General features: G+C 32.6%; 7 protein-coding genes and 1 non-coding gene across 10 annotated transcripts; 3 read left to right on the top strand and 5 right to left on the bottom strand.

Moving 5' to 3' along the window:
• Positions 1-9154: 9154 nt before the first annotated feature.
• LOC145954020 (small nucleolar RNA R71) lies at positions 9155-9260 on the top strand. Its single transcript, XR_014431231.1, has one exon. It is a non-coding gene; the product is annotated as a small nucleolar RNA R71 (small nucleolar RNA).
• A 10367-nt stretch (positions 9261-19627) lies between these two features.
• Positions 19628-21308, bottom strand: LOC109804209 (transcription factor MYB102). The gene is made up of 3 exons (XM_020366001.3): positions 21006-21308; positions 20757-20886; positions 19628-20633 (listed from the first exon to the last, which is right to left on the bottom strand). The coding sequence occupies exons 1-3, from the start codon at positions 21136-21138 to the stop codon at positions 19787-19789; spliced, it is 1110 nt and encodes a 369-aa protein (XP_020221590.1). The 5' UTR covers positions 21139-21308; the 3' UTR covers positions 19628-19786.
• A 7860-nt stretch (positions 21309-29168) lies between these two features.
• On the bottom strand, positions 29169-33824 carry LOC109804307 (Inositol monophosphatase family protein). Of its 3 annotated transcripts, none has more exons than XM_020366120.3 (9): positions 33664-33824; positions 33480-33576; positions 33291-33393; positions 32684-32895; positions 32302-32361; positions 31362-31738; positions 30891-30969; positions 30756-30806; positions 29169-29523 (listed from the first exon to the last, which is right to left on the bottom strand). In XM_020366120.3, the coding sequence occupies exons 1-9, from the start codon at positions 33756-33758 to the stop codon at positions 29377-29379; spliced, it is 1221 nt and encodes a 406-aa protein (XP_020221709.1). In that variant the 5' UTR covers positions 33759-33824; the 3' UTR covers positions 29169-29376. The 3 variants fall into 3 exon arrangements, 1 of the variants encoding a protein (XP_020221709.1); XR_003804615.2 differs by lacking the exon at positions 29169-29523 and adding an exon at positions 31080-31169 and having other exon boundaries at positions 30750-30806; positions 31259-31738; XR_002240223.3 differs by lacking the exon at positions 29169-29523 and having other exon boundaries at positions 30752-30806; positions 31259-31738.
• A 2712-nt stretch (positions 33825-36536) lies between these two features.
• Positions 36537-38732, top strand: LOC109804395 (receptor-interacting protein). The gene is made up of 2 exons (XM_020366211.3): positions 36537-38285; positions 38374-38732. The coding sequence occupies exons 1-2, from the start codon at positions 38025-38027 to the stop codon at positions 38539-38541; spliced, it is 429 nt and encodes a 142-aa protein (XP_020221800.1). The 5' UTR covers positions 36537-38024; the 3' UTR covers positions 38542-38732.
• A 4739-nt stretch (positions 38733-43471) lies between these two features.
• On the top strand, positions 43472-46035 carry LOC109803931 (vesicle-associated protein 4-2). Its single transcript, XM_020365611.3, has 7 exons — positions 43472-43679; positions 43774-43844; positions 44048-44129; positions 44217-44329; positions 44543-44620; positions 45569-45688; positions 45804-46035. Exons 1-7 carry the CDS (start codon positions 43520-43522, stop codon positions 45864-45866), a joined length of 687 nt encoding a protein of 228 aa, XP_020221200.1. The 5' UTR covers positions 43472-43519; the 3' UTR covers positions 45867-46035.
• Positions 46036-46145: 110 nt separating this feature from the next.
• On the bottom strand, positions 46146-47237 carry LOC109803932 (expansin-like A2). The gene is made up of 3 exons (XM_020365612.3): positions 46885-47237; positions 46685-46794; positions 46146-46570 (listed from the first exon to the last, which is right to left on the bottom strand). The coding sequence occupies exons 1-3, from the start codon at positions 46997-46999 to the stop codon at positions 46313-46315; spliced, it is 483 nt and encodes a 160-aa protein (XP_020221201.1). The 5' UTR covers positions 47000-47237; the 3' UTR covers positions 46146-46312.
• Positions 47238-50730: 3493 nt separating this feature from the next.
• LOC109803595 (uncharacterized) lies at positions 50731-52623 on the bottom strand. The gene has a single exon (XM_020365233.3). The coding sequence runs from the start codon at positions 52517-52519 to the stop codon at positions 50828-50830; it is 1692 nt and encodes a 563-aa protein (XP_020220822.1). The 5' UTR covers positions 52520-52623; the 3' UTR covers positions 50731-50827.
• Positions 52624-64335: 11712 nt separating this feature from the next.
• On the bottom strand, positions 64336-71221 carry LOC109804393 (external alternative NAD(P)H-ubiquinone oxidoreductase B2, mitochondrial). The gene is made up of 10 exons (XM_020366210.3): positions 70983-71221; positions 70307-70565; positions 67324-67530; positions 66900-67150; positions 66221-66443; positions 65967-66071; positions 65393-65665; positions 65172-65293; positions 64919-65038; positions 64336-64813 (listed from the first exon to the last, which is right to left on the bottom strand). The coding sequence occupies exons 1-10, from the start codon at positions 71072-71074 to the stop codon at positions 64726-64728; spliced, it is 1740 nt and encodes a 579-aa protein (XP_020221799.1). The 5' UTR covers positions 71075-71221; the 3' UTR covers positions 64336-64725.
• Positions 71222-72089: the final 868 nt, after the last annotated feature.

Below are 72089 nucleotides of genomic sequence, written 5' to 3'. Positions count from 1 at the left end.
GCTTCAAGCTCCGAGAATCCCTTCCACAGCTCCCAAAACGCGCCCAATGTGTGAATGAGGGAGAAACCCTCGAAAATGGCTTCAAATACGAGCCTGGGAGGTTAGATTAGGGTTCTGCGCCCGGCGCATAAGTTGTCGCGCCCGGCTCATAGTCTTCTGAGCACTTTCTGCCTCGTTATAAGCCCGGCGCAATTACTTTTACGCCCGGCGCAGTGTCTTCCAGAGACTTTCAAGCATTCTCTGCCTTAGAGCGAGCCCGGCGCAATTCTCTATTAAGCCCGGCGCAATTCGTTCCAGAGAGTATTGAGGTACTCTCTGCCTCGATCACGCCCGGCGTGGTGGAGTCTCGCGCCCGGCGCATGTACAACTTCCAAAAGTCCACTGCTCTGTTCTTCTCAAGCCCGGCGCAGCGTCATCTTACGCCCGGCGCAGACACTCTGCTCTGCTCCTTGGCTCCTTATGTTTCCAATCCAAAAGATCTTCAATCCTCAAATCTCTAGCTCAATACCTGTACAAAAAATGAGGTGGATTAAGGTATTGTTAGATGAATTTGGGTTAGTTATATCTGCATACAAAATGAACCAAAAAGAGAACAATTATATTGCAATGGTTCAAAGGATGAGTGGAATTTGTTCAATAAGTCTCATCAAAAAGAGGTAAAATTGAGACTTAACAACTCCCCCAAACTTAGAACCTTGCTTGTCCTCAAGCAAAAGGTAATTAATCTAGCAGATAACAAGTAATGCAAGTGAGTCAATTTCTACATCCTAGTTCACTTGTATCTTCTTTTCGCAAGCATGAACCTCAGATGAATTTCCAATCACAATTATTGCAATAGAACATGACAAGGTGCAAACAAAGGTTTCAAAAGAGATCAAAGAGCTGAGAGGAGTAATGACTATCTGTGTATGCATCCTCACTAGGAAAATGTTTCTCTCTATGCACACTAGTGTATCAGGGTGAGTGTTTCTCTCTAGTCTACTACTCACGCCACATAATTCAACTTTGCTCTTCGTTTCCAAATGAAACCAGTGGTAAAACAAATGCAGACACTTATCACAAGGTCTTTATTAGGGCAATCTGGGTCAAGCAGGGTCAAGCGGTAGCAGTTTTATGGTTTTTCAAGGATTGAAGGTGCTATAGCTTAAGAGAGCAAATAAGATTTTTCAATGATGTCCCTCTCCATACCCCATTATAACAATTTGGCACATGCCCTTTACCTGATCCAAGCCATTAGCCTTTATGAGATGCATATTTACATTTTTGCATCTTAATATTTTTGTTTTTGTTTTGCTTTGTTTTTCTCTTTCTTTTTTTTTTTTTTTTTTTTTTTTTTTTTTTGTAATGACTGACCATATACTACTTCTTCCCAAAATTCCCCATTCTTCAACTCCCCCAACTTATTTGATGTCTTCAGTTTGCTCTCTTAACCAAAGCAAGGGTTATGGTTAATTTTTCATGGTTTGGGACAAGTGGAAGGTATGGTGTTTAGGCTTAGGAAGGTATGGGTCAAGTGGAAAATGGATATGGCTTTTTGGCTTAGATGGTTAACAAAATATGGAAGTGTGAATGCCTTGATCATATAAGTGCATAACATAAGCAAACCACCAGGGAAACTCAAGCAAAGTCTATCATGCAACCTAAGCGTAGTTCACTCATCAGTGTTTAGGCTCAAACCTCACCCGGCTATGCATCCACAAACTATCAAGCTCAGCTCAGTTCTATGATCAACATTGAAACCCGTATGCAACTAGTCATGAACTAAAGATCTAATGTGACTTGAAAATGTCCAGGGTACAAACACTATAAACATCAAGCAAACTACAATCCAGAATCAACCACAAGCAAAGCAAGTATCAACAAGATCAAAAACCATGCTAAAGCAGAATATTCACAAAAAGAACCAACAAAGTAATCACCAAAAAGAAATGGATATATAAAATAAGGTTCTGGGACTAAAACAGTTAAATAACTACAACTGAAAAACAGAAAAATTAAATGACAACAAATAATAAAACTAAAATGGTCCAAGGCCAGCTCCATCTGCATCATCATGGGCCTGGTCATCATCCGCAGCTCCGGGGTCAGCTCCACCCTCCTCAGCAGCACCTCCAGCATCCTCGGAAGCTCCACCCCCCCCAAAGAAAGGAGCCTGGTCCCCAGGCCACCCCGTGTAAGCATGATAGTCAGCGGTGGTGGGGAACTGGTAATCAGGGGCAGAGTGGAGTGTGAATCTCCTGAAGGCATCAAACATGAAAGTCTGTCCATGGTGGAGTGATGCCATCTGGCCCTCGTGCCTCTGCATGAAAGTATCCAGGCGGTCCTCCTGGCGCTGCATGAATGTGGCCATGCGACCCTCCAAGGCGTCAAAACGCTGATGGATAGTGAGTGGAGGGTCTGAGGCAGCAACATCATCCATGGGTATGTCCTCCTGGGGCCCAGCAATATGAATAGGCTCGGGGGCAGGGGCTGCTGGTGGCGCGCGGTCCTGGCAGTAGGCAGAGATGTATCTGCTGTCAATGGCCCTGCCAGGACCCTCAAATGGTGGCGAGTGGACATCCACCCCTGCCAACTGGCATAACTGGGTGATGAGGGATGGGTGTCCTAGTGCTGAGCCAGGTGCGGAGTTGGCGCAGCCAGCGATCTCCATACAGATAATGCCGCCCAGGTCCACGGTCCTCTGAGTCATAATGCAATACATGAGCATGGACCGAGACCAGTGCAGGTCAGATACATGGGAGCACGGGAGAATGTTGGCATGCACCAAGGCTGAGCAGATCCTGACCACTGGAAGAAGGTCCCGGCGCTTCACGTGGAGAGGCAACTGAGATCGGTTCCTGTGGAACCCACGTCCAGGTACGCAGATAGCAGCCTCTACTAGAGCGGGGTCCATCGTCTCCATGGTGTAGTTGCTATACTCTGACCCCTCATCATCCCTCAGCGCAGTCCCCAAAAATTGATTAATCGTCTGGGCGTCATAGGGGACTCGCACACCCCTAACATAGCTAACAAATGGCGCAATGCCCTCCTCCAATCGCAGGGCATTGGCGTAGAACTCCTTGACTACTGCTATGTTGGCCGGGAGTGGGTAAGAACCGAGCGTTCCCCATCGGCGTCGGCGTAGCTCGGCCTGAAACTCAGGGGCCTCACCTGGCTCTAACTCGACTCTCCTCTCAAGAATGAACTTCTTCGCACTAACTGACTCAAAGTGCTTCTTGTTGCGCTCGGTGAGGAAGAGATCAGAATAAGGCCGAGTCGATTTGCGCGGAGTTTGCCCAGATTTGCTTTGGCGCGGGCGTTTGCTAGAAGAGGCCATTGGAGGTGGAGCGCGTGGAGGAAGAAGGAAAGCCGCGTGCACTTGAGAAGAAAAGAAGCTGCGTGCCCTTGAGGTGGAGTACGGAGAAAAGGGTTGTGAGACTGAGTTGAGAGAGGGAAATGTGATTTGAGAGTTGAGAATGTGAAGTGGGAGGTTGAGAGAGGGAGGCTGGAGAGGGAAGATGAGTTGAGGGAGTTGAGAGGATTTGTTAGGAAGGGAGTTGTTGTGAGAAACGGAAGTGAAACGTGGGTGGCATCTGCGCGGTCGCGCCGGGCGTGAAATTACCCACGCCGGGCGCCATATCAGTAAAAACCCAAAGTTTGCCCTTTCTGGTATGATGCCGGGCGGTGCCGTTCTGCGCCCGGCGCAATTAGGGTTACAACGTGCCAGAATTTAATGCGCCGGGCATGGCAGATAGTAGGCCCGGCGCAATTAATGCTCAGACCTTCCAGTGGTGAATGCGCTACGCGCGCCGGGCTTGGCTAACCCCTGGAGCACCTAACTATTAATGCGCCCGGCACGCCAATAAATGCGCCGGGCGTGGTCGTTCCAGTGCTACAATGAAGTCTAGGCCGGGCGCAAAATAAATTGAGCCCGGCGTGTGTCTTGACAGAGACCACATTACTGTAGGTGCGCTGGGCGTGGATAAGACAGGCCCGGCGTGATTAACTCTGAAGCTTTCACCTAGATTTTTCACTCCTCACACTCCTCACAAATTCAACTTAAATCTATCCACTCAAGCATGATTCACACACTTAACACATAATATCAAACACAAACAACATAATACAACATACATAGCATAGAACATAAACATCCACACAACAAGTCCTAGAACCAGTATAACATACAATTATAACGCAACAATAAACAATCAAAATTAAAAATAACAAGTAACTGCAAAACACATAAAAACAAAGTTCAGATCTCTGGGTTGCCTCCCAGGAAGCGCTTGTTTACTGTCCCGAGCCTGACAAGAAGAGACCTCAAGGGTCTCTAAAAGAAAGGATACAGCAAAGTCTTTCGACTTCTTCACCCAAGTAGGGTTTCAACCGCTGTCCATTCACAACCCAACTTCTTTGTGCCTCAGGATCTTCAATTTCTATGGCACCATAGGGTTTCACCTCCTTAACTCTGAAAGGGCCAGACCACTTTGATCTCAGTTTTCCAGGAAAGAGTTTGAGCCTGGAATTGAACAGAAGCACAGACTGGCCTGCCCTGAACTCTCTCTTCAGAATTCTCTTGTCATGATAGCTTTTGACCTTCTCCTTGTAGAGCTTAGATGATTCATAGGCTTGGAGTCTCAATTCATCAAGAGCATGCAGCTCCAGCTTCCTCTTCTCACCGGTGCTGAGAGGATCAAAATTCAACAGCTTCAAAGCCCAATAAGCTTTGTGCTCCAGTTCCACAGGAAGATGGCAAGCTTTTCCATACACCAACTGAAATGGAGTGAGACCAATTGGAGACTTGAAGGCGGTTCTATAAGCCCATAGAGCTTCATCAAGCTTTGTAGACCAGTCCTTCCTTGAAGCTGAAACAGTCTTTTCCAGAATCCTCTTGATCTCTCTGTTAGAGACCTCAGCTTGCCCATTGGTTTGAGGGTGATAGGCGGTGGCAACCTTATGATGGACTCCATAATGTTCTAGAGCCCTCTCCAATTGAGTATTGCAGAAGTGTGAACCTCCATCACTGATAAGTACCCTGGGGGTACCAAATCTGCTGAATATGTGCTTCTTGAGGAACTTCACCACTGTTTTGCCATCCGCCTTGGGTGTAGCAATGGCTTCAACCCATTTTGAGACATAGTCCACCGCCACGAGAATATACTCATTTGTGAAGGACGAAGGCAGTGGACCAACAAAATCTATGCCCCAGCAATCAAACACCTCAACTTCCTGCATGTTCTGTAAGGGCATCTCATGCTTCCTTGTGATTCCTCCGGCCCTTTGACAACTGTCACACTGCTTGGCGTGACTATGGGCATCTTTAAAGAGTGTTGGCCAGTAAAATCCAGATTGAAGCACCTTGGCAGCTGTCCTCTCTCCATTGAAATGACCTCCATAGGGGGAGTTGTGACAGTGCCACAAAATACTCTTGGCCTCCTCTCTTGAGACACACCTCCTCAATAGGCCATTTGCACCAATCTTGAACAAGTGAGGGTCATCCCAAACGTAGTAGGTAGCATCACGGAGGAACTTCTTTTTCTGGTGCCATGTGAAATCTTCAGGGATTACTCCAGCTGCCTTGAAGTTTGCCAGGTCAGCAAACCAGGGTCGCTCTTGCGCCATGAACAGCTTCTCATCAGGAAATTCCTCCAAGATCTCCCTCTCCTTCAGGGTCACCTCATCATTTATGAGCCTTGAGAGGTGATCAGCAACCAGATTCTCCTTGCCACTCTTATCTCTTATCTCCAAATCAAACTCTTGAAGCAGAAGAATCCACCTAATGAGTCTTGGCTTGGAATCCGGTTTGGTGAGTAAGTACTTAATGGCTGCATGATCTGTGAACACAACCACTTTGGAACCAATCAAATAGGACCGAAACTTTTCCAATGCAAACACTATGGCTAGCAACTCTTTTTCAGTAGTGGCATAATTGATTTGTGCCTCATTTAAAACCTTGCTAGCATAGTGAATGGCATGAAAAATTTTGGTCCTTCTTTGGCCTAAGACTGCCCCAACCGCATAATCACTAGCATCACACATGAGTTCAAAATCCAGTTTCCAATCTGGTGCAGTGATTATGGGTGCAGAGGTGAGTCTAGCCTTCAAAGCTTCAAAAGCCTTCATACAAGAATCATTAAAACAAAAAGGAGTGTCTTTGTTTAGGAGATTGCTCAGGGGTTTGGCTATCATTGAAAAATCTTTTATAAAGCGCCTGTAAAAGCCAGCATGCCCTAAGAAACTCCTAATACCTTTGACATTGATGGGTGGAGGAAGTTTTTCTATTACCTCCACTTTGGCTGGGTCAACTTCAATGCCCTTGTGAGAAATCTTGTGCCCCAGAACTATCCCCTCGGTCACCATGAAATGGCATTTTTCCCAGTTGAGTATAAGGTTGGTCTCCAAGCATCTTCTAAGCACCACTTCAAGATTAGTCAGGCATTCGTCAAATGAAGACCCGAACACGGAGAAATCGTCCATGAAGACCTCAATGCTCTTCTCCACCAGGTCGGAGAATATAGCTAGCATACATCGTTGAAATGTTGCAGGAGCATTGCACAATCCAAATGGCATCTTCCGATAAGCAAAGATACCAAAAGGACAAGTGAAAGCGGTCTTCTCCTGATCTTCCGGATCCACCACAATCTGGTTGTAACCTGAATACCCATCAAGAAAGCAATAATAAGCTTGACCAGCTAATCTCTCAAGCATCTGATCCATGAATGGGAGTGGGAAATGATCCTTCCTGGTAGCCTTATTTAGCTTCCTATAATCAATACACATTCTCCACCCCGTGACCGTTCTAGAAGGAATCAGCTCGTTCTTCTCATTTCGAACCACCGTCATGCCACCCTTCTTTGGAACTACTTGCACAGGGCTCACCCATGCACTATCAGAAATAGGGTAGATCATGCCGGCATCTAACAGCTTAATCACTTCCTTCTTCACCACCTCTTTCATCACAGGATTAAGCCTCCTCTGTGGTTGAGCAACCGGCTTGTACTCATCCTCCATAAATATTTTATGCATGCAATAGGCTGGGCTAATTCCCTTGAGATCAGAAATAGACCAACCAATTGCCCCTTGATAGAACTTCAGAACTCTCACAAGTTTCTCCTCCTCCAATGGGGATAAGGAGCTACTTATGATAACCGGCTTGCTTCCACCTTCATCTAGAAACACATACTTTAGATGAGAAGGGAGTATCTTCAACTCGAGCTTCGGGGTGATCACCTCCCCATCATCCTTCGAATCTTCCATGTGCACTGAGTCCGGTGTCACCTCCTTATATGAGTCAAGGCTCCTCAAACATGCCTCAACCTCTCTATCTTCTTCTTCATGGAGGTATTCAACCATATTGACTAAGACTTTTTCCAAAGAGTTAGTGAAAGAGATATGCTTCCTGGAGTCTTCAACAAGTTCATCAATGACATCAACCCGGAAGCAACTGCTCTTGTCCTTGGGGTAGTGCATGGCATCAAACACATCAAAGTTAACCTCTTCATCATTCACTCTCACCTTAAGCTTCCCATCATCCACATCAATTAGAACTCTTGCAGTCTTCATGAATGGTCGGCCAAGAATGAGAGGTACATCAACGTCCTCTTCAATATCCATCACCACGAAATCAGCGGGAAATAAGAAACGGTCCACCTTCACCAGAACATCCTCCACAATGCCATGAGGATACTTCACAGATCGATCCGCCAACTGCAAAGTCATGCGAGTAGGCTTCACCTCCAAATCGCCAATCCTCTGAAGCATAGATAAGGGCATGAGATTGATGCTAGCCCCCAAATCAAGCAAAGCCTTCCCAATAGCTAAACTCCCAATAGTGACTGGAAGAGTGAAACTACCAGGGTCCTTGGATTTTGTTGGCAACATCTTCTGAATAATGGCACTACACCCCGCCTCCAATGTAATGGTCTCCTCTTCAAAATACTTTCTCTTCTTGGTGAGGAGCTCTTTCATGAACTTGGCATATGTAGGCATTTGCTCTAATGCCTCGGAGAACGGAATGTTAATTTGCAGGGTCTTGAAAATCTCCAAGAACCGAGCATATTGCCTCTCCTTATCCCTTTTTGAAGGTGCATGAGGATACGGTAAGCTCTTGGTGGGTGGCACCTTCACAATATTCCTCTCCTCCATGGGCGCCTTATTCTTTTCTCTACTGATTCTTTCTTTCTCTTTTTCAAGTTCTTTTTCTTTCTCCTTCTTTTTGTCATTTTCAATTTTTTTTTTATTCTCTACAACCGACTCACTTCCTCCACTCCTTCTCCACACTCCTGGGCCCTCTAAGATGATCTCTTCATCAACACTATCATCATCATCTTCGCCTGTGTCATTCTTCTCCTTGCTCTCATCATTCTTCTCACTCTCCTTCACCACAAACTCCCGACCACTCCTTGTAGATACTACATTCAAGTGCCCCTTCGGGTTTTGTTCAGTGTTGGCTGAGAAAGAACCTTTATGCTGCTCTGCTAGCTGCTTTGCTATTTGCCCCACCTGTATCTCCAAATTTTTAATTGAGGCATCAGTGTTCTTTTGGTTGGACATAGACAGTTGCATGAATTGTTGCAAGGTGTCTTCCAACTTGGTGGTTCTCTCATACAAAGGTGAGTGTTGGTGTTGATGTGGAGGTCTGCTACTTGATGAAGCATTCATGTCTGGTTTGTTTCCACCATAGTTATTTCTCCACCCCTGATTTGAATTTTGCGGATAGGGATGTTGAGAGAAATTTTGCCGCCCTTGATTCCCCATGTAATTCACTTCTGCACCTTGGGGATCAGAAGATCCGGCACAATAACCATTAGGGTGGTCACCTCCACAAAAATCACATGCCATCACTTGTTGCATAGGAGGAGCATTAGAGTGCATAGCTTGAAGTTGTTGAGGAAGCTTGGCCATCTGTTGATTCAAAGCTTCAATTTGTTGGGAAAGTATCTTGTTTTGAGCCAACACCTCATCTTGAGTACTCAACTCCAAAACTCCTCTCTTGGTTGAAGAACTTCTACCATGCTGGCTCCTGAAGTCTGTGGAAGCCATGGACTCAATGATTGTGATAGCTTCTTCAGCAGTTCTGAACATGACTGACCCTCCAAAAGAAGCGTCCAATATCATCTTGGTTTGAGGTTGTAGCCCATTACAGAAAGTTTGAACTTGAAGCTCCACCTCAAAACCATGATTCGGGCACCTCCTCAACAATGATTTGTACCTCTCCCATGCTTCACATAGTGGCTCATCAGCACCTTGAGCAAAAGTAGCAATAGCAGTTCTGGCTTCAGTGTTCTTAGATGGGGGAAAGAACCTGGCTAAGAATTTGGTCTCCACATCCCTCCAAGTTGTCAGGCTTTGGTTTGGCTGAGAATGAAGCCAAGCCTTAGCCTTACCATTCAGAGAAAATGGAAACAACCTCATGAAAAGTGCCTCTTCATCAGCCCCAGAAACTCCAACTGAACCACACAACTCATAGAAAGTGTAGAGATGAGTGTGTGGGTCTTCATGATCCAGGCCAGAAAATTGATGAGAACTGATAAGCTGTAGCAGTGCAGGCTTCATTTCTGCTAGTTTGTCGTTCATTGTAGGCCTCACAATGCTTGAGAACTCCCTCGGGCTAGTGTAGGTGAAAGTATCACCTATAGTGCGCCTCCGGTTGTGATTGTTATTGTGAGTACCATCTCCACCTTCCATAGTGAACTCAGGAATGTCAGAAACAAAAGCTTCAGAAAACTGAATGGTTGGTTGGCTAACTGGATTTGCTCTAGTCCTCCTTCTCCTCCTATTGCTATTATTCCTCCTTGCCGTGCGTTCAATCTCAGGATCGTTCAACAATGGCTCAGAAGAAACAGTACCTCTGGTTCGGATAGTACCTTGCATACAAGAGAAAACCAAAGACTAGAGTGCACAAGTCAGCCCAAAGAATTAGTTGCTGAAATAGAAATTTGCAATAAAAGTAAGGGAACAAGTCACAAATAGCTATAAATACTAAATCGCCATTCTAATCCCCGGCAACGGCGCCAAAAACTTGTTGAGATTTCCGTTGAAGTACTTTTGTTATAATTGAAATTTAGTTTAATTCCATCAACGGTCTCAAACACGGCAAGTATACCGGCCGTTCAAGTAGTAAAAATATCGTATCCACAGGGATTAGAAGGTAAAATAAGCATTTAATGACTATTCGTGACTAAAGAATGATTCCAAATTGTAGTTCGTCATGTATATGAATCGAAGAGCATGACTACTGGAATGAAAGCTATAAATAAATAATGGTTTGTGAGTGGAAAAGGGTAGAAATGGTAATGGTTTTGTGAGGTTGTGGGGTCAGATTTCACCAAACGTTACACTAATGAGTCCTTAATCTCTTGTTAAATTCATTGCTTAGTCAACCCATAAGTTTACTCAAACCTAATCCCTTAGAGAAAGAGCCTAGGTGCGGATATTGAATATCAATCCCTTGAGTACCCAATATCTACATCTGCATTACGGGCTAGGGTTTAAGACTACTAATGGGTCAAGCTCTATCCCTAGATACAATCACCACTAGACATATGTTTCAGAACTAGTTTCAAAGGTTATTTTCCAATACCCATGGAACCTTAAATCATGCAAAGGGTGATCAATCCAAAGCAAGCATTAAGAATAGAAACAAACACAACAAAGAATAAAACAACATGTATATATATCATTAAAACCGTAAAGATTACAATAGAGTACGTTGGTTACATCTAACCCCACAAAATGGGTGAAACCACTCAACAAAGAGGGTAAATACAAAATAGAGATGAAGGGAGAAATGAAGAACCGAAGGAAAGACCCACACACGAACGGCTTCAAGCTCCGAGAATCCCTTCCACAGCTCCCAAAACGCGCCCAATGTGTGAATGAGGGAGAAACCCTCGAAAATGGCTTCAAATACGAGCCTGGGAGGTCAGATTAGGGTTCTGCGCCCGGCGCATAAGTTGTCGCGCCCGGCTCATAGTCTTCTGAGCACTTTCTGCCTCGTTATAAGCCCGGCGCAATTACTTTTACGCCCGGCGCAGTGTCTTCCAGAGACTTTCAAGCATTCTCTGCCTTAGAGCGAGCCCGGCGCAATTCTCTATTAAGCCCGGCGCAATTCGTTCCAGAGAGTATTGAGGTACTCTCTGCCTCGATCACGCCCGGCGTGGTGGAGTCTCGCGCCCGGCGCATGTACAACTTCCAAAAGTCCACTGCTCTGTTCTTCTCAAGCCCGGCGCAGCGTCATCTTACGCCCGGCGCAGACACTCTGCTCTGCTCCTTGGCTCCTTATGTTTCCAATCCAAAAGATCTTCAATCCTCAAATCTCTAGCTCAATACCTGTACAAAAAATGAGGTGGATTAAGGTATTGTTAGATGAATTTGGGTTAGTTATATCTGCATACAAAATGAACCAAAAAGAGAACAATTATATTGCAATGGTTCAAAGGATGAGTGGAATTTGTTCAATAAGTCTCATCAAAAAGAGGTAAAATTGAGACTTAACAATAAACCAAAATTATAAATATTTATATGTAAAAATTTATATTATTTTACTTTTCTTTTATTTTTTTTAAATTATTCATATTTATTTATAAAAAAAAAGAAGAAAAAAAATAGGAGCGGGGCAGGGGCGGGGCGGGAAAACCCGAACCCCGCCGGGAGCAGGGATGGGGACCTAAATTTTATCCCCAGCGAGTATTAAGGACGGGGCAGGGACGGTTTAAATTTGAGAGTGAGGGCAGGGAACGTAAAACCCGCCCCCTTCCCGCGCCGTTCCCATGCCTATATGTTACTCATGTCGAACTTTAAAAAACATAAAAATGAAACTTCAACTTGAACTCCAATAAATGGGAGTCGGAGGACTGAAAGGAAGCTAGCTAGGACGTGCTTGTCAACATGATCACGGATTTAAAGCATATGGCAGAAACTATGTACAGCCAATTCCCGGTTATTAGATACGTGTCCATGTTGAAGAACAATTCCAACAACAAAAGGACACCAAATTACTAGGGCTAGCTTCTTGTTTGCATCTGAGTAGTTCTATTTGCTGTGTGTGATAAAAAAAAAAAAAAAAAAAGGGACATGCAAAATTCATATATGTACAAAAACTATAAGCAATCGTTCGAATACACGTAATTGAGAATTTTGAGCGGCACAAGAGAAGTCATGTATGTTGTGTTTGGTAAAGTAGAAGTCATGTTTGTTGTTTACTTACACAATTTTTTTTATTTATTCAAATAAATTAATTTTTTTCGATTACATTAATTTTGTTTCAAAAATGTTTATTCGAAACTTTCATTTAAATACAAACCGGTTTATTTGAAGCTTTCATTCGAATAGTTGTATAATTTTTTATTTAAACAATTATAATAAAATTAATTAAAAAAATTAACATTAAAAATCTTTTTTATTTTTACTTTTTTATTCTATTTATTTATTTCTCTCTTCTCTTATTTTATATTCTTTATTTTTCACCTTTTTCTTTCCATTTTACTAAACATTCATAATATTATTTATCACTTATTTCTCTTCAACCCAAACAACCAAATTTTCACTCTATTTATTACATACACTTCCCCCCACATATTTCTTTCTTCTTTATTTCTCATCTTTTTCATTCATTTCCACCAAACACACTCCTTATGTACCTAACACCTTAACATCTCTCTCATTTGCTTCCAACAGGTCAATTCTGGATCAACAAACATTATAAGTAACTAGTATTTTAGTATGGAGATTTTACATATTAAATGTTTATTATATATATTTAAATTTTATAATAAATCATATATACAAATAAATAATATATATATATATATATATTATATTTAAAATTTATATAAATAGATGTTGTTAAACATGTAAATTATATTTTTATTTAATATAAATAATTTATATTTCAATACAAAAATTATTTTTAATTATTGATAATTTATTTTAAAAATATAAAATTTTATTTAATAAATATATATGATAAAAAAATTGAATTAGATTAAAGGTTAAAAGAATCCCTAAAAACACTCTTATTGATAAATAGTTCCTAAAAATACTCTTTATATAAAATAGTAACTCACGTTTGATATATAGGTATTTATATGATCAACAAGACATTTTTTCTCTTTTTAATGATGTTTTGATATAATATATATATATATATATATATATATATACTTTGAAATGGGTATTAATGCTTATTATTGTTATTGGAATATAGTTAGGTTATATATTTGTTTGTATATCATCCTAATAAGTTTTCTAAAATTATTATAAGAATATTTTAATTAATTTAAATCAGTTTTAAAAAATATTTTAAAGACACTTTTAATAATTATGAGTGTTTTAATTAATAATAAATAATTATAAAAAAAATTGTACCATATTTATTGAAGAAATATATATTTTTATTATAATAATTATTTGAAGAATAAGGCATAATTTTATCATAATTGTTTTATGTATTTTATTTTATTTATAATTCCGTGGGGGAATAATATGTTTATTTTATGTTATTTATAAGTTTTAAACATTTTAAGGAAAGGAAAACATAACCATAATTATTAGACTAACTAAATGTTAAATGTGAGTTGGGAGTTTTATGAGGAATTACATCAGTTTTTTATGTTTAGTCTTCTCACTTTTATTATTTTCTCTTGTATGCTCCATGCTCTAAAGAACTAGGAGAAATAAGGATCATTGAAAATCACCTAGAGATCAAAACCCTTTTCATCAAAGTAAATGAGGAGTGAGTAATCTTGCTATGGACGTGAGATATGTTGTATGCGTTGTAAGAGAGAAATCTTAATTTGTGACTTATCTTGTGTATCTATTTCCCATATGATTTTTTTAGTACTCTAATTAATGTTATTGACATATATGTATATTTAATTTCTCCTATTAAACTAATATTGTAAATCTTGGATTATCCATGGATTCTTATGGAAACCCTAAAGGACTATGTTTTGGTGTTGTATGAGAAAATTGGTATAAGCATGTGGATTTGAGTAATTAATGTCTTAATTGTATATAAATAGACTTTAATTAATTTGACATCATACCAATTGCATTTGGATTCAAAAGGTGCAAGGAATGGTGTAGGGAAGGTTTGAAATATGTGAATAGGATAATATTGGGTTTTGGATTGTTGTAACTCGCTTCAAGCGAACCAAAACTCGTCCTAAGAGAATTTAGCTTGATAGAAGTGACCTTAGGCTTGCTCAACTGAGACTTGACAAAGTGTTTTGGGTAGCTCTCGCTTTGAGTAAGCTGACCCCACTTAACGCTTGCTCCAAGCGAGTTAGCCTCGCTTAAGTGAATAATTGACTTGCTTAAGTGAGTAGATGGTCAAATTTATTTTTGTGGTCTTCATGAAAATTGTAGCCTTGGATATTAACTTTCCACTATTATTGCAATCACCTAATAAGAAGGTCGAAAACTCAAGTTATGATCAAATTTTGGCTATCAAATTTAGCTTAAAATGTTGTAGTTTTGTAACTTTAGTGAGCAAAAAATTAAGCTATCAAAATTAGGCTGAAATGTTATAGTTTTGTAACTTTAAAAAATAATAAATGATAGAATTAACTCTTGAGATCAAAATAGAAGTTGTAGATAATTGTCTTAGTTTTCTAAAAAAAATGAGATCAACTTTATAACATGTATATAATTTTAGATATCGTGTTCGGACCACACGAGGTCATAAAAGATTATGCTATGAAAATGCAATTTATGAATGATGATGAAGAATAGATTTACCCTTTACGTGTTTGATCTTATAAATGGTTAAAGATATTTATATCAATTTTTAGGAAAGAGAAATCATGAGAGAATAATTGTAAATAAGTTATAACATGGGTTGATTTTGAGGTGTTTCAGTGACAGTGATGTCTAAGAAATTAATGTATGATATCAATAACATTGCTAGACTAGTTAAGTTTTTAACGAAAATACTTAGTTTGATGATATACTCCAAAGTTAATATCAAATGATTTATGATCTTTTTTAATTTTATCCTATGCATGAAATAATTAAAATTAAGGTTGAATTTTATTTTTAGTTCCTCTCTTTATTTTTAAGATTCAATTTAGTTTTGGCTTAATTACACTTTTGGTCCTCCTAATTTAGTGTAGGAGCAATTTTGGTCCTCATAATTTGAATTGCTTAATTTTGGTCCATAAATTCAAATAATGGGCAATTTTAGTCCCACAAACAATTTACCTTCCAAAATTTAACATACGTTAATGATATGGATTTTATGCTAAATAAATATTAATTATATATTATTTAATTTCTTGCGTGTCAAATTATTTAATATTCAAAATTTAAAAATTTTAAATTCATTTATTTTATATTTCTATTTCTTATACGTGTTAATGTTGCAACTAGAACGACCCGTTCTCCAAGCAGAACGGGTCGTTCTACTTGCACGCGTAGTCTGTTAATTTTGAAACTGGAACGTCCAAGCAAAATGACCCGTTTTGATCCATCATCATGTGTGTATTTTTACATTCGGAACGATCCGTTCTAAAAGGAGAACGAGTCGTTCTGCAATTGCTGCAAGGAGAACGGGTCGTTCTTAAAGGAGAACGAGCCATTTTGCATCTAGTTTTACACTATGCTCAGATCCAAAACGCAAAAAAAAAAAAAAAATAACAGCTCATTAAAAAAATTATATTTTAGTGAAAAATTCTCATTGCGATTGATATCAATACCCTTTTCATTTTGTTTTCAATGTTATTTAAATTTAAAATTTGAATATTAAATAATTTGACACGTAAGAAATTCAATGATATATAATTAATTTTTATTTAGCATAAAATTCACATTATTAATGACTGTTAAATTTTGGATGGTAAATTGTTTGTAGGACTAAAATTGCTCATTATTTAAATTTATGGACCAAAATTAAGCAATTTAAATTATGAGGACCAAAATTACTCCTGTACTAAATTATGAGGACCAAAAGTGCAATTAAGCCTTTAGTTTTTATTGTTAAAAAGTTCAATTTAGTCCTTTAATTTTCAAAATATATTCAATGTTGCATTTTTTGTCATTGCCACTCGTGAAGTTAATGAAATTAGATGAAATGAAAATATTCAATATATTTTAAAATTAGATAATCAAATTGATCATTTTAAAAATAGTGAGAACAAATTAAATATTTTAAAAATAATAACATTAAATTGAATAAAATTTTATCTAACATTCTTTGTCAAGATAAATTTGAATTTTATTTTACTTATCTTAACAACATCATGAATAACAACAAATTGAGTACTTATAAAATTAATATATATATATATATATATATATATATGACAAAAAGAATGAGTTATCTAATAAAATAATTTATTGAATAGATAAAAGAAAATTTAAATTTATCTAAACTAAAAAATGTTAGATAAAATTTTATTCAATTTAATCCTTCTATTTATGAAATGTTCAATTTAGTTTCATTATTTTAAATAATTTAATTTAGTTCTCTAATTTTTAAAAGATATTTAATATTATCATTTTATCTGATTTCATTAATGTTGTTAGTGTCAATTTAGATAAAATGATAACATTGAACAATTTTAAAAAAATTAGAGGATCAAATTGAACCATTTAAAAAATAGTGAAACCAAATTGAATATTAAAAATAAATGGAGGGATTAAGAGTATAATTTAGTCTAAAATTAATTATGAACCACTTGAATCAAATTAGTACCATATTATATATATGTGTAATATAACAATATTTTTTCACCTAGGATATCTTTTAATTAAAAGTTAGTACAAAAAAATTGATATGTAATGACATAATATTTGTCACTAAAAAATATTTTTAGCTATATTGTAAATATTATGTTAATATATTGTTTGAAACTGTAGATGTAAACTATAATAATACATAATATATGTTGTTAAATCTTATTTAAGATTAACACTCAAATTGTGTATAGTTATATATCAAATATGTTTATATCTACATATATTATATCACACTTTTTTGTATGTCCCATATATATGTAATATTTTTTGTAGTATAATTTCTTATTAAATAACAAAAAATCATCATTTAAGAGAGTTACATCTTTGAACAAATGTTTTTCTTTACAAATAATACTTTAATTAATTGTTGTATTTGGATACTTTTTTTTTTGTTAGATTATTTTCCTTATGTTTTTCTTCAAGATATTATAAAATTTTGAGGTTGGTTTGTGTATCGTTAATATTTTATTTTACTACGAATATAAGCATTTATAGTTAAACAAAATTATATATGGCAAGAATTGATATAAAAGGTGACTTGTTTACTTTAGTCAATAAAGCTTATAATGACAAAGCATTATTCAATTAAAATTAGAATGTGAATTATTGCACTTTTTATAATCATAAAATATGGGTTTTTGACGAGTCACTTTCGATAAAAGTCATGAAACATTGAATCAAATCAATCTACCTAACGTTTAAATTAAAATATTTCATAATATAAATTAACTTAATTAGATATGCTTTTGAATATAAAAATTTAATAATTCGACTAAATTATTTCATATGATCAAATGGTCGATATTCAATTTTCGTCTGAATGAGAAGACGAAATAGGGGAAGAAGAAATTCTAAAATGTAAAATAAATATTTTTTGGAGTTTTCTATCTTTTATGCATTTGTAATTTTAAAAAAATTAAAGTAAATTTTTTTTTTCATTCAAGCATGATATTTAATACAAAAATTACTTTTAAATTAAATGGTTTATCATTTAATTAAAAATGAAAGGAAAGTAAAGAAAAAATAAATCATCAAATACTTTTTCTCAAGATATAATTTATTAATATTATATTTCCACGAATACTATTGAGAATATAAGATACTCATTGTTCACCTATTGAACAAAAAGTTAAGAATCAATAATATTTGAAAATATTCTTTTAAAAATTTATATCCCATTTACTTTATAGGTATTAACGCGTGTTATACTTGAAGCAAACACATTCTGAAAAAATTACTCGTGTTTCAATTTTTTCCTCAGACAAAATATTAAGCTAAAATTGCTTCTCCTGCCATGCAAGTGTGCAACAGCTAGCTTTTCAACTCAATGATGAACACATTTAGGGTTGTATGTGGGTACTTACTTAAATATATAGATTCAATGAGTTTAAGATCAATTTATTTTTAGTGTTTAGGTTATACTTAATACAATTCGATCAAAACTTGGTAGTATACAAGTTGAATAATAAATTTTGTATTTTTATATTCGTGACTCATTTTGACTCTGTCAAATAATAATAATAATAAGTTAATGTGAATACTTATTTAGAATAATATTTTTGTAATTTTTTTCAATAATAAATATTGTGTTTTTTTGTTAATAATATTTTAATAATATAACATATTTAATTTATTTTAAAATTGAATTTTTATTATTATTTACTTTGACAATTAATAACATTATATTTACAATTACATATTAAATAATTTACATTTATTTTAAAAATATTTTAAATTTTATAAATAAATAAATTTAATTATGTGAATTTAATTGATAAATCTAATCAAATTCATTCATGTTAAACTAAAAAAAAAAAACTCGACTGAATCCATTTAATTGTGATTAGGTTGGATATGGGATGTATCCAAATTGGATGAAATCCGACCCTAAACACATGATTGCACGCAACCCCATTCCGGTAGAAAACAAAACAGCGGCGAACTTAGGAACGTTAACGCCGTTCCAGTCCTTCATTATTGGATCCACGTGTCGCAAATGCTGACGCAATTAATATTAGTAAACCAATTATTAATGGTAACAACAAGGCCCTCATAACACCACGGCTTGTGATTTCAAACAAAAGCAAAACATGGGCCCCACAAAATGCGGTGTCACCCTCGTACCATCAACACGTGCCCCTTTCTCTTTAAGTCAAAGCTCCAATTACCCATAATCCCCATGCAAATCATATTATTACTTTATCCCTAACAGGTGTCCCTCACACGTGTCCACCGCACGTGCTTCCCGCGTGCCGTCGCCGATCACCTCGCCACTCGCCAGTATCTTGTACTCGCTGTCGGGATATCTCAAACCTAATTTTAATTTGCCTTCCTCATCATTGTTAATGTTTCCCCAACACTCCTTTCCCTTCACTTCAATTTCTTATTTTTCTTTTTCTTTTCTATTTTGGGGCAACAATTTCTAATTGGAGAAAGCCCCTCAAAATATATAAACACTCCGCATACCATTGCAAGGAAAAATTAATATATAAAACGTTAGTAGTCAGTAGGCAAGTGAGTTGCTCTACTATCTAGCTAGAGAATATTGAATATTATGTTGCTTGTTGCGCATCCTGTGGCTGACAACAATACATTTTAAGAATTTAAATATTAATACCATGGCTAGCTTTTCCCATTTTTCTATGTCTTTGCCGTGGAATAAAACCAAAGATATGCACAATATTAATTTTGGGTTTTCTAGTTATTTTATACTATATGCTAGCTGAGTTGTCGATCGATTTCTATTTCGGTAAAACACAAGTCATGCCTTGGCCCTTGGAGTGATATACTCGTCTTTAATTTAGCGCTTTTTCTTAAAATAACATCAAATCTATGGAGACATGCATACCACATCAATAATAGAAAGTAGAAAAACTTTATAAAAAAATAGATAAGGACGTCGGTATACTTGCTAAAAAAGTCAAAGCTAGCTGAATTAAGAAATGTAAACTATCAATCAATAATAAAATTTAGGAAATGCTAGGTATCAACACCGTGGATCCATAACCAACCAATCAACGTTTTGGTTGATTCAATTGTTGATGATCTATCTGATCTTATCACCTTACATGAACTCATTGACATCTAAAATATCTGGGATTTCAAATTTCAACATGTAGCTACTGTCATAGCTTTGATCTCTCTCATCTTCTGTGCTGCTCCCGTTGATTATCGTGGAGTTCGAGTTCAACGGTGTGGAACTTGACGAAGGTGTGGATAGAACTGAAGCGAAGTTGAAGTTCTGATTGCTGTTACTGGAATAAAAGGTTGAAGGTTCGGACAATGGAGGATACGTGAGACTTTGACCATCAGAACTATAATAATTACAGCTTGATAATTGAGGGACATAGTCATCTGTTAAGGTGTTTAAAGCAACCCCACTTTTGTGCCAATCATCACTTATTAGCTCATCATGAGAATGTTGTTGGTAAGTGAAGTCTGTGAAACTTGATGATGGATATGGGTCCACATTATTAGGCTCAACCAACTGTGGTTGAGTTATAGGCAGTGAAACACAAGTGGTAGTGTTGAACATGGTGCATGCAGGAACTTCTTGAACAGGGTCTTGAAATTGGACAAACTCTGGAATTTGGGGATGGCAAAGCTGGTTCTGTTGATCACTTTTGTGAGCACACGTGTTTGAGTCTTTGTGTTGCTGTGAGGAGATGATTGAAGAAGCCAACCTCAAAAGCTCAGGGTTGACCAAGGAGTGCTGCATGCCAAGGAACATTTGTGATGAACCATAGAAAGATGCGTTTAGAATGGAAGAGATGTCCAATAGATCAAGTCGAGGACTGTGTGTAACAGGGTCAATTCCCATCCTCAGAAGCCTTTTTCTAATGTGAGTGTTCCAATAGTTCTTTATTTCATTGTCTGTTCTTCCTGGTAAGCGAGATGCAATCGCAGACCACCTAAACAATTAATTAATCCAATAACACATACCTATCTATTAGCATAATAATCATGGTAATATAATTTCATTATTTAATAACTTGACTAAAAACTATTGAGGATAAAAAAACATTATAACTCACTTGTTGCCAAGAATGCTATGTAGCTGAATTATTGTCTCTTCCTCTTCAAATGAAAACCGACCTCGTTTTATATCTGGTCGAAGATAGTTAGTCCAACGGAGACGGCAACTCTTTCCACATCTTTGCAACCCTAATCAATACAATGAAGAATGAACCAAAGGCATTAGTTGAAAATTTTATATAATTAACAAGAACAGACCCATGCATTTTTTTTATACGTAATCTATTTAATTTGTTTTGGTGACATACCAGCATTCTTTGGGAGTGTCCTCCAATTGCCATATCCATGTTTTTGAATGTAATCAACAAGTTTCTGGTCCTCTTCGGTTGTCCATGGCCCTTTCTTGAGACCATTTTTGTCACAACAAGGTGCTCTCCCCATAGCTATAGCCTATAGGTAGTTTCTGTTTGATGAGCTAATTTTATAAGCTATGAGCTTTGGGTGAAGGTGACGAGAAAGAGGAGAAAAAATATGAGACGTGAGAGAATAGATAAGGAAAGAGAGGGAGAGTAAAGAAGAAAAATGGAGTTAATGATAGTAGGGTCCGTAGTACTTGGTTATGGTATAAATAGGAAGAAAGTGAAGGTTAAGAAACAAGTGAAGTCAAATTGATTCGGTGCCGTCCTCCTGTTATCTCTCTCGGCATTGGCTACGTGTCTCGTCTAATCTATGAATTTTTTCCTCTCTATATCACCATGCATATCTCTCTTGTTAAACCATATTCTTAATTAATGTTATTGTAGAAAAAATTTCAATTGCATCATTGTGGTCACTGTATTCTACGTATGTTTGATGTCGAAATTTGAGTTTATATCATTATGAAAATAATCAATTACAAACAGTTTAGCTTTAAATTGGATAGTGTCTAACTCGCGAAATATAAATATGAAAGACAGTAATTAATTGTAGCGTATTTAATATATATTTTTGTGTTTGTGAATGTAAAATTATTTGATATATTAAGTATTAAATTGATTAAAAAAAAAAAAGAGAGAGCATTAAGATTATCATGGAGTGTAGTGTGAAGGTAGGCATCATTTTCCGGGAGTGTGACCTCCCTTACTTTCTGGATTCATATTAGCTGTCATCAAAATGACACGCCACGTACCCCTCTCATCTTAATTTCTTTTTCTATTACAGGTACTACACGGCGTTCATTTTCTTCCTTTTATGCATGGACGTGGCTTTTCTTCCTTTATGCTAAAGCAAGCCTTTTATGTTCCATCTGTTGTGCTCATAATAATGTTTTAGATTAGTGTTTTATGCTGCAAACCAACCTGTACCTTGCGAGACCTACACGAATGTTAATTATTAGGAAATAGGGGTAAAGTTATGCCTGTTTCTTTTTAATTTAATTATTCTGCATGTAGAAAAATACAATTAATCTGGTTTAATTTCTATAAACATGATTATTTTTGTTATTAATATAATTCTGTATGTAGAAAAATATTAAAGTATAGTATTTATGGATTTTATATTTCACTCATTTTCATTTTGATCATACCCTTATACACTGAACAATTTATAACAATTTAAAATAATTATATGTTAACTGAATCAAAACTTTTAATTAATATAAGAAAAACACTATCTCAAATAATAATTTTTTTTTTCCAATAAACTAAGCATGTTTGCCTCAGTAGTCCAAAAGACATTTGAGCAAATGTAAGTACTGTTTTAGTCACCATCTTAAATGTGTGTACACAATAAATGCAAAGAAGATTGAAGATGGGCATTTAATATACACCGTGGCTATAATAGAGTTCGGTGTTTGCCGAAATATAAAATATATCATGAACATTTATTATGCATGATATGCGAGAAGATCTACTGAGTATTTATTTAAATTATTATGAAAAAGTGGGTTTACATGATTTTCTTACATTTCTATTATATATGTTACAATCAGCCTTTGCAATCCATTCCACTGTCATTTTTTAGTAGTCGTTCTGATGTTCAAATCTAGGATTTTATATATATTTAATATATCATAAAACTTTTAATTTTATAATAACTACTTAAAAAATAACATTTAAGATAGTTTTTAATTGGTGAATAATATAAAAAAGTATACTATTTAGTAAATGAAAATAAAACTCTTTTATGAAACTCCAAAAAACAAAAAAAAATCAGCCGCAAAATATTATTAATTTGCTGATTTTTCTCTTTAACTTGTGTTGCGATCGAAGACGTGAAAGTGAACTTTGAAAACTTTATTGACTTCTCCCCACAGGTAGTGCGAGTGCTAGCTTCAAATTCAAACTCCTTATTTCATCAATTGATTTCAGTTTTTCAGCTATTTAAGTCACATGCGATGCTTACTTTTCTTGAAAAGGGAAGCCATCTTTGACGGTATATATGGTACAATACTCATCCCAACATGATTCTAATTATAGATCAAGTAATGATTATGTTTTAAGATATAAAACTTAATAAAAGCCTCATCCTTCGTAAAAACATTTTTAATTATTCGTTAATATTTTAAGGAATTATATAATTATTATTTTAAAATGGGTCTTAATGTAACTGTAGGCAAGAAAACTTCTCTGATTAGAGTTAGGCAGCTATAGAACAAATTACAAGTCAAATATATATACTTATGATTCCCGGCCATATTATTGATATAAATGAGATTTACAGAAAATGAAAGCGATAGAGACACCGTGTGAGTCCATAATTTCCGACATGGAAAAGTTAGCAAAAGCTCAAGGAAATGCGTCTCACTGGGACACAAATCTTTATCTCGTTACCTTTTCATATATTATTTTAATTTTTTGGTTCATTTCTAAAGATACTTTTACTTATTTTATAAGATATTTTTAATTCATTTTCGTTTTGAAGAAATGAATTAACGTATCATATTTGAATATTATACTCTTGTATTTTGTGAGAGTTGAGTACTTGAGTCTTACTTCTTTTATTTTTGTTAACTAAAACAATTATAAACGGTCACCGCCGTGAACATGTTGCTATACGAGTTCATATATATACTATTTTCCCCTTTGTACAGGCAAAAGGAATTTAATAATAAAATACAAGGGGTATTCTATTTCTATCTCGTATGTGTTTGTAAAAATAAAGAAAGTGCTTAAATAAAAAAAAATGACAAGAAATATTTTGATATTTTTACGAACATGTACAATGCAAAAATTATTTTTAATACGATAATAAAATATGTTAGAGTTTAATCTCATTAAATCATCTTTTTATGCTTATAAACACATTTTAATTCAGTTATAATTTCATAAATTATTATTTATCTTACAAATATTCCCAAATTTTAGTTCGTTACAAGTTAGAGTCTAAATATTTTGAATAAATTAATTTTTTGCTTAACTTAACCAAGAACTCAGTGGTACGAACAATAATTTATGAATGACTAATAATATTTACTTTATTTCTAGAGGTAAGCATCATTAGTTGCTCTACTTCAATTTAAAGGTTCATATGAATTTTTTAATCACTTTAAACCCATAAAATCAAGTTAAAGGGATCAAACTATAACAAGTATTAAGTAAAGAAAAGAGCAATAATACTCAATAACTTAGAATGTAAACATGAAAATATGTATGGTTACATCAAACTTCAATAAAAGTGAACTTAACTACATATAGACATGGAGTACAAGAAAAATGAAGAAAGGAAGACATTTAATCTTGAAGCCATGAAAATTCTTCCGGCTACCACACACATTTCAATAAATGTTCTTTAATGACGTGTCTTCAAATTTGTCCCTTTTTAAGTCGTAAACCTTTTTTTGTCTCTTTTCATTAATGACATGTCAACACTTATAGTGTTGGATGTGAAATTCTACGCTAAACATGAATTAAACAATAAATAATAAAACTTGACCTCTGAAATTGTGGTATTGACAATTGGTGTGAAATTTAACACTCAACGTGATAAATTAAATCACTCTCTGAAAGGTTACTCTTGAGTGTGAAATTTTTATGTTGAGCATCAAAATTTAACAATTTTTTTTTATCTTGATGTTTTGCTTTCTATTTGTTTCTTTCAATGTTTCTCATCATTTTTCATTTTATCTACAAATTAACATAATAAAAAACTTGAAAATTTCCTATAAATTTAAGTTATAAACTAAAGTTAACATTATACAAATTAAAATTAATTTAAATCAAATAAAAAACAAATAAAAAAAAGCGGATAAATATTTCAAAATATATCATAATTAAAACAAATATAAAACTTATCAATATGATAAGGAGTTGTGGCGCTAAAATCATATAGAAATACTAGCAACTAATTGATTGTTAATTAATAGAGTTCATATAGTACTTTTTAAAATGAATGTTACTTTATATCAACTTTATCTATCTTATAGTAATTCCAATGGGAATTGTTTGTCCCGTTTTTTTCAAGGGACAGTTTCTTCCCATTGGAGCACTCTTACGTGGCAATATGAGTTGCTTGAAAAAGAGGGACATTTATTTCTGCAAGCAACTGTTGCTTACCAGATTTTGGTGGGGGAAGAGATCAATGAGGCGGGGTGAGATGGGGCTTTGACAATGGCAGGGTTGATGGTGGAGGCGCGAGGTTTGACACCGAGGGTGGAGCCGTATGCGACGACTTTATTAAAGGCGTTGAGAGCCTTGTCGACGTTGCGACAGACGTTGCAACGACCTTGCTTGAAGCGCTTCCCCCACTAGAGCAACACCATGGCCTCCTACAGCAGCCACAACGCTTCCCACCGGGCACGACACATGAGCGATGCCGCGCAGAGGTTGGGATCGTCGAAGGAGGCGACAATGTTAGCCAACACGTCATACAGAAGTGCCAAGAAATGGGCAGCGGGGCTAGGCTGGGCTGGCGAGGCAGGGGTTGGCTGACGTGGGCACGACGGAGAGAGGATGACGCAATGGAGGACGACAAGAAGATGGAGGAGAAAGGAAGAAAGCAACGGGGAGATGGAGAGTGAGGGGAGAAAAATGAAAAATGAGAGAGGAAGAGAGTGATGGTTGAGAAAGAAAAAAAAGAGTCGTTAGTTCATAAATGATTAGAAAGAAAAGTTATAAAAATTGAATTTCTTAAAGTTTCTTACCATTGAAGTAAATTTGTGTTTGAGTTGTTTAATGCTAACGTAACATACTGAAGACCACTTTTTACGCTTTTCAATGCATGAAATGATTCAAATTTGGAGATGCCCTTACGATCTCACTTCTCTTTTATGAGCTTCAAGTAAGAGTACTTTCCAATGCCCAAGCTTGTGACTTTCATGTTTAATGAAGTGAATCTCCATAACAAGAGGTAGCAACCATTCGCGAGCATTTAGAACTTAGAAATGCACTAAGATGAAACATAAAACAAAACTCTATAATTGAAAAGAATAAAGCTTAACAGATTTAGCGAGAGTTAAAATATTTGTATGTAAGTAAATATTAATGCCTGTTTGTTTGAATAAATTGAGTTTGAGTCCCTAAGAAAGTTCTTTAATCACCTGTTAAGGGAAAACTGAAAGTAATCTTATTGTATTTTTTTTATATGAAACTTTGATTTAGTTTTGGTGGTTTTTACCATGTATAAATAACATCTATTTCATAAAATATTTTCAAACATGACAACCGCTCAACATTATACCATTATGGAAAGTTCTGATTTGCTCGCTCTGTCATTGCTTCATCTGGTCTTGGATAGTTGGATATAAGAAAAAATATATATGTACTTTAATTTTAAATATAAATAAACTTAAATTAATTTTATCCCATTTAATGATTAATGATATTATCTCTAAAATATTTTTAATTTAATTCATGTTTTAATTTCAAATTCAATGACTCATTTTTTTTCTTGAAGGGTAGTTTAGAAAAGAAATATATTTTTAAAAAATAAGTCTTGCTAACCAGCATCTTATAGGTGCTAATTAACTTAATTAAGGAATCAGCATATAAAATGTTTTTTTATTATTAAAAACTATATTAAAATTGCATGGAAGATAATGTTGTTAAACTTTTCAACAAAAAGTTTATACTTTTAAAATTTCAACAAAATATTTATACTATTCTAATCAGTATTTTCATTTTTTAAATAAAATCAATACAATTAAATGATCTCAATTACCTTTGGAGATTACATGCAAATTTGCCAGAATTTTGTATAATAATGTAGTCATTTTCCAATCAATATCACTGGATTAGCAAAATTTTTATGCCGTTAATTTAATACGTGCTAACTGATGATTGATTCTGGTGACGTAAGATTTTATAACAGTGTTATGAAAGACTTGTGAGATTAAATTTGACATATAATGTCTATCGAGTAGAAAGATTTTATTCTGGCATAAAATTAAAAAGAGTAGTTTTTAATTATTAGATTTTATATAATTGTTCAAAATTTAAACACAATGTGCCCTTTTAAGTATTTGAATAAATTTAAAATAACCTTTTACTTAAAAAATTTATAATATTTTCATGATCAATATTTGTTTCTCAGTTTCTTATATAAATGATATTCTCAACACATATATACATGTAGAAAGTATATCCCTGATAAAAAAAATTATATAAAAAGCATATCAAGTGAAAATATGAAAAATGAGAAGAATTAATCTCGATTGAACAATCATTATATATGATTAAAAAAATTTAATTTTATATAACCTTGTATATGAATAATATTTACTCTTTTGGCATTCTCATTTTTCACCTAATACTCGTTATATATATATAAAATTGATGTTCTTTGTTCGTACATTTTTCCTTAAAAGTTTTATGATGGTCAAGTGCTTTCATTTGGATATTGATACTTTTGTTGCTTTCTCGTTATTTTCAAGGTTCATGAATTGAAATGAATAATGATGGCAAAGGTGTGAAATTACAATTGGTTACTGCGGATACATTGTCTTGAAAAGGTCTCACCCAACTCTGCCTAATGCACAAAAAGTATAAAGTCAAACGTTAATTTAATCATGTACTGAGATTTCCCCCTAGGATCTGTTTCTCTTTGTGTTTATTATTATTATTATTATTATTAATTTCTCATATCTGATAGCCACCATTAATTTAAACCTAACTCTACACTTTTTGGCTGGGTCGCTATAGTTTTACCTCCCTCAAGAAAATGTTGAAGTTTTTATATTAAAAGTTTCTTAAATATTTGAGAGTGTGGGAGCCATTATCAAATAATGTATGTTTATTAATTCATACCCAACTTTTCCACAATCTACAAAAGATTATGATACGTTGATCAAGTTTTCGTGCCTGATATCTAGAGACGTTGTTGTCATGTCACGTAACGAAATCATCATATAGTTTATTGAGTGGATTATTAAATACATTGTCTCCAAAAAAGAATTTGCCCTCCACTTATGCCTAAAGAGAAATTATTTGTCCTAAACATATTCTTTTTTAACTCATCCATCCACAAGAAGGTGTCCACGTGTAGTAAACAGGCATTTGTGTACACAAATTTGGTAGACTACTGTCGTAGCATTTGTTAATATTTGTTATGAGCTGTTCAATAGCTCCAACAAACTTTGCAACTTATTTTATTTGTTTTAAGGCATTATTTCCAGATACGAGATCCGAAGATTGCGTGAGTAAAGAGTTAGTAATACTATTTTAAGGTATCAGGCACAATTTTTAAATTACCGTCGTCGTCGTCGTCGTCTTCTGCTGGCTACTTCTATTGGTAAGAACCATATTCCAGTCTAAATAATTGATCACGATGGCATATAATTGGCGAAAGATAAGCAGAGTTGAGACAATACTATTTAATTTATAAAGAACACCTGGCCCTTATGGAGCCAGAACTTTCCTGAACAAATTAGGGTTTAATTATAAAAGCTTTATAATCCTATAAACGTGACAAAATAGGTAACAAGGAGTCAATAGTCATTAAAAGACCAAAATGATTTATGGATATGCACATATAGGCATTAAGTTAAATTAACCTACAATTTGATTCAACGTCACCGCTATTATTCGTATAGGAAGTTGTACGACAATTTTAAGTGTAGTAAATTCCTTCAAATTAAAAATCAAGGTTTTGGAATGGAAGATAATAAATAATTGGAAGAATTCCCTCAAAAATTCAATTTATTTAGAGGTATCCCAGCCCAAGAACCTTAGTGTGTTTTATGCAAATGTAGCAATTAACAGAATTGGTTTTTCCTGTAATATTTGGCAAAGGGGCTACTATTAGTTAGGAACGTGTACCCCTTTGTCATGCTAAGGTAAATCACATTTCTAGTCATAAGAGCCAATATGAAGCAAAAAAAAGTCTGTCTGCCATCCTATGCAAGTATGCTTAAATACAGAAGAAAAAGGGTCGATGATCAGAAGAACAGAAAATTAAATTTATATTTATTCACTTAAAATATATTACTAAATGGAACCCATGATTACTAGAATCTAGAATAAATAATGTGCAAAAAAATAAACAACGGCAGGTCGAAGTGAACAGAGCAAATCTTCTAGTGTATGAATCATTTGCATAGGCCTTTTTAAACCAGCTCCCACATAGTGTTACAATAATTAATAATGGATAGTAATTATATATCTCATAAACGAAAATATAATAAGATTATCTGGGACAAAGGTTAAAAAAAATCAAAAGATATAAATCTTTTTCACAAAATAATGAGGATGAACAATTCCCCAATCATCAAACTATTGAAGTCTGATGAATAATCTGCAAAATCTGATTATGTAAATTGCCGTTGGTAACAAGGAAACCGCCAGACGGAAATAAAAACCGCCGGCCAACATGATCCACGGCAAGATCTATTTCACTGCCTTTCCAGTCAGTTACCTGATCAAATTGGATATCAAATGAAACAATTAAAAGAAAAAAGATCAAATTCACTATACAGTAATGTCTGGAACCATAAACAAGTTTACACAAATTTATAAATCTGTGCTAAAACAACTTATAAGGCATTTCATAAATCCAAGACTGGACAAGCTAACAAGACAGAAGTAAAAGGATTCAACCGCTGTGCACAATCCCCCATCCCACATTACCTCTACCAGAATTCCTTCGGGCACTAAGAAATCACAATACCATACATATATTCACGAGAATTCCATAGCAAATAAATGCTTGTTTAATTAGATGAAAAAGGAAATTTAAACTACCTGCCATCAGTTGTAGAGGGCACTACAATTATTTACAGTAGTAATAGCTTCGGCGGAATTACTTAGAAGAAATTATTCATATCTTTAACTACACATCTAAAAGAAAAAGAAATGCGCAAAAGATTTTGGTGGTAACTCGTTATCTTATATCCAACATGAATTGATGAAAAGTTAATAGGCCATAGAGAAAGAAAATAAAGAACTAGGAAGCGCTGTCTTCAGTAATCGAACGAGTTGGAATTAATACAAATCCATACTCACCAAAGCTAACCTTGTTTCCTAAATAGACATGTATTATCTGGTCAAACATAGAAGCATGTGACAGCATTTTGTTAACTATTGGTACATTAGTGTATGTTAGTAGCATAGTAATGCTCTGTATTAGGCAAAGGATGCAAATTAGTACCAATTTACCACTACTCAGAAGTATATTCTCATATTTGGTATACCAACATGTTAACAATGAAAACAAGCACACCATATCAAGCGAAACACCACTTTATTAATAGGGAGGGAAATAAACAATGACATTATGTAAATTTTGCCAAAATCCAATATTTCAAATCACACTAACCCGAAATACATTGTATTTTCCTGATTTTTTCTCTACCAAACATCCGCTTGAAATTCTAGTGTAACTATTGAAGTCCTATTTTTCTTTCTTGCTCAAGTAATATTTGGATCAATTTTCTGAAGTTAGAAATGGTGCTCTAATTTATATATACACTGGACTCATAATTCTAATTCTAATTTAATAATGAAACAAATCATGAAATATAAGAAAATATGGAAACCATTCTTAAGAGATCATCTAGGATAACATATCCTATAAGATACAATTGTGATACAGAAATATTTTTCATATATTTTACCAGAGACAAAAACAATATGATTTTTTTTTTTTACCTTCCCACCAGCTTCATGAATGCATATCAAGCCAACAGCATGGTCCCAGGCCTACGTTAGACCAAATAATTCAAAAGAAAAGTATTACTACATAAATTATCCATCCCATTATAAACTTAAAAATTGTAAGGATACCTTTATAATGGTCTTCTGTTTTGCTTGTTGAATGAAAATAGATGCTCTACCTGAGGCCACCATCAAATACTTGCATAAACTGCATTGATCCATAAGAATGTCAAGAAATGAGCAAATGGAGGAGAGAGAAGATGAAAATCAATGAAGCTAAAAAATATTGGCAATTTTAACACAATGAGATGAAACTACCAATGAATTGCATTAATTAGAGCAACAACTTCATGATTTAAGCATCAGATATAAGATATTTATTAACAAGACTTCCTTTCAAAGAGCGCACTGTAATTTAATATAAAACAAACTTCAGGCAGTGTAAGCAATAAAAGTAGAATCAGAAAACAAAAAATAACGATTGCTTTAGACTTTACCATCTACTCCACACATCACTTCGTAGACCACCAATTATGGAATAAGTTCTGATTGGGTGTAATAAAGTAAAAAAAATATATACATAGATAGCATTTCTGAGACCTTCCACAACATGTCCTCAATAGATGAATTTGATTGCTCCCTACATTATCAGCCTTGTTTGTTGCACTAAATAAAGACGACAATGGCAGTGATTCCCATGTTTGACTATCTGGAATACAAAAGCGTGCTTTATGTATTATGTCAGATCCATCAACAAAACATCTGGTCCACACACCAGGTGATTTGAGTTGGCTATTCAAACTTTTCATCCATGTTCCACATCCCTTATGAGCAATCATTACAGCTCCTGATCCACGAAGAGAATCCCAACCCTCCTCAATCTCGGCAGATGATATCTCAGATAAATCTTCCTCCCAGTTAGGGCAGCCCATAACTCCAATTACAACCTCTCCTTCAACCACAAGAGCCAAACCAACCTATATTTTCCGGAAATCCCTTAGACAACAATTGAGATAATAATGACAATGTCGGATAAACATATGATGCACTGTGAAGAAAATTACATTCTTTGCCAGTATTCCTTAATTAAAGATACACACACAGCTTGTTTATACCCGTACCTTGAGAGGAAAGTGCATCATAAATCAGGCACTATCACAAATAATGGTTTAGTCTTATAACAAAGAGCTCTTCCAGATGGAACCATTATGAATTTTTTTGTTATATACTATTATATGAAAAGAATTTCAAAAGGTATCTATATAATATCTGATTGGAGAAACTTCTCCATAACATTTATAAGAGAAGAAAATAAAAATAAAAATGAAATAAACTTCTCCAAAAGTTAAAATTAGCTTATAGAAGTTCTCTCAAGTTAGCTTTTGGAAAAAAATTGACTCAACTATAAGTTAATTTCAGCTTAAAGACAAGCTTATTTCATTTTTTTTTCTTCATTTTATGTCCTTCTCCTAGAAATGTTAATGAAAAAGTTTATCCAAGCACCCCCATAAAAAAAGCACCAATCTACATTATGACTTACCACATATAAGGCTCTGCTAGCTTTTAGAAAACCACGTGTACCATCAATTGGGTCAAGCACCTGTATTTATTCAATGGACTTAACATAAGTTATAATGGGAAAAATCAAACATGAAAAGTAAATTTATAAGTGTCCAATATTAACCTGTAAATAGATAAGGCCCCAATGATTAGTAGAAGTCAACATGTAAAAATATGTAGTTTTCATAAAACAGAAAATATAATTACTACCATTTTCTCATCTTGAGGAATGCCATTTGAACAAACATCTCATACAACAACATAGAAATTGAAGCCAGAAAGCAGAAATGAATTTTTAAAATTTTAATAAGTCACACTGCATCACTTTATAGCATTTAATTGATCTGCTTAGATATGCCCACCCAATATGTGGCCGGCTTTGGTCCAAATACAAAAGCATCCTTGCCCCCTCTATCAATTGCATCAAGCACATCATCTTGTGTCAATGGTTTACAAGTGGAGCTAGCAGTAGCAGTTACTGCATTAAGCACAGTGTCTGCTAAGTTGCTTGATCTCACAAAAGCGGAGTCCTCCTCAGCCACCAAAGGTATAGAAGGGAACAGCTTATTTAACTCTGTTTTGATAACCACATAAGATATAAAACCGAAATTTTCAATCCCATGAAAAGAATAATAAGTTCTGATAAATCATTTTCAAGGCTACATACTATACTAATCATAACACTGGTTAATTACATTAAAAGAAGGAAACTAATGTTTAGACTTTCAACGAATCACATTGGCCAGAAATTATGAGTACTGATGAGATTCCATTGGCATTTTCCAAGTTTCATGGAATCCTTCTTTAAAATAAATAATCACCATATTGCTGTTATGTCCTCAGATAAAAGAGCAACTTATGTAGAACTGTAATTGACCAAAGAGCAGCACATTGATTTTCATTGACAACTCATTAACATGTTAAAGTATTCTTATTAAAGTATTTGACATGACAGTGAGTTAATAATACCCAAACTTATGAGAGCCTGAACTCCAAAATCAGCGACGGTGACGGGAGTGTGGTCATTTTTTTCAAGAACCTTGCCATGAGTTGAGAGCAAAGACGATTTGACCTGCGGAGTGGGGACAAAAATTAAGAAGAAGCAGAAGGCAATACAAAAAATGAAGAAGAGGAGACACAGGCAGAGAACGTAATTACATTGAGACAGAGATTGCAAGCCCTGTGAACTACGTCAACGGCGGCTTGAAGCTCTTTGTAATGTTTAGCGTTTTGGTGCGGAAATGGAAGTGTGGCCCTGACGGAATGCGAGTGGAAATGAGGGGAAATTGAGGGTTTGAGGGGAAATGAGAGCTAGGTTTAAAGAAGAATGGATGGAAGAGACCTTACGTTGAAGCGCCAGGTGGTACGAGTGCGGGAACTTTCAAAATATCGGAGGCCCAAGACGTGTGAACCAAGGATATCCATCGCCATCGCCATCACCACTCTTCTGTGTTCAGCGTTGAGTTCAGGAGAGGTAGATAACAATGAATATTGAATGGTAATGAAAATAGATACATTTTATTTTTATTTTTATTTTTATACATATCAGAGGGTATAGTCTACAGACTACAATCACATTTTTCACTTTCATATCTTAGCTATATTAATCTTTTTTATTTTAATCACAATTGCAGTAATTTTAATTTTAACATAGTTTGATTTTGAATAATCACTCTTTCCACAAACATTTTCAAATGACGTTTTATTATATTTGCTCCGACCAAACTAATATTGTATTATTTATTTTTTATTATATATTTATATATATTACATAAAAATATATATATGTTAAACAATAACTTTTTATTATTAGATAATAAAAAATAGAGTAAATAATTGTTTTTTTTCAATAAAGATCATATGTATCTTCTGCTCCTTGAATCAGGCAAAGTTACTATGATTAGTGAAATAAATAATACAATATTAATAGGATTATTATTCAATATATTTTTATACAATAAGTAATATAAATTTTGTTATATTATAATAAATAATATAATTTAACTGGTGTCTTAAAAAAAGAGGAAAAACACATAATTAAAATGAAAACAAAAGATAAATGGAATTATATGTTTATGTTAATATATTAAATAATATTTTTATAATTAATTTAAGAAAATTTTATTATTTTTATTTAAAAAATTATTATTTATTATTTTAAACTATATTTAACATTAAATAAGAAATTAAAAAAAACACAATTAATTCATACAGTAATGTATATATATATATATATATATATATATATATATATATATATATATTCAAATTATAATTTAATAAAAGTAATTGAACTAGTAGTTCAAATGATGAAACTTATTGTAAAAGTTATGAGTTGTAGTTTTCATAGAATCACTTTTATTATTTTTTTAAAGGGTGTATTTAATCCGATTTTTTTTCAGCTTATTCTTTCCTCAGAAGAAAAAGTCGGGTCAAGCACTATTTATATATATATATATAACTCTAAAGAAATTAAGCTACTTAATTTTATAGAACATTTTTTTAAATAGTAGCTTTTAATTAAGTTAGTAAAAGAAACTTTTTTTATGGTTTAAATACAGTTTAAATAAATCTTATATTTTTAAATCAAAATCATATTATTGATTTATATCATCCGAGTGTTTTATTATCACCATCAGTATAGATGAATTATTATGTCACAACATTAATCCATATTAGCATTAAAGTACCACATCATCATCAATTATTAGTTAAATGTGATTAAAGTTGTATAATTTGAAATTTTAAATGACCAAAATTACATAATTAAAAAAGTAAAATCAAAATCACAAATTAAAAATTATAAGGGACAAATACAATTTATCCTTCAAAATATATTTTTTTATATTCAATTTGATGAATGACTGATTATTAAAAAAAAAAATGATGAACGGGCATTCCATCTACTAAACAATTAAACTGGACTTTATAATTAGAAATAAGGCGAAATTTGACTACTTCCAAGTTCCAAACCTAACCTATGTTCATTCCCCCAAACCTACTCACTCCAACAAATCCTAGGTCACTGGTAGTAAGATACAAGTCTATCTTAATTTGTAGTCTCATATATTTTATTAGCTAATTTTGAGGGATTTGATTAAGTTTTAAATTCGAATTCTAAGCATAGTATAAGAATTTGTATATGTTAAATTAATTGTTGAATCACTTATACTAAGACACTCAAAGATGATAATTTTTAATATGAGGAATGTGGTAAGTCACCTTAATCATATATATTTAACATCTTATTTTGTATTTTGCAACCTCATACCTTTTCAAGTTGATTCTATAATATTCAATTAAAAACATCTTCGACCTTTAACAAACTCATACATAGTATCATGTAGGATTTCTCATATTAACAAAATCCCAACCACTATGTTTGGAACATAAGAAAAGCAGTGGAAAGGGAAAAAAATACATATTCATCAAAATACTTTTCGTCATTTGATCGACAAGAAAAGTATAAAAAAAAAAATAGTAGGATTTACGTAAATATGTTTTCTTCTTATTTTTGGAGAGAAAAAAGATAAAACTTTAGTGGATAAAAAATAAAAAAAATACTCCTATTTACTGTTGCAATGGAAATATTTATATCATTTCATACATATCTGTTTTCTTTTCTTTTATTATATTACATAATCAAACAACCTAAAAAATAATTTTAAACCAAACAAATCATAAATGATAAAAAAAATATTCGAGCCCGTGAATTAACATAATTAATGATGTGATGTGACAAATAATATGTTAAAATAAAGGGAAGGATTTGGATTTACAAATCAGTCGAATACAACCATGGTATTATCCAGAATCTTCCTCGTCATAAAAAGAATGAGTTGAATACGTATACTTCATACAGTCTGAGCGATAAGCACGGTGAAAAGCCGAAAGAAATAGGCGATTAATTAGAAAAAGAAAGAAAAAGGGCATAATCGAAGGCAATCAAAGCAAGTTATTTCATTCTTATCCCGTCACTAATTAATTTCCGTTTTGACTTTTGACCGTTTCCCCGTTAATGCTCAAATTCGTAAAGAAATCCTCTTCAAAAGCATCCTACGTGGCGTTGCTAACCGACACGTGTCCTCGGCCCACAGAATTATTAATTATAAATGCCCACAGTTCTACCCACAAAACGATGACATTCACAGCCGGTTGTTTTAACCTTGTCGTCCGGTTAGCCCACGTTTTTGTTGTATAAATATCCCTTGCACATTGCACTTGGCAGATACGTTATTGGGTGTTGAGATCATTTTGTTGAAAGCAAAAGATAATTGCGATGAGTTTGAGGTACATGAGCAGGGTGTTGTACCAGGGTGCGATGAGAATGAAAGATCAAGGATCAAAGTGTGACTCAACCATAAAGTCTCTGAGGGATTCTGCTAATTCCTCAAAGCAGGCTTGGTTCCTCTCAACCTCACCTGCCTTCAAAGGTGCCAACAAGCAGGCAGAAGACTCTCTCAGGACTGTCATGTACTTGAGCTGCTGGGCTCCCAACTGACCCAGTTAAGACATGCATCATGCACATGCTTATCAATCAATAAATATGTATATTTTTGTAGCTATGGGATTTATTTATTATATCTATGTATAAATGTTTACAGATTATGATTTTAAGTCTATACACACTGCAACACCGCTATCTTTATGCTTTTCTCATTTTTTGCGACTGTTAAGGTGAATCACTTAGACATTTTTTTTATTAATGTTTCAGCACTACAAAATAAAATAAACATTTTACAGAAATTAGGACATCGGGATTTATGCTGAAATACATGTTTAGATAATCATGCTTGTACTTGCTGAAGAGGGTTCAGTCTAAGAGAGGCTAATTCCCTGCAACATGGTTACTGGTTTGAATTTAAGAGGTTTATATATTTAATGTTCAATAGTATCCCTAACAAAATTATCCCATTACGGAAACGGAAACCAAATACAATGATGTGGCTGAGGCTGTGCTTGACCTTGACTTAATTGATTGAAAATTAGTCGATAAAAGCAAGTTTTTTTGAAATCTAAAAAAATGAAATATCGAGGATTAAAAAGTTGGAAACTGTTCACTAGTTTAAAAGTTATAAAAATTTAAAATGAAAAATGTAAAGCAATCGATACATTTACATAATAAAAAAAAATATACATGTTTATGGATATATTTATCTGTATATATCGTAATGAAAAATTTAAAATAAAATTATTATGCAAAATATATATTAAAAAATTATCATATCAGCCATCAGGTGTAGTCAGATTTGATATATCTTAATGATGGGCCACCTTAATAATATTAAAGGCCCTTCTCGTTACTCATGAATCAGTTTGGGAGGTAATCCAAACCCAGTATTTGAAATATAAGTGGCCCAAATACTTCTTTTATTCTTTTTTAAGCCTCATTTTTCTTAAAATTTTATTTATCTTTTAAATTTTTTAAATAATAATAATAAATTTATCAATTAAAATATTAATTTGATTTATTTTTAATTATTTTATATGTTTATCGTAAAACTATTTTTTTAATAATAAATACTAATAAATAAATTAAAATATATAAACAATATAATAAGAAAAACAGATAAGGCTCCCTCTGGCGTTGTAATGTTTGAGCCCCAAATGCCCCATCCAGAATGAGACCCTGAACACTCATACTCTCTTCTCTAATCAATCCTAGTGCTCTCACTCTCAGAAAGAAAAGAAAAAGCAAAACTAATGATTTCACTACGACCCTATAACGCATGTCTTGAAACAAAGTTTGTCTTGAAACCTTCAAAGATTGGATTCTCTAGACAAACACAAACACAAACACAAACATGGTTAATGACACAAAAGAAGGCAACACGTGGGGTACAAGTGAAATGCAGTGGTGGAGAAAACAAGGGCGAGAAGCGAACCTTTTTGACACTCGAAGAAGCCGGTTTGGTTGAGATATCAGGGTTGAGCACACACGAGCGCTTTCTATGCCGTTTAACGGTTTGTCTTTGTCATATCTTCACAACTATATACTATGTATTGTTTCTCATGCTATTTATTCATTTTATTTTATTTTTTTGTGGTGTAGATATCGTCCTTGAACTTGCTAAGAGTGATATCGGAGCAAGAAGGGTGTCCAATAGAGGACCTCAATGCTGCCAAGATATGTGATTGGTTCCTCAAAGACAAGCTCAAAAGAGAACAGAACTTAGGCTCTGCGGTTCTTCAATGGGATGATTCCGAGTTCCAATTTTAATTTTTTACTACCTTTTCTTTTATTTAAAGTCACCAGATTTTCTAGGATTATGTTAATCAAAAAAGGGGTGTCACCTTTTTTCTTCGGAATGCTGATGTTGCTCTAGTTCCCCTTTTTACTGTATTTTCTCCCCTTCATAGTCATTGAATTACAACTGCTATAATTTCAAGGATCTTGGTTGAAAATCTCAAGTCTTGATGTCTATGGTGACTAATGACTTGTATGGCATTAAAGTGACTCCATATGCTTCTCCTTTTTTATTCCAATCCAAAAGTCTCAATAATTTGATAATCAACACAAAATCAGACGCGCGTAATTGAGAAACAACAACATATAACTTGTACTCTTTCTCCCCCTCAAAATTGGCATGAAAATAGACATAAACACGTACTAAGAAAATCATTACTTAATTGTTTGATCATGATTCCAGTATTATCTTCCCCAAAACAAGAGGAAGAACAAACACTTAATCTAGACAATTGTTAAGAAATATGAACAAGCTTCAAACCAAACTGATGCTGTTGGCGCTCTTGGGAATTAAGGCAATCTAATACCAACTAGTTAGTAGATTAAAATCTCAAATCTTTAATTTTATCTAAATCTGAGGGATGGAGATTAACAACACGTACCATATTGCTCAAGAATATGAAAGGAATAAACTTGATTCGGGCTTATATTTCTGCATAAAAAGTTTTTTCTTTTTTAGCTCGATCTGAATTTTTAATTAACTCCTAAACTATTCAAATTCAATTAATTGAATTCAATTTCTGTGTGTATATATCTATAATATATTTTAGGTAAAAAAAGATATTTTCTCCTCCAATTACTTTGATCTTTATATTTAATAGGATCATTTTGTTTTTCACAATTTTCATAAAAAAAATTAAACCAATTTATTTATAGTTTTTTTTTTTTTTTTTTTTAGGTTTTAGTCTCTTAACTTCTTTAAATAACTGTAAATTATATTTTTATTATAAATAAAAAAATTTCATTTAAAATAAACTTTCTTTCTTCTATTCTCTTACTATAGGTAATATACAATTGTCTCAAAAAAAACTTTCTTTTTTTATAAGTAAATTGAGACACGATATCTTAACCTAATAATATATATAATACAAGTCAAAATATTTTTATTTAAAATAAACTCACCAATTAGCAAATTTAATTTATTGAGCCAACACATTTGTCGCGTGGAAAAAATATAATTATATTTTGTTTTGTTTAACTTCATTCTTTTTAATAAAATAAAAATGCATCATTTTTTAAATTTAAAAACAAATTCATATTTTCTCTTATATTTTGTATTTCAACCCTTATTATTGATGTCTCTTAAGCGACTTGGAGAGTAACTCGCAACTTAGTTTAAATTAAAGGACGTGTAAAGTGAAGATGTATTTATTATTAATGTATATTTAAATATCTAACATTTTAATTTATTTTAAAATAGCAATATGTTTTTTTTCTTCATTTCACACATAACCAAATGTAACTACTCGCATCTTATATAGTCATTTTCCACGTCTAAAGGCGAGTCAATTAAAAAATGTGAACTGTTTATCTTCTTGGGCAGTTGGGCAGAGCCGCCAATTTTAGCAAAACAATAATAAATAGAAAAAACGTTTCCCGCATCACTGAGGAGTGAGGAGACATTCCTCACGCCAGACACGTTTGGAAGCTCTATTGTATTGTGTCTGTGCAGTTCAGTTGCATTACGGCACTATCACATTCACATCACATATTCTGGTCATATGGGTGATGCTCATCCTATCAAATATTATAAATGCACATTTAATTGAATATTCCCACTTCTCAAACCATTAAAATACGAAGCAATTAATTGTCTTTTATTTGAGAATGCTGCTAATGAAATACTAACATGATATTAAACTTAATTACATTTTGTCCTATCAAACTATGTGAATGAGGTGAATTGTATCATCAGGTAATTGTTTGTCAAAATATAAACAGAATATTGACATGACATTATGTTTAGTTATATTTTGTGCCCAAACTTTTACTTTATTTATAAATTATCTAAAAATAATTTTTTTCAAAAAATTTGTCTCTAAATTTTTTAGAATACTTGTGAATTGTGATTTTTTGTTATACTATACTTGGCATGATTGTAAAAGATTGTTTTGAATTTATATTAATATTCATATAAGATAACTCAACACATTAATGTAAATATCACATGTATTAATATTAAATAGTTTGTGTCAAAATAAAAATTTGAAGCATAAAATACAATTTATCTATCTATCTATTTATAAAATAACATTAAACAAATTTTCATACAACTATTATATTTCATTATGATATAATTGTCTAAATTAATTATTGTATATTAAATATTTATTATAAACTTTAATTTTAAAATGATTATTAAAATTTAAAATATCATTATTCAATATAAATTTTAATACAATTAATATGCTTCATTATGACTTAATTGTCTAAATTATTTTTTATTAATTAAATATTTATTACAGACTTTAATTTTGTTATCTTCCACATTATTGTATGATACATATACATATAATTAAATTCATTTAAATTAGTTGCTATTTTTGCTGTAAAAAAATAAATTAGTTTCTATTTTAAAATAAAATTTAATTTAATAATACAACACTTCAATCATTAAAAGCATAAACAATGACTATTTATTTTAATTAAAAATTATTATCAAATTAGTACTAAAATCAGTATTGAATTATTTGGCAAGTCAACAAATGTTTTAAAAAAATTAATTTTAACTTTTTTTTTCAAATCAAGCATAAAACTTCGTGATTCTATTCGATCATAGAAATTAATAATACTTATCGAGTTATTTTTCTTATAATTGATGTATCAAATCAAATTGAATCCTTAATTACAAATTAATTATCAATATATTTATAATAAGAAAAACAACTACAAGTTAATTATTAATACATAACTTCTAATATTGAAAATTTTAAGTTATTAGTTACTGAAAACAAATTATAGCAACATTATCACATATAAATTAAATTTACAAATATTAATTACTTAATTTAAATTCTAATATAATTATTATATCTTATATATTGTGATACAATTGTCTGAATCGATTATTTATTATTAAATTATTTATTATAAACTTTAATTTGATTATCACCTCTTAAATGTATAATGTATAATACATTATAAAAGTATTAAAAATAACTTTTTTATTTATACATTATTATTATATTAAGTTATTGAATTTTTTTCCTTTTAATTTCAATATGATAACCAAATAATGGATTCTCAAATTAGTCTCAAAATCATTATTGAATTATTTAACAAATCAAACACCAATTCTTTATATAAAATCTAAAAAAATTGAAAATATCGAATTTTTTTAATGAAAGAGATTAAATAATTATATATAAAGAAAATAAGTATATATATTATCGGGTTCCACTCGGCTTCAATCACATGACAATGAATCTTAGATAAAAATATTTTTAAAAACTTACAATTACATTAAAAAAGAAGAACACTCCTAAAGAAAAAAAGAAAATTTGTTAATAATTAGTTAATAATTTTTATTGAAATAAATTTATAAAAACTGACATCTTAATAAAAAAAAGAGTCTCTTAATTACAAGTTAATTAGTAATATATAATTGTCAGTTAATTATTACTATATTTATCAATTACTTAATACAAATATAATTCTAACACTATTATTATGTTTCACTGTGACTCAATTTTCTAAATTAATTATTTTTATTAAAATACTTATTATTAACTTTAATTTTTTTATTATCATTTTCTTCAATGATTACATCATATACATATATTTAAAATAAATTTTTATTTTATACTTTATAAAACTCATTCATAACCTATCAATATACTTCAATTGTTTAAATTTAAAAATATAATTCATAAATCATTGAAATAACTAAAAATAATTATTTCTAATTAAACATTATCATTATTATTATTATTAAATTGTGTTATTTTTCTTTCAATTACACAAATTATTTCATATATCATGAACATAAAATTTATAATCAATTTTTCTTTATATAAATATATAGAACATAAAATATTGATTATAGAACTGTTTTAACATGTAAAAAATTATTTACATATAAGAATTATTTATACATAATTTTTAGAAATGTCACTAAAGAAATTATGATGCTTATATCAGTGATAATAGAGAAATTTTCGTCATTAAATTTATCACAATTACATTCATCTATTGCATAATAAATTAATATCACTCTAATATAAATATCTAATTGTTATTATACATCTCATTTTTTTCCAGGTATTATTGACTCACTTCATATATTTATATATGAAGTAGATGTAATTATATCATATTTATTTTACATTCTCTTTATTTCAATAAATATTTTACAATTATTTAATTTTATAATTTTATGTAATAATTTTAAATTCTTTTAATATTATAAAATTATATCTTATATATTTATATATGCATTCGCGCAAATCTAGCTAAGCTTAAATGTCACATCAACATTTCCTTTGTTTTTTTTATCAGACAGGTGAAGAAGTATACAAAATTCGCAACACTATCAAAATTCAAGAGTAAAACTCAGTGAAAAAATTATTTGAAAGCAAAATTCGCAATAAAATAAAAGTTTAAGACACAACATAGTTAAGTCAAAAATAGATTATGCAAATAAATTACTAATTTTATATATCATTTAAAAATTTACAACATTAATTATTTTTAAAAATAGAAATTGGGATGTGAAATAAGAGGAGGAAGTGGATAGCAGTGAAAAAGAAGACCAAAATCCGTGGACTTGGGTTGTTAGTTTTCCCACCGTGAACACCGCAATTGTGGGACCCACCACCACACCAAGACTTTGTGCTTTGTTTTTCAGCTTTAGAGAGTGGGTCAACCACCACCTTTACTATATATAGTGTTAAGTGTTGCATTCTTAATTCTTATTATTGTATGAGAGTGAAGGAATTACACGTTACGAGGCATGGCCGTAGGTGAAAACAAGGCACAATCGGAGTCTAAGGTGTGGAATTTGTTCAGGCTTCACCCTTCCACCTCCAATTCCGCTTCTTCCCTCGCCAGATCGCTCCTCCCCACACGACGTCGTCTCAAGCTCGATCCTTCCAATAACCTCTACTTCCCTTGTATGCCTCTTCTTCCATCCTTTTTTCTTTTGATTCAGATCAATTTCTCTTTTTACTCGCTTTGCTAATCATCCTTGTTTCCTCTCTTGTCTAGATGAACCGGGCAAGCAGGTTAAGAGTGCCATCAAGATTAAAAACACTAGCAAATCCAATGTAGCTTTCAAGGTATGCTCAAAAATATGCTCCTCTTTACTCTTTATCCATGCCCAATTCCTCTTTTGCATATTCATGTTACTGCCTCACTTTCTCTCACTCTTCAAATCAACTATCTATTATGTTGGACATTACTTTCTCACACTTGTTCATCTGAATAAACCAATGATTTTTCATTCTTTTTTTTTTTCTATTGACCTATTCTGTATGTTTAGTTTCAAACAACGGCACCCAAAAGCTGTTTCATGCGCCCTCCTGGTGCCCTTCTTGCACCTGGCGAGACTATAATTGCAACTGGTAATAATTAATGTTTCATTTCTTTCTGTGGACCATAACATTGTTATAAGGTGGTGTTATCTCACTATTTTTTATTTGGTTTGCTAGTGTTCAAGTTCATAGAGCATCCAGCAGACAATAATGAAAAGCTACAAAAAACTGTAAAGTTTAAAATCATGAGCTTGAAGGTGAAAGGATTAATTGATTATGTTCCTGAAATGGTTAGTTATTTCTTTATCAGTTGTTTCAATTTCTTTTGGGTGGATTCTTTCTCTCTCCCAAGTCCCTCTCCCCTGTCTCTTATACACACATTATGAAATCTGGACACAATCAAAATAAGTTGTTGTATGTATATACTTTGTTTTTCTCTTTATATATCAACCGTTTATTTAGCTTTGTTTTGAATCATGTGGGTTTGTTCTTCCTCTAAACAGTTTGATGAGCTGAAGGATCAAGTAACAGTGGAGCAGATTTTGCGGGTTGTGTTTCTCGATCCAGAGCGTAATAGTCCTGTAAGTGCTGAACTTTTTAAGTTTCATTTGTACTTTGTGGCAATATTCGTGCATGTTAATCGTGACTTTTTTGTTTGTCCTATCTACTCTCTCTTACTACATTAGTACTTATAATTCCAAATAAACTGTAAATAAATTATTCCAAATGCATTCACTAAAGTATTTGTTGCTTCACTGTCTGTTTTACTTTTATCCAAGGGAGGAAAGGGTTGCGTAAAGGGAAAATGAGGAAACCTACTGTTGTCCCTTCCTCTCTTGTGTTTCTTTCCAACCAAACATACCATTTTTGAGACATTGTACTTTTGTTTGGTAAAAAGTAGGCTAAAATCCTAATTTAGTGCATGTTTGGATTTTATTTTGAAACGCGGATTATGCATTCTCTTTTCACATCTAATGTTATATTTACGTAGAAGCAAGATTTTTTTGATTCAAGTAAACGTGAATTTTCATGTTACAAATGGAATGCAAACATGCACTTAGTTCTATATAACATTAAAAAAATTTAATTTAGTTTTACTTTAATTTTTTTCCAATTTATTTTAAAATTTTAAATGTAAGACTTCCGTTCAAATTTCACAAACGATGTTAAAGGTCCGAGAGAATCACACCTGTGATTACGGCTGTGATTCTCACGATCGAGATTCTCACCACTTCTTTTCGCATCTCTTAATCTTAGGTGGTTCTCAGGTCGTGAGAATCATGGCTGTGATTGTGGAATCACGGGCGTGATTCTCTCGGACCGTTTGTAAAATTTGACCAGAAGTCCCACTTTGAAAATTTTAAAATAAATTGGGACTAAATTAAAATTTTTTAATATTATAAGGAACCAAATTAGAGTTTTATCCTAAAAAAATATTTTCTTATTTTGATGTACATGTTTATAAGCTTGCCAAGTATACTATACAGTAACAAATTGCCTACCGATGAAATTGTAATTGTTTTATTAAGGCTTTGGAAAAACTGAGGGTTCAGCTGGCTGAGGCTGATGCTGCAGCTGAGGCACGTAAGAAAGTCCCAGAAGATGCAGGTACAAAGATTATCGGGGAAGGGCTTGTCATAGATGAATGGGTGAGTATGCATACTTGGTTTATTTATAGGAAAAGTTATCCTTGCAATATATATGTCACTTTGTTTTGACAAATGCTTCATCTAAATCTAAATCAATGATTTTGTTTGTTTCCAGAAAGAGAGGAGGGAAAGATACATGGCAAAGCAGCAGGGTGAAATGATAGTGGACTCTATATAGCTAGCTGGTCTGAAATCTTCGGGTGAAGATGTCTTTAGGGAAACAATCATGTTTCCGGAATGATATTTTGACGGATTCATGTAAAATGGTAGTTTCTGTATGATGGATGATTTTCTGTCATCACAAGGTTTCCTGTCAAACGTCAATTGTTGAGATTTTCGTCCAGGAAGTGGTAGATTTGAGTAAAATGATATATTTACGTCCAGATTGTTAAAAGGGAAAAAAAAAACAAAAAAGCAAACAATAAAATTGGAGGCATGAAAAATCAAACCGGTGAGCTGAGGTGAGAAAAGTATTGTTATTTTTACCAACGAAAGAAAATGTAGTCTGTAATAAAAATGTGGCAGATGATAAACACACCTCCACTCTTGTATAAACACACCCCTTTTTTAAAAAAAATATATAAAATGTCTAAATTATCCTTATAAAAAATGAAACTCTTAAATTTACACTTCTTTTTCAACTCTTAAATTTACACTTCTTTTTCCACCCCCGTTCCCCACACCCCACACCCCCTTCCTCGCACCCCCAACAAATCGTCGTTTACAGCAGGAGAAAACCCTCGCAACCATCCCAACCAGCAGGAGAGACCCTCGCAACCCTCTACTGCTGAGCACAAAGTCAGTTTTATTATTGTGATTGAGATCAGTCAACACCACTCTGGTGCCTTCTTTGCTGCACACAGTTGGATTCTTGCATCGTATCTGCCACATATATAAAAAATGTTCATTAGTCATGACTCATGACAATAATAACTAACAAATAAAAAAATTGGTTAGAACTTGGAAATTGGAAGTGGTCCTGATTTGTGTACATACCTGAAAGCAGGCACCACAACCGGCTCCATCTTTGAAGAGAGAAGCCACACCAGCTGCAAGGTGTCCACCACTTAAGCCTAGTGCCAAAGAGCCATACCCACATGCCCCAGCTTCACATGTCAAATTCACACAATAAATTAATTACATCGTTTTATAAGAAAATTGAAGATAGTAATGAACGAATGAATGTTGGTAATTACATGAAAGAGCAGAAGCTTTGGAGAAATAGGAAGCCTTGGATTGTTGAAGGCAGCGATCACAAGCAGTGGCTGATGAAGCAAGAAGGAAGAAAAAGAAGCAAGTAAAGAAAGTCATGGTTTGTGATTGTGATTGGTTTGAGGGTGTGGTTCAGAAAGCAAGGTATAAATATAGCATAGCAAGTTTAGGTTAGAAGAATATAGGAGGTATTGGTTGGGATGGTTGCGAGGGTTTCTCCTCTGTAAACGACGCCGATTTGTTGGAGTGAAGGGAAGGGGGGTGTGGGGGTGCGGGGAACGGAGGTGCAAGAAAAGGAGGTGTAAATTTAAGAATTTTATTTTTTTTAAGGGTAATATAGATATTTTATATATTTTCTTTTAAAAAGAGGGTGTGTTTATACAAGAGTGGAGGTGTATTTATCATCTGCCTAAAAATGTTTGGCATTCTTTAATGGGCCTCGTCGGTTAATATATGTGTAGACTCATTTAAACAAAAGCAAAAGCAGATCCAGTATAGCCCAAAATATATAACGAGGTGGAAAAGGACATGTCAGACCAAACAATACCTTTCGGTCATTCAGCCCAAAGAGTAAATAGATCTCTTTTCACTACGATACCGATTTTTTTACATAAATAATATATTTTTTAAAAAAATTACAAAAGTAACATCTGTGCAATATTATTTACCTAACTAGAATCACTGTTCATGCTCAGAATTCGGTTCCCCGGAAACCGAATTCTGAGCATGAACAGTGATTAATTTTAGTTGGATAAATAATGTTACACATATGTTATTTTGGTAAAAAAAATTTTAAAAAATTTTATTTACGTAAAAAATTCACCTGATACTAGCTATATTTTACATTATAAAATATGTTCAATCTTAAATTCAAAGCCCATCAAAGACAAAATTTTTTTTTATCTCTTTATTATGTGTGTTTTCTTTTACTTGTATTAAGTGTTTGTCGTGATATACAAAATTAATTCTTATATATTAAACATCAATTCCTATTTTATGTAATAGTATTTTTAGGGGTTTTTCTTCGACAAAAATTTGTAGGGATTTTTTTAAAACTTTTTTATCTAATTTAATTTTTATTTATTATAATTATTTATAAATTAAATACTAATATTTAAAAATAAATTATCAATAAAATTTGTTATAATATACAGATGATTTATCATAAATCTAAAATATAATTTATTTGTTTAAAATTATTTATGTATATTAATTTTAAATATAACTTATATATTCAAACATATTATATATATATATATATATATATATATATATAATTTTAGTCAACCTTTACGTATGAAATACAAATCTCTATCTTGTGTGAGTATTTTGAGGAATTTTTCTTCTATAATAGAGTTCATAGGGATTTTTTTTAGCTTTGTATCTAATTCAATTTTTATTTATCATAAATTCATAATTGATTCCTATATATTAAACATGAATCTATATCTTATACGAGAATATTTTTAGGAGTTTTTCTTTGACAAGAAGATTTTTAGAAATTTTTTTAACTTCTTATCTAATTCAATTTTTATTTATCATAATTATTTATTAATTAAATTTTAATATTTTTAAATAAATTATCAATAAATAAAATAATATTGCTATAATATAAATTATTTATCATAATCTAAAATATACTTTATATGTTTAAAAATATCTATTTATACAAAATTATATGATTTATATATTCAAATATAATATTTAATTATAGCTTAAATATATTTTTAGTCTATTAAATTTAAGATAATTTTTTTTTGGTCCTAAAAATTTAAAATTGTTATTTTTAGCCCCTATAATTTTCAAAATTATTGTTTTAGTCTTTCATGTCACTAATAATATATTTGAAAGTGACCTATTAAAACCATCACCTAAGTTTAATATGATATTTTGACTAACAAAAATACTAGTAGATAGATTTTATGCGATAATATTTAACAAATTTTCTAACAGAATTTGAGTATAAGGATTAAAATAAGATATTTTAAAATTATAGGACTAAAAAAATAAATTTTAAATTTGAGAAACTAAAAACAAATTTATTTTAAATTTAAGAAACTAAAAACATATTTAAATATATAGTTTATTATAATATTTAGTTATATATAATAAATATTTTACCTATACATCACACATGCTAAAGTACTAGTTATTTATTAGTTAAATATTAATTTAAAAAAATTATCAATAAATAAAAATATTATTTTTTTAATACAAATTATTTATCCTAAATCTAAAATATAATATATAATATTAAAAATATTTATGTATACTAATTTTAAATATATTTTATATAATCAAACATAATAATTATATATAATTTATTATAAATTTTAATTATATATAATAAATATGTTGGTTTGCACAGGTTAAAATACTGTTTTTTTATTAATTCTTTATTCATTCTTTCCATAATTTTTACTTTTATTTTGATACTTTTTTTTCTTCTTATTTTTTATTATAAAAATTAATGATTTATGTCAAGCATTGCAATTTTAATGATCCGAATACAGATAGGCGGAGGACTAAATTTTGAAGGATGTCTTACGGGAAATTTATAAGGAAAAATCCTTAAGAAAATGCAAGTATGATGAGTTTGACAATTGTAAGGCGTTAATCAATTCACAAGAGTCCCAAAGTGAATGCAAAGACAACCATTTTATTGAAAATGACTTTAACCATTAATTGATCTTTTTCGTGTAACGTTTGGAACAAGCCAAGACTATAAAAACACAAAATGTAACTTAAACATGAGCACCGAACTTATGGCAAATTTTTATGTTATTAAGTGGATCACACCTACCACAATGCACAGTTCTTCAACCATTAGTTGCTGTGTTTACCATCAATTGTTGGAGTTGCATAGAAATAGTAGAAGAATGCACTGTCCAACATTTTAATAAATAAAAAAAATCACTTTTAATTCCTTTAATAGTATCTTAACTCTTCATGCATTGGTCGGCATTTTCCTAAAATATGTTATAGCACAACTTTGTTCAAAAGAATGTTTAAGGCCTTCAATAAACACAATGAATGAAATCATTCATTTGGGATGAGATCTTGGAAATTGGAAGAAACATGGGTTTCCTGTGCCTTCCTCAACCCAATATCACCATACTTGCATATGCCTCCCAACAAAAGAAGTTGACTTTCCTCCCTCACAGAATCCAAGTGCCTAAATCTTCACCCAGATTTAGAAACTTGCACTTTCACAATGTTATTTTTATAACTCCAAAAGCTGATATCTAATTGGGGTTAAAAGGAACATAAACAGAAAGAATGATGTAGGTTCATTTAGTTGTCTTATCTGAAAGATCCCAGGCAACAAGCATGCAAAGAATTGGCGTGTTGTGATTTCTCAATCAACAATAAGGAAACTGCAATTTAGTAAATAAGACAAACTAGCTAAGAGACAAAACAATACAGATGGGAAAATTCATCTATCACTATCTCTTTTGCATATAATGCTAAATACAGAAAAGTAAGATAGCCACTAATCACATGCCCCTCAAGGGTTGATGTCTTCCCCATGTGATCTCACACACACTCACGAATTTATACACAATATAATATTTTTAGAACACAAACTAGTGTAATAACTATCACTAGTAATTAATTACATTCGTTTATGTTAATCCTGTTTTTCTTCACAACTAACTGCCAAAGCTAAAAGCCTAAAAACAATGCCATATTATATTCCCAAAAAAATCTACAACAAAGCTTTCATGTTATCACTATTTCTTGTTACAATCTCAATAAGAATGCTGAGCTACTCTTGTCATGAACAAGGCAAATGAAAAAAAAAAAAAAAAAAAAAAAAGAAGAACAAATTGAGATGAGGAAATCAAATTAGCAAAACTTGGAAGACAATTATGTAAAAATTTACAGTTAAAAGGTGAAAAATAAAAATAAAAAAAAGAATTACATTCAAGAGTGCCAAATTCCACTCAACATACTGCGGAACCGGTTTGCGGATAGCTTCCTCACAAGCCTCTTGGCATCAGAAGAAACCTCAGCTTCTGCAAACCTCTCTATGTTTTTGGCATACCCAGAACTCACAATTTTTTTCCTCCCACTGTTGCAACTTGTTAGTGACATCAAGATAGAGATCAGCAACTTCTTATTACCCGAATTACTCTCCCCTGGATCCAGCAACTGCAGAAGAAGAGCAATGTTTTGATCATCCTGCACAAACCTCTTCCTATTTTTTGCCACCATAACCATGCCAGACAAAGCCTCTGCTGCCATTTCACGAACTTCATATGATTTCGCATTTAGAAACTTGACAAGCTCAGCCATGAAGCCTGCATCACCCAAAGCCTTCTTAGCCTCCTCAGATTTCTCACACAATCTAAACGCCACCTTCAAAGCCAACTCTTGAATCGAAACCTCCCCATTTCGAACATAATACATCAATTGATCCACAAAGCCATAACTCATCAAAACACTTACGCAACTAGGCGATGAAAAAAACAAATTCTCAATGGCCCTCATCACAACCTCTCTTGTTTTAGACGAACAAGTCAACTTAGGATCCAAAACACGAAAAAGAACACGAACCCCTCCTTCTCTAATCACCATCTGCCTAACCAACTCATCACCGGAGGCAATGCTTTGAATCAACTCAATAGAACTCACCTGAACAACTTCATCCCTTGACCTCACAAGCCGCACAAAAGTTGAAACCACACCATCCTCAACCATAAACCTCTTGATTTCCTCAACACCACAAAGATTCCTCAACACCCCACAAGAAGGACCAACCAATTCCCCTTTACAAAGCTCCTCACTTTCACAAACCCTCAACAAGGCAGTGACACCCCCATGAGCCGAAACACACCACGCATTATCAGAATTCTCGGTCAACCTTTGCAAACATCTCGCAGCACCAACCTTCCCCACCTCACTCCCACATTCCAAAACCCTAATCAAAGGGGCAATAACACCAGCACCAACCAAAACCCCTTTGTGAGAGTCAAACCCCACAACAACAGAAACAACCTTGGCAGCCTCTTCAACAACCTCAACCTCGAGAGATCCTAGGAAATCCACCAACACATGGACAAACTCAGAAACCTCAACAACCAACTTCACGTACTTTTCATCCTCCACAATCACCTCATGCAAGTTCATCAACGCTTGCTTCTTCATACCCGAATCACCCACCTTCATCCGAGTCAGCAAGTCCCTCAGGTAGAACCTCATGTCATCTTTGCAAGCTCCAAAACCAGGCCTTGAAACCACCACAGCGTAGCCATGCATGGACACGCCCTTCTTGAATATCTCAGAGAGCTTCTTCACGTGCGATTCCAACTTCCCCAACGTCACGTCCAAGTCGCTCTGCATCAGAAGCTTCCCGCTGTAGGACAGATCCACGCACCGCCGCGCCAGCTCGCGGCACTCTTCCGCCGTCCCCGTTATCTTCGGGAGCTCGCCGGAGAGTGACGTGGCATCACCAGCGACGAGTCCCGAGTGGAGCTCCTCCAGCCTGCTCCGAATCAGTTGCCATTTTCCGGCGAAGACCCTGATCGAGAGGGAGAGGGAGATCAAAGAGGAGATGAGCGCCACGGCTTGCCGGAGACCGGAGACGGCGGTGGTCGATGGTTGTTCGTCATCCATTTTGGGCCTCAGAGCAAACCCATTTTTTCCTTCTAAAGTAATGTAATGTGGGAATAACGATGTGGGAATAGAGAGAGAGAGAGAGAGAAAGAGAATGTAATCTGGTTCTGACTTCAGATCTATACTTATCCTTGGATTGCAGTCGATAGAAAGTTGGACTATTTGTTCATTTATTTACAGGAATACCCTTTTGGGCTTCTTTGTAGAATACATTGTGCTAAGTTGGAAGGATTGAAAAATAACATGATTTGGTATGGTTATTAAACACGTGTTCATATGATCAATTTCTAAGTTTGTGGGTAAAGGTTAATCCTTTAAAAAAAATTAGTATTATAAAAATTAGTGTTTACCTCGTGGTTGAAAGATATTGTCAGTTAAAAGAGATGGAAATGGAAGAATCTATGGGACATGGGTATTTTTGTCATTGTGATGGGAATAGGGCAACTCAATCTGTTGGGAGTTTTTGTTTGGAAAGAAGAGGGACAGTGCAGGTCCCAGAGAGAAAAAGAGGGTTCAGAGCAAGGTGATGTCTTTATGCTTCCATTCGTATTATCGGTGCTTCTGCAAAGGTGAATTTGTCTTACTGCTTCTGGTAAATGGAAAATTGAAATGAAAATTTTAGATATTGGACATAAAAGGCAGGGAAATTGTGAATCAACAAACAGACAAGGGAGGTTTATACATAAGCATCTAGCGAGCAAGGCGTGAATTGCAGAGTGCACTTTTCTACTATTACTTTTCTGGACACTCGTGTAAGGTATTTGTTAACGGTTATTTAAGTTAAGAGCAGGAGTTAAGAGTCAGTTTGCAGGTAGAGAATTAATTAGGCCCTTATTTTCTTTTACTTTTCATATAATTTAATAAACTAGAATCTTTGAATAGAAAGATGGTAATAGTAATCCTATGATTCCTATTAGGTGAACTCAAGGATGAAGAGGTTATAAAATTAGATAAAATAAAAGTTGTATTTTGAATCTTTTAATATATATTGGGGGTGAGAGAAAAATCTTGGATGCATTTGTTATTTAAGAAGCTTAATTGTTTTGAATTTATGACTTTGATCATTTATGGATCTTCTTTTAGCTGTGCGAAAGTTATTATTATTTTTTTTTACAGCATGAAAGTTATTACTTATTAACAATAGGATTTACTATCTTTCTATCAACTTTAGAATTTATTTATATGTCGGAGATTATGATGGAAATCAAACAGAAATATCTATGTTTAGAACAAGTGTTGTATTTATTCAATTTAAGATACTGATCACTAAAATGATATACTATTTAAAGAAAAAATGGACTTAGTTTGCCAATGGTCCAACTATATCCATTGCATTATTTCTGCGACATCTTAAATATTGTTGCTAGGGCATTGTTTCCATAAATTTGTCGACAAAGCTGGCCAACTGCAAATCAATTTGAGGGCACTACACTAGAATGAAGGATGAAGTGGTACTAGATCACCCTTTGAATTTTAGTTGAAAGCAACGTAGTGTAAGAGCAGAGGCACAGCTGTGAAGTGTGAATTAATATTAGATGGAAATGGCAATGCAGATGGACCACACTGTAATAAGGACAGAGCTTTGATTAGGAAAGCAAAAGCAAAGGAGGCAGCTTTCAATGGCCTTGGAATGGGAATGACACGACCACACTGCACACCCCCCACCATGTGAATGTGAATCCCTTTGTATTAATCCTTCACTCACCACTGACCTTTCTCATTAGTAATTAAGAAAAAGTAACTCTCTTTTCCTATCCTTTTCGTTGGATACCAAAGAAGAGTCCAATGAAAGCCAAAGGGATGAGTTTAACTCAATTGATTGAATAAGGTGTGTAAGAGTGTGTCTGGATACACGTTTTGAAAACCACGTTAACGAAAAAGTTTATTTTCACGTTTTTGATCTTGGACGGACGTGATTAAATGTGTGGAAACGTATTTCCAAACACACTATAAATGTTGTAAATCTTATAGTACGGTGTTTGATTCCCACATATTAAAAAAAAAAATCACTACCCTACAACGCTACAAGCACCCCCCCCGCCCCACACACACACTAAGCAATGAAACCTCAACCCTTTGATTAACCTCAAATGCCACCTCAAATGCCACATCATATCAAATGATGCCTACATCTTAAAAAGTGTGCATGTTTTCAAGAGACAAAGGGGGGTGTTCACGAGAGAAGAAGCTCCAAATGGTACTGGACAGAGGCCACAGGCTCAAAGCAAAAGGGTAAAGCTGCCCATGTCATGACAATACCGAAAAAAGCATCAAGATATTGACCAACCATCCCCCACCAACAAGATCATCTTTTGCAGAATTTAGGAAAGTGGAGAGGTAAACAAACATTTGTACGTGACAAAATGGTATACTAGTACTAGGTAAAAGAAAAATAAAAGATTGAATAACTCACGATGTGATTTGGTGTCAAAGTTGCAACAATGTTAAAGGACACAATTATTATCTGATCGAATGCAACTACAATTCTACATGTAGTATGCTTTAGACCAGAACTTCAGATTAGAGGCTCCAAATACTAAAATTGTATTCAATATGGTTATTGTAGAAATTTAAGTGCATTGGGGGAAAAACAACTCATTGGAAAATACATTTTAATGTTATTGCTATTTGCTACCCATACACCATAATTGCAATTTCAGTTCTGCACATCAGCACATGCCTCAATTCGGGGGCCAGGAACCCCGAATCTTGCATATTTGTCACTCTGTATCTTGGAAGCAAAGTGGGGTCCTTCGCTCTAATTTCATATTTTCATTCATTTGTGCACTAAGTTGCTTTATATCATACTAAATGAATCTATCTTATAGTTCAATTTTATCTGCTAAAGGTTTTCTTCCACATGTCAATGGATTGTGCTTTGTAAGATTAACTAGTTGTAATGATCACCGATCATTATTCGAATTTCGAACTCATTATTATTGAACCAAAACAAAAGAGAATTACTGTCTAGCCCTTGTTCATGTTAGTAAGAAGAACAGTGTGCTATTTTGTTTTCTTTCATTCCCTCTTATGTTAGGTGCAGAATGTCATTAATGTATATGCAAAAGCAATGCAATGTTACCTTTGAGTAAGAATGAAGTGAAATTCAAGACAGAAAAAACAATCTGAAAATACCTTTGCTTTGAAGAGAAATGTAGATAAAAAACAATATCTTGTGTTTGTCAACTCAATGGAGGGGTAAGATGCTCCTAACCAATAAAACAACTTGGGAAATAACAATACTATTGAAGATTGTTTGATTTAGTGTTTATTCCGTAAAATAAGAATATGTTAAGCAATCATTCCACTGATATAATAGGTGTTTATATAGAAATTGGTCAATTATTGTCGCAATGAAATTGTTTTCATGTTCAAGAAATCAAATGTGACTTAAATTAAGAAAACGCCAAGCATTAAAACATGATTGTTTGATAATTATTCACACAATATGGCACATAAAATTTTGACTTTTTTTAAACTACTTAAACCTGTCGTTAGTATGTTCCTTCCTAATGCGTGTGATATTTTATATTCATCTAAACAAAAGACACGAGTTCAGATCTGAGAATCTGCACGTTATCAACCTCGATGTGATGTATTAAAGGGATTAAATAGCAATCGATTCATACGTCTTTTGGACCCATTCAATTGGCGAAACCTTAGACCCAAAAAAGGTGGATATGAAACCGACCCCGCAAAGTATCAGTGGTCGGCAATTACTTGTGTAATCTAATCAGTTTCACATCCTCCATTAAATAACACCCAACATATCATTAGAAAAATTGCATATTTCAACTGCTAAAATCACTTCAATAAATTTTCAAATTTAAATTGCCAACAGTTTGGCATGTCCTAATTATAGGTACAGAACATCTAACGTGTTATATTTTCTGTTTATAAATGTCCTAGTTCATTTAATTACTTGCCAGGTTAAATTTTGACATATATGTATGCATGAAGTAAGCATGATGTCCAACCACTAAAAGCTGACAAATCTACTGTAGATCACCAAGTGTATCCATACGCATTAATCCTTATTTACTATCTTGACTTATGATTATGATAATGGTTATTTATGGACTAACTATAGTGCAAGATATTGCATCTTATACTGCGAGAAAGTGATGTGCCTATAGGGGATCATGCTCATGCGTGGGTCCTGCATAACACAGACCATACGGTTATTATTAACTAGAAATTTGAATAAGATGGCTTGCCAAACCTTGATTACATCTTACGATGCACTAAATATTGTTATATATAGGGAGGAGTACACTGCCCTGTTTATAGTTATAGATAATTGATTGCTGCATGATCAAATGCTAAACATTTAGCTGATAACAGCCATTTTTTATTTAAACCTCACCATCAAATTAATGAAATTATTATATATTATTTTTTGAATTCAGCTGATAATGGTACCGATTTCAGGCAATCATTGTATGAAAAGTGGTTGATTAAAACAGCGAGCAGGGGACCAATGCATACATCAATATTTGAATTGAATCATGACCAGAAACTGACATGGTAATCGTTATCAGCGACTTGTGTTGGTGCTCAACTTGGAAAGACATTTTTAACCGAGTATTAAAACTAGTGTAAAACATCATTTTTAATTTTTTATAGGATGAAGAGTATAAAAGTTGATATTATTTAAGAAAATTTTATATAAGTATTTAAAAGTGTAATTTATTGATTAAATTAATTTAAAATTAATTTTTGTACTTAAGTGATAATAATAATAATAATAATAATAATAATAATAATAATAATAATAATAATGATATATATTAAGATGATGATAAGCTATGGAATTTATTAAAATAATTAGAAATTTATTAAATTTATTTTAATTCAAGAGCGAATATAGCAACACACTATATTTTCAAAACGGTCCAAAATAGAATTGACACTAAACTATGGATTTTTCCCTTAATTTTTATTTAAAATAAATTTAAATAAATAAAATTTATATATAAGATCCGTGTATAATCATTTATTTTATTTTTTTTCTTATAAATTATATAATATGATAATTTTGTGTTAGTTTAAAATTACACCAAACTTCATTTTTAATAATTTATCATATGATTACATATGATGGGGAGAAGATCCTTTTTTATATTAAGCAACTATGGATTGGTTTTTAAGTTATTTTAATGGTTATAACATGTCTCATAGAGTTGAGATATGAATATGATGTGTGAAATGAAATAAGTCTCCATTGTGACAATGTAAGATGTGGATGGTATAAACTGTTATTAATGATACTCATGAGCCTTATATTATGATTTTGAGATGGATATGTCAAGGTTGTGTTGTGAAAAGTACCAAATAAACAAAAGAGACTGCTGAAAATTTGAGGAAGTTAAGGAGGTATTTGCATTCGTTGTCGTGCGAGTGAGTGGGCGACATGCATCATAAATGAGTCAAGAAGAGAAGTGAATGTGATGGACCATGGGATAAGGGCCTAGAATGAGTGACTAAAGAGTGGTATTGGAGGTATGTTCGTTGGTCTTGAGTCCTTGGGAGTAGATAAGGTACTGAAGTTGTGATATCTCATAAGGATAGAGGGACTTGTGTAATCGGCTTAATGTCCCCAACACATATGGAGCATAACCATGGTTGGTTGAGAGTATTTTGTTGAGTACTAGGCAAGACATGTACTCCCAATCGTTATCGAAAGAGAAAGCTCGAATAAAACCTCTGATCCAGATAGTCAAGAGGCATTAGGGGCCCACATGCATGAGCCAAAGATAACTTAGATGAAAATGAATAAGTTTCTCCTTGCATTGCATTTCATCTTATCATTGTGATGTGATTTTGAGAGGAACCGTAAGGTTCTCATTGTTTATAACACATTTATATGAGTAGTAAGCTGCACTCTTTTTGGTTTATGTTATTGTGTATGTTTACTTTTGATGTTTAGTTGATGATAATGAATCACTTCACTCTAGTGCTAAGGACAACTCTCCTATGCACTAACAAAGGTCACTATACATATGGTCAGTATTGAAGGAGGATCTTGTGAAAAATACTATGCATATTATTGGTGTTAAGTTGTATAGATAGATGATATACAAATACAGTGACCATAAACATGCTATGTTTTTACTCTGATTTTTTGCTTTTTTATTGTATGATATTTTTGGATAGACTTGGATAAGTCATTTTGAATATATATATTAGTGAGATCCTTTTCCTTATTTGAAAAACCTTCACATTTAGGTCCTATATATTTATAAAGTATGTTCCTCCTTTGACATACAATGATACATTATAATGTATGATTATTAGTTCACCTATAAGTGATTAGGATGTTTATAATTTCAAATGTTGCTTAAATTATTTAAAATACCTAACATTCTATGTTTTCAAGTTTTACATTTTCAAATACATGTATGATTTATTTATTTCGTAACTAGTTCTACCCATTTTTTATGTAACACAAAAAAAGTCATAAATTTTTTTATTAGATTATAACTTCCCAAATTTAATTAACTAAATTATTTTCAAAATTCAAAATTAGAGGTTATATATATATATATATATATATATATAGAGAGAGAGAGAGAGAGAGAGAGAGATCCTTTTTATTAGATTATAACTTCCCAAATTTAATTAATTAAATTATTGTCATAGTCGCTTAATATAAACTTAGACTTACTCTATTCAATAACTCATGTTCTACATCAAATTTCAACGATCCAACCGTTCAATTTAAAGTTCTTAATGCATAGATAAAATCTGTAAATTTTTAGAAAATTTAAAAATTATTTAATACTTCGTTTCATTAATTCAAATTGATAAATAATCATAAAATCGTTTCATTAAGAACTTTAAATTGAACAGTTGGATCGTTAAAATTTAATGTAGAACATGAGTTATTAAATGGAGTAAGTCTAGGTAGACTTACTCTTGGAATAAAAGGATCCCTCCTCATATATATATATATATATATATGAAGATTTTTAATTAATAATAAAAGGATTCCTCCTCATATATATATATATATATATATATATATATATATATATATATATATATATATATATGAAGATTTTTAATTAATAATCGAGCAATGATCATTTATTTTTTAAATTTTAATTAATATTCAAAATTTAAATAGTTTTATATTAAATTTAAATTTTGTAAATCCAACTGTTAGATTGAAAGTTCATATCTCTTAGATCATATATGTAAAATTTTATATTAATCTAAGATGATTTGATACTTCATTCTCATAAAATAAAATTGACGTAATATATACATTTCAAAATATACTAAAATATGAACACTTTGATTATCTTCAAGTTGTTGTTCAATTTTAACAAAATTTAACATATATGATCTAAGAGATATGAACTTTCAATCTAACGGTTGAATTTTCAAAATCCACATTTAATATAAAGTTATTAAGCGGTGTAACACTTCGTAAAAGTTACACCGGTATCGTTTGAACCCTCTATCTATCTATCTATATATATATATATATATATATATATATATATATATATATATATATATATATATATATATATATATATATATATATATATATATATATATATATATCAGCTGAAGGGCGTTATATTTGCATATTTGCGAACACAAGCCCAAATCTTTTACTCATTTAACAACCCATTGTTTTTCCTCAAATGCGCATGATTGAATATATTTCCCTAGTGTTTCATCATGGAAGTTACATTAGACATCCAAGTGGTATGATGTCTTATATAATTCAGATAAATTTCCATAAAGATATATATATTTAAAACTGGTTCCGTTGATTGAAATAATTTTTTTTTATCATATCTTGATGTGTTATGTACTTATGCATATGTTTGCTTACAAATTGCGTTAGCGCAGATGTAAACAAAAAAAAAAACTATGAACTTTTTTGTGTGCGTATAATGTAAAAATTTGTAAAAGAGTGAATCAATCATGATTCATGAAGTACCTAAACGAGTGAATAAGTTTACTTACCAAGGAGTTATGGAGAGAGTTAATAGAAGGATGAGCAATTGGAAAGCTCGTACTTTGCCTTTTGCTGGCAGATTGACTCTAACCAAATTGATTCTTGCTGTCCTTCACCAGCGGCATGTTCATGCTGTGTCGTGGCCAGTCATTTGCACCCCTAAATTAGATGGTGGTCTTGGCTTGCGGAGCTCTAGAGTCTTGAATTCTCTTTTCTGCATGAAGAATTGTTGGCAGATTTGTACACATCCAGAGAAGTTGTGGGTTCAGGTAGTTAGATCCAAGTACAACTGCGGAAATGATTTGCTTCCTTTTGTTGGAAGGAAAGCCAATTCTTCTAACTTTTGGAAGGGCCTCTGTAGTGTGTGGGAACCTTTTAGAAAAGGCTTAGTGTGGCGGATTGGTGATGGGTGCTCCACTAACTTTTGGTTTGACCATTGGATTCCTGCCATTCCCAAGCTCATCTCTGAGGCAGATCACTTTGTACCAATGCAGGAGATTAATAAACATGTTGCAGATTATGTTGATCAATTTGGTGAGTGGAACTTATCAAGTATTGAGCACTTACTACCTCCTGATATTTTTAATGTCATCCTTGGACAATCAGCTCCTGGTCTTAGCCCAGATAAGGATGTTTTAGCTTGGAAAAATGCAGCTGACGGTGAATTCTCCTTAAAAAAAGGATATGAGTTTCTATGTCCTGTGGGTGTGAGTTCGCGTCAGAAGGTATTCAAACTACTTTGGAATTGGAGAGGGCCTGAACGGATACAAACCTTTCTTTGGCGCTTAGCTCACAACAGTCTCTTAACCAATGACTTGCGTATGCATAGAGGAATGACAATGGATCCTCTTTGTCCAGTTTGTCATGATGAGTTAGAAACTTTAATCCATGCTATGCGTGACTGTAACGTGGCCAGGAGTGTTTGGATTAACATTTTCAATGGCAGGTTGCATACAAATTTTTTTACTATGAATTGGATGTTGTGGCTAGAGTGGAATTTGCTTCAACAGGGGGATATTTTGTTTGCTGTTGCTTTGGATGCTATTTGGACTATGAGAAATAATGTGGTTTTCCGTAATATAGATCCAAATGTTTCTAGTCTTGTCGTTCAGATTCAAGCTCGGACTTCTTGTATCAATCAGGCTTTCTCTTCTCCTCTTAAGCTAAATCAAGGTGTTGTTTATAATTTACTGCACAGTCATATCTCTTGGACCTTACCACCTACAGGTGCCTTTAAATTGAACTGTGATGGGGCTGTAGTGGCTGGTTCCGGAGCTGCTTGTGGGGGAATCATTCGTGATCACCATGGATCCTTTGTTGTGGCCTTCTCCTGCAAGATTGGTTTGTGTTCAGTTGTCCAAGCTGAGCTTTGGGCTGTTTACTATGGCCTCAAGCTTGCACATGATATCGGAATATTTGGAGACTTATTTGTTGAGTCAGATTCTGCTATAACTGTTAACTTCTTGAATGATGGGTGCAACAGGCATCATCCTTGTTATTCTTTGTGTAACAAAGTAGTTAGTATAGCTCATACTGTATCTCTTGTTAATTATAAGCATGTGTTCAGAGAGGCCAATCAAGTGGCTGATGTTTTAGCCAAGAGAGGGTTGACATTGTTAGAGGGTATCTAAATTTTCCATACCCTTCCTGCCTGGTTACATTTAGCTCTGTTAACAGATGCTTTCGCAGTATCCTTTTTTCGTGGCTTTTAGTTTGGGCGAATAGCCCCTTTCAATCCTACAAAAAAAAAAAAAAAAAAAAAAAAAAAAAAAAAAAAAAACCTAACACAATACCATGTTGACATTAAATAGGGTTTAGTAAGCATAATCAAAGGACTTGCCTTAAATATAAGCTAAATATGCCAAACTGACTCCTTTCCAAATAACCTTTTACTTAAAAAAAAAACAAACAAACAAACAAAAACAAAAAAAGTTAGTAATTAGGAAAGCACTATTTCGGGGAAATAGAGGGTGATCATGACTTGTCTAAGCTAAACCCTAAACCCTAAACCTTAAACAAAAAACAAAAAACAGCATAACCTCTAAAAAGAAGAGAGAAACTTGTATTGGTCAACCGTAAAAAGAAAGCTTTTTATTGGTCAGCACAAAAGAAAAATCTGAAACGCATGTGCCTAGGGGTCATAATCCATTGGTCAAACTGGGAAGATATCCTACGTCAACAAGGCTAAATATTTTCGTTGAAGTAGTTCTTTTTTTGTTGGACAAAGTCGAACTGGAGAAATCAAATGAAAGAATTTGAATAATTAGAAATACGGAGAAATAAATTCAATCTTTATTATAATTATTTTTGTAATTTTTTTTATCTTTACTTAAAAATAAAAATGTTTGAATTTAATTTTCATAAAAGAAAATAAACAGGTTTATTTTTATTTTTTGCAAATACTGAAACAAAAGAGTCGAGTACGAGGAATAGAATTACAATTTAACCTTGAATAATATATAAATAAATGGCGTGAACCTTACAAGGGGACTCCTCCCTCTTACTGCTGCAATGGGAAACTTTATTGGATTGCCAACACGAGAGTTGATGGATGAATGTGGAGTCCATTTACCTATCAAGAATCAATCCCATAAGGGGAGCACTTGGATTGGATACTACTGGGGATAGCTCCGGTTCTTTAAAAGTGGACCTTTCTTAATTATAGTTTGTGCATTTGGGAACTGAAGGGGAATTGCCGGGAATTGTGCTTGGTGCACTGCATAATGTTCACTTTCTAAACACCACTACGAGTTGTGTTGTGCAGTTCACCACATAAAACATGCCGAGGAGGACAACATACAAATGAATCATCACAACTATTTTATTATTTCTTATATTGTGTCGTTGTACCTGTGCTTCCACGGTGACCAACACACGTGCCTACCTTTCTTCAGATTAATTTAAAACTACCTGGGACAAGTTTCAATTCTTATTTTGGTTATGGTGGCTTGGCTACAGAAAGGATTTTAATACGTAGATTCGACAACATTAACATAATGATTAGTTAGAAGGAATGGAAGGTAAAAGATTTAACAAAAAAAATTGTTTTCGTTTAATTTTTATGAAGAAAAGAACAAAATTAATTCTCATTTAATTTTGGCTTACCTCTAAAATAAGAGGATTTGGAAGTGAGTGGAAGGATTTTAAAATGTTATTAGTATAATATTTAAACATATCATTATTTTTATTATTAAATTTAAAATTATAAAAATTTTAAAAAGAAAAAATTGACTTTTAAAATTTCTCCTGTAAATTAAATAAGAAAAAGTTATCTCATCTCCTTTCAATCATACAAAATTTCCAACTCCTTTCTCTTCTCCTTCGGTAAAATTTATTTTCTATTCTCTCATCCTTTAAACCAAACATACCTAAAACTATGTAACAATGGTCTTCAATCGGACAAAATTATAATGCACGCATATAACAAATTTCCTCCATTTCTTACTATTTCCATACAACAGTACTCGATTCTCTAGCATTTATCTATGTTTTCTGGGTCCCAAGCCTATCTACCAGAACCTTTAATTGAACTGAAATTGCATATTCTAATTCATGAGGAGGTATCTTTTTCCTCTTAAACATATTTCTACAAACTGGACCTCCTTATAATCATTATTTATCACTATTAATCTAATAATAACCTTGCAAATACTGTAGTCGTTCCTTACTATATTGATATCAAGAAACACCGTTCAGTCTTCCCTGTTCCTCCCAACAATTTCATATGGAAATAATATTTCCCCATAATTTCTTCATAACTTTTTGTTACATTATCGTTTTAGGAAAAATAGAGAATTGAGTTTTGGAATATATGTTGATTTATTAACCAAAAATAAAATTTTGCAAGAAAGAAGGAATAAAAATGACATAATATATAATATTTTCCAATTACAAAAAATTCAACTAAGTTGTAGTCAATTCCATGAGCAAATTGGAAAAATGCAAAAAGGAAAAGAAATATTAATCAAAAACAAGAATGATGGGGTATGAGGAGAACAACACCTAGCACTTCAAAACAAAATTCAACTAATGCCACGACTCTAATACAAAAAGTGGGAGTTCGAAAATGGTGAGCATGTCTCAGCTGTTTTGAGTCTAGCTGGGAGTCTGCTTCCTTATTCAAAGAATTAAAGGAATTAAAATGAAACAAAATTTTCCTATATGAAATTCATGATCAACGAGCTCCGCTACATCGCCAATGCAAGACTCTGGAAGATGTTAAGTTCCCTCAAATGCTACTTGAGTCCCTTCCAAAAATAAAACGTCTTGTCCAGTCTGAAACTACTAACGCTCTTGTACGCCAGCTTACTTGCTTGCTGCAAAAACGATTGAATCAAGCTAAATAACTTGCGGGAAATAATGTCCCAAAATTCAGGCAGCTTTTGCGAGAATGTAAAAAAATGCTTAAAGGAGCACAGTACCTTGCATAGACAGAATACCACAGCCATTGACTGCTATGGCCAATTGAAACCCAATCTCCAGGAAGCTGGGCTGCTGTCTGCTCTCCTCCCAAAGGAGCGAACTGACCTAAATGCTTGTACCTTGGGGAGCAATCAACAATTTGCTAATGAGTAAAACATCGACGAGAAAACCTTGAAATCTGGATCAATGTAAACATAATTGGGCAAAAGGTGAGAGCTTGTGAGTTAGTTTCATCGTGTATGGTATTTGTACCTAAAGGGTTTGAACCGATGGCGACCATCTTCCCTGAACCTGAGAGGACCCTCGGGATTTTTTTCACACTCTTCCATCCGGTTAAAACACTTGGCCAGGTAAGTGCCTTGTTGAGATGCAACCTGTCATGAATTCTCAGAAATTCAATGTCATATTACTGATAAGCATATAACTTGTAAATACTGCTGTGAATGCCACAAAGAAAATTATAGGACATGAACCTGGGCTGTAGCAGGAAGAAATTTCATTTGAGAATCCACTTTGGAAAGTGCTGTTTTCAGTTCTTCGATATCCAGTTCAGTTGATTCTTTTTTATCATCTCCCTTGGCTTCCTTCAATAAATCAGCAATGTCTCGCATCTGTTTATTCTTCAGATATAGCTCAACCTGAGGGTATCTTTCACAGATATCTTTCATGACCTCTTGAAATTCTTTGACCGTAAGTGTTCCAGAATTGTCTTTGTCAGCTTTCTTAAAGATCACCGCAATATCTTCCTAATGGGTCAAAATCAATTCACGATCAACAGAAAGATAACAGTTGAATAGAAATGAATAATTGTCAATTAATACAGCCTTCTAGATTGTCAATTAAGCAAATGTGCAATTTGATTCTATTTCATAGTAGTTAAATATATGTCTAACAAAAAACAGAACAACGAAACTTCAAAATAAAAACCAGATGAAAAATTGCATTATTGATACTAATTAGTCTATGAATAACAATGTCAAGTTCTTACGTGTATGTAGATGCTAGGAAGCAAGTTACGTATAATGATAGGAATAGTGTATTAATTACCATGACTTTTCGCTGGTTTATCGTAGCACAATCACCAAGCGCATACACATTGTTGCACCCTGCAACTCTCAACCATTCGTCTGTAGCTAGAGCACGCCTGCTAGCCTGTTAAGAAGAGACAATGTTGAGCGAATGACAAATGACTGTAAATTTTCTTTTCTGAATGATAGATACAAACTACAAGAAAAAAAATGCTACGGAATTATGAATTGGCACAACATATGCAATGTGTCTAATTTCTCAATATAACACACCTGACCAATTTGTGTCATAAAATCTTTAATAAATGGACGAGTGCCAATACCAGTTGACCAGACAGCCATTCCATACGGAATTGTCTTAACCTCTCCTCCATTTTTCAGTTCTTTAGTTGAAATTTCTTTCTCAGATACCTTAACAACCATGGATCCTGTTTTCACATCAATCCCATCTCTACGAAACTTTTGTTCAGCAAAAGCAGTGATTCTCTTATCAAACCTATGAGAAAAGCAATCAAACATATCAAGTGGACAAACTAAATAAAAAAGATTAAACCATTAATACTCCTTTAGTATAAGTGATTATTAGTGTTTATCTTGGTTATACGTGTAAACATGTGCATGTGTCTTATTTACTATGTGCACGTGACTGTAAGAGAAATGTTTGTATTTAACTAGGTTACCACGTAAACATGTCTGGTTCAATTGAAACAGCGAAAACTTTAGATCTATTCCTCCTCATTTGCTGAACCATGAAACAATGGTTTTCAGCTATCAAAAATTGTGCAAAAAACCCTCCATGGAACAAAGCCATCCAACCCGTGTAGTTAAAACCCAGGACTGATAAAATACCTTAAAATGCCTACTCACAAACATAGCAAACTATATGACATGACAGGGTATCATTGGAAGTTCTTAACAAGTAAAATATATGGTTAATATATCACATGCTTACATGCCCAAGATATGATCTCCAGCCTCCAGAAGTGTAATTTTAACTAAATCTTTTATCCCAGGATATAAACGGACCAAATCCTCGTTGATAAAATCATGAAGTGAGGCTGCAAACTCCACTCCAGTAGGTCCACCTCCAACAATAGCAAAGTGAAGAATTCTTTTCTTCTCATCTTCACTTACATCCGGCAAATTTGCTCTCTCGAAGCAATCAATAACTGTTCTTCTAATCTTTTGAGCATCTTCAACTTCCTGCACACTCGTATCCATGAGTTAGTTAAAATCCAAAGCATGTAAAAAAAAAAATAAACTCCAGTGAATACCTTAATTACCATCCAAAATAGCAACACAACAGATTTGACCCCTTCCTTCTTAGTCCTGTACACTATTAAATATGATAAAAGTAAGGAAGAGAATGAAGTTACCTTCAAAAAATGGCAATTCTCCACCACTCCTGGAGTATTAAATGTGTTGACATTAGCGCCCACAGCGATTATTAGGTAGTCATAATCCACGACAAATTCTTCTTTCCCATTCAAATTATTGTTCACACTAGATCGACAGTAAACTTTCCGATTTTCTGCATCAATCCTGAAACATTCTGCTTCACTGAATTGTACGTCCACCTTTTTCTGCTCAAAAGAACACAAGAAAAACGGCCTAGTTATAGCCATCGTATCCAGAATCTTCTATAAAGCTAGTGGAAAACATGGTATAAATTATTTCAATAAAAATCTAATCACCGGAATCTGCATCTCCTAACAGTAACTTGTGAAAGCCTAACATTGCCTTCGTATTCGTTATGAACTACAATCTTGCTAGTTTAAACATAAACCAATCATAGTACGAAGAGAAATATGTTATTGTCTGGACGAACGATGAAGGCAAACAAATTTTACAATCACGTAATGCATCCAGACATGAGTCACAAGACACTTAAGCAGAGCTCTGTTCATATCACAGAATATATATAAAAATATAAAATAAAAATAAAAAAAATTGGTGTCCAAAAATTTCAACGGAAATGCAGTTGCTTTATAAACTATTCCCTGTACTTTTTGAAGAAACAAATGCTTAAAGAAACATAATATAAAAATATTTTAATAAAAGAACATTTTTATATTAGAAGTATAAAATTTAATTAATATTTATTTTTAGAAGTAATTAAAATATTTAGTGATAATATTTTATACCTAATATTTCTCTTCCACCAATGTGTAATATTTAGTAATATATATATATATAGTATTAAATAAATACTCTTTATTATGAATTATGAGCATATTAGTAACGACATTTTTTTTATCGTTTGTACGAGATATATATTTGTTAAAGGAGAAAACAATATAAAAATCCTGTAAAAGAAAAAAAAATTCACTACGTTAGTAATATAAAGAAGAAAAAAATTATTTTATTAAAAAATTTATATGTTTTTTACTTCAGAGGATTTAATTCGGTTTCACTCCAATTAAATTTATATTTGTAGCTGGATGGCTAGAAATTGATTATTGATTATTTAAAGATTGTTTCCGCTTAATCATTATTTACATAATGTTTACAGTCTAAACTAATACTCTAACAGTGTGTTGGAGGGGGGGAGAGTAGCTTATATTAACAAGAATGGGAGGAAGGTGATATGATTTAAACAAAAATGTGATCGGTAGAGTGAAAACAAACATAATTAGTCAGAAATTCTGATAACAAAAATATTCTAACTAAGGCTTCATTTTTGGGCTTTTGATGGATAAAATCAAATATGAATCATAATTCATAACATGTTATTTGTATACTAGAGATTACTATAATTAGTGACAGAGTCACAATCATAATTTGTGAAGTTAGTAAACATACTCATTTACTTTAATTAAATTTTTAATATATATAAAATATAATATTCTGCGCTTCTTAATATTATATAATGATCCCGTGTCCTTTGATATAAGATAATTTTTTTAATAAAATATAATAAATTAGTTTTTAGCATGAATTGAGCCATAGTTTAGGAAGTGTTAAAAGTTAATCGCATAACCATAAAATTCCATGCATACATACTTTAAATATATAATTTATTAGTATTAATTTTTTTTTTTAAATAATTCCCTTCATAAACTCAGCTCTTGATCATATCCTAATTTATTATGGTGACATGTTAAAATTATAGTAAAGTTACAAAATCCATTATGCAATTAGCATGTCGCGTGAAAAAATAAAAAAATTCTAAATAGTGTATTATAATTGGTTATACCAGTTAGTACAATCGATGTACTACTATATTATATTTTTTAAAAAAATCAAATACTATATGTAAAAATATGGACAAAAATAAAACGTTAGTGTTTAAATTATTTATTTTTATATAAATTTTAATTATATAAAATATAATTTTTTTTTCTATTTCTCACTGAATCTTGTTCAGTCAAACAACTACAATTTTTTTTACAGACTTTACATTATATTATTTCTCACGTATTTCTTCCCTTTCTTTTGATTTCTCTTCTCCAAATAATAAATTTTTTAATTAAATAAACTTTTAAAGTTGACAACACATTTAATTTAAAAATCAAAAACATATATATAAATATTTTTATTTAACTTATATTATTATTAAATCTGAATGTCTTTTTAATTTTATATTTTTAAATATCATGTTATTAAAGTAATAACATGTCATAAGTCCATATTAATACTTGATAATTAGGTGACGTCAAATTAACAATAGAACTACATTTTCACATTTTAAAAATGAAAATATTAAATATATGTATTTTAAAATAAAGAAAATAAAATGCATGTTGAAAATATTAATTATGATACTTGACAGAAAAAATCATATAATTATAATATTTTATGACTAAAATTATTCAATTAAAAATTGAGAGATTAAAATGACACAACAATATAATACTTGAAAGATTTAAATTGTTCTTAACACTGTTATAAGAGACAAACGTATTTATATTTAAGTGTTAACAATATTTTTATTTTGTTATTTTAATATTTATGGTTTTAACATGTTACTAACATTTTATTTTATAATATAAATTCGAGTTTAATTTTTATACGTCAGTATTTTATTTTAACGATCACTAATAAATTATTTTAAATATAACTTTAAAAGTAAATATTACAGAAGTCAAAAATATTTTCAGACAAATTATAATTATATAAAAAAAATGTTTAAAGTGTCTATATATTTTAATTAAATTCTATAAAACTTACATATTTACATTGTTTATATCGATTAACATGCAATATATACTTTATTTACTAAAAAGTGTGCACAATCTTACTAAATATTTTATCTGCCAAGTAAAACATATAAACATGCCGAAAGGTAGAAATGCCACATAAAAATAAAAAATAAAAAATTGACGAAACTGCAAGAAGTTTTAAGGCCTTTTAAATCACCTTGTTAAAAATATTGCGAACTGGCTCAACAATGCTGCGTGCTTCGACGGTGCCGCACGTAACGCTAGGCAGCAAAGGAGTGAACGCAAAATAGTTACGAGGCGAAACCACTTGAACTTCATATTTTGGATTCTTCAGATCCTTCAAGAAACTAGTAGCCGCCCAACCAGTTCCTAGCACCACCACCTTTTTCTTATCGGTAACTGCCTCTTCAGGTGCAAGTGCAACATTCTCACCATAAGCCAAAAGACCACCACCACTGCACCAACCATTCATAAATATATATACCAAAATATATCATATACCTTGAATCCTTGATGATAGATGATAGATCTACATTAACGCACTGTGTTTTTATTTTACTTGAAAATTAATCGCCATAAAATTGATAAACTAAAACAGAGGATTAAAGTAGCAAATTCGAACAGAGAATATTTCCACATTTGGACATCGAAAAAGATATTTCATATATACTGCAATGCATGGATCTAACTTTAAAACAAATATACTAAACAAAACTGTGAAATTCGCTGTAAAGCAGGAATAGGATGAAACAAGCACCTCCATAACAGATAACTGAGAAGATGAACGGTAATTGTATTTTCTTATTCTGATAACAAAAAATGAAGAAAAAAATAGCGGAAAGAAGGCGAAGAATAATGAAGTTATGCTATACCTTACGGCAGTGCAGAGCAGGACAAGGTTGAGATGCGAGTGGTTGTCACGGAAAGCTCTAGAAAAACGGTGGAAGAAAGTGATACTCGGCATTTATTATTATTTATTTATTTTGGCAAGGAGTCCAAAATTCCGGGAAGGGAAAACAGAGAGAAAGAGGAAGCGAAAGAGAGAGAATGGAAAAGCCAAGAAAATGGGAATGTGTTTTATGCCGCTGTCATGACCCTTCCATACGTTTATCATGCGGAGATTCGGCAGGTTTGCCCTATTTTTTATTTTTATTTTTTTTGACTTGGCGATCAAGTTTGATTTATTTGGACAGCGGAATGCGAGATACGACTGACTTTTTAATTTTTCTTTTTCTTTTCACACTGTCATTAAGTTTTTGTTTTTTAAAATAAAATGAATTTTACGCATCCATAGTGGTGGGACTACTTGGTTTGGTGGAGCAACGTGCCCCCCTGAGATCCGCGTGATTAAACTGAACGCTGATCTGGTCATCATTGAGCATCACAAAAAAAGTACATAACAATACCCAACAACAAAGGAAAACACAGGAAAAAATAAATATAATTAAACTTTATAATAAATAAATAAATTATATTTTAAATTTATAATAAATAATTTACTTCTTCAAATATTTATTAAAAAATATTTTTAACCGAATCACACGAATTATACAAGTAATTAAGTTAAATAATTTTATTAAATTTATAAGACAAAATTATATTTTCAACCATCAATAAATGAATATTAGGGTATGTTTGAAAAAAGGAAAGTAAAAAAGAAGAAAAGTGTGTGAAAATTAAAAAATGAGTACTTTTTTTTTTGGAAAAAAATGAGTGTTGTTTGGTGAAGAAACTTATGGAAAGTGTAGAGATGTTGACATGGATCTCACACAAAAAAAAAACTTCTTTAAGCCCCTCTTTGTTTTCACGGATTTACTATTCACGACGAAGGAAAGGCGAAGAAAAGGGGTGTTCGTTTCCAGTGATTTGCAACGACGAAAAGGCGAAGAAAAGGGAGGAGAGGCGTCGTGGCCGTCCTCGCACAAAAGCGAAGAAAAGAGAAGAAAGCCACGTAGAATTTTCGCTTACTTGGAAATGCC

Source organism: Cajanus cajan, chromosome 1 (assembly GCF_000230855.2).
Source record: "Cajanus cajan strain Asha chromosome 1, NIPB_CcT2T_4, whole genome shotgun sequence".
Classification (NCBI taxonomy): Eukaryota; Viridiplantae; Streptophyta; class Magnoliopsida; order Fabales; family Fabaceae; genus Cajanus; species Cajanus cajan.
This window is presented reverse-complemented; position numbering and strand designations above follow the sequence as displayed.

Bases quoted from the DNA above. Each gene is read 5' to 3' on its own strand.
- LOC109804209 (XM_020366001.3), bottom strand. From the start codon at position 21,138: ATGGGGAGAGCACCTTGTTGTGACAAAAATGGTCTCAAGAAAGGGCCA. The intron at 20,887-21,005 runs GTATGTCACCAA...TGTATTGATTAG, and splicing joins GACACTCCCAAAGAATGCTG to GGTTGCAAAGATGTGGAAAG. The intron at 20,634-20,756 runs GTGAGTTATAAT...TTAATTGTTTAG, and splicing joins CATAGCATTCTTGGCAACAA to GTGGTCTGCGATTGCATCTC.
- LOC109804393 (XM_020366210.3), bottom strand. From the start codon at position 71,074: ATGCCGAGTATCACTTTCTTCCACCGTTTTTCTAGAGCTTTCCGTGAC. The intron at 70,566-70,982 runs GTATAGCATAAC...TGGTTGGTGCAG, and splicing joins CTGCTCTGCACTGCCGTAAG to TGGTGGTGGTCTTTTGGCTT. The intron at 65,294-65,392 runs GTTCATGTCCTA...AATTCATGACAG, and splicing joins TTCTTCCTGCTACAGCCCAG to GTTGCATCTCAACAAGGCAC.
- LOC109803931 (XM_020365611.3), top strand. From the start codon at position 43,520: ATGGCCGTAGGTGAAAACAAGGCACAATCGGAGTCTAAGGTGTGGAAT. The intron at 43,845-44,047 runs GTATGCTCAAAA...CTGTATGTTTAG, and splicing joins AATCCAATGTAGCTTTCAAG to TTTCAAACAACGGCACCCAA. The intron at 44,330-44,542 runs GTTAGTTATTTC...TCCTCTAAACAG, and splicing joins TTGATTATGTTCCTGAAATG to TTTGATGAGCTGAAGGATCA.
- LOC109803932 (XM_020365612.3), bottom strand. From the start codon at position 46,999: ATGACTTTCTTTACTTGCTTCTTTTTCTTCCTTCTTGCTTCATCAGCC. The intron at 46,795-46,884 runs GTAATTACCAAC...TGACATGTGAAG, and splicing joins CAAAGCTTCTGCTCTTTCAT to CTGGGGCATGTGGGTATGGC. The intron at 46,571-46,684 runs GTATGTACACAA...TATATGTGGCAG, and splicing joins GTTGTGGTGCCTGCTTTCAG to ATACGATGCAAGAATCCAAC.
- LOC109804395 (XM_020366211.3), top strand. From the start codon at position 38,025: ATGATTTCACTACGACCCTATAACGCATGTCTTGAAACAAAGTTTGTC. The intron at 38,286-38,373 runs GTTTGTCTTTGT...TTTGTGGTGTAG, and splicing joins GCTTTCTATGCCGTTTAACG to ATATCGTCCTTGAACTTGCT.
- LOC109803595 (XM_020365233.3), bottom strand. From the start codon at position 52,519: ATGGATGACGAACAACCATCGACCACCGCCGTCTCCGGTCTCCGGCAA.
- LOC109804307 (XM_020366120.3), bottom strand. From the start codon at position 33,758: ATGGCGATGGCGATGGATATCCTTGGTTCACACGTCTTGGGCCTCCGA. The intron at 32,896-33,290 runs GTATTATTAACT...TTATCAAAACAG, and splicing joins TCAGGCTCTCATAAGTTTGG to AGTTAAATAAGCTGTTCCCT. The intron at 32,362-32,683 runs GTGGGCATATCT...GAATAAATACAG, and splicing joins CAAAGCCGGCCACATATTGG to GTGCTTGACCCAATTGATGG.